General features: G+C 56.4%; 3 protein-coding genes across 14 annotated transcripts in view; 2 read left to right on the top strand and 1 right to left on the bottom strand.

Annotated features, from left to right (window-relative positions):
• The window catches only part of LOC112613925 (coronin-7), a 64617-nt gene extending 60706 nt beyond the window's left edge, over positions 1-3911 (top strand). For 4 of the 7 annotated variants that reach the window (XM_025369812.1, XM_025369813.1, XM_025369817.1 and 1 more), the window contains 3 exons: positions 80-215; positions 1256-1347; positions 3084-3911. In XM_025369812.1, coding sequence (XP_025225597.1) covers positions 80-215; positions 1256-1347; positions 3084-3344 — 489 coding nt within the window. In that variant the 3' untranslated portion in view covers positions 3345-3911. The remainder of the gene's footprint in view (positions 1-79; positions 216-1255; positions 1348-3083) is intronic. The other 3 variants (XM_025369815.1, XM_025369816.1, XM_025369818.1) reach the window with 1 other exon arrangement.
• Positions 3912-7253: 3342 nt separating this feature from the next.
• On the top strand, positions 7254-18674 carry PAM16 (presequence translocase associated motor 16). Of its 5 annotated transcripts, XM_025369844.1 has the most exons (6): positions 13588-13705; positions 15282-15394; positions 15586-15670; positions 17424-17560; positions 17939-18004; positions 18520-18674. In XM_025369844.1, exons 3-6 carry the CDS (start codon positions 15613-15615, stop codon positions 18604-18606), a joined length of 348 nt encoding a protein of 115 aa, XP_025225629.1. In that variant the 5' UTR covers positions 13588-13705; positions 15282-15394; positions 15586-15612; the 3' UTR covers positions 18607-18674. The 5 variants fall into 5 exon arrangements, with proteins under 5 accessions (XP_025225627.1, XP_025225630.1, XP_025225629.1 ...); XM_025369842.1 differs by lacking the exons at positions 13588-13705; positions 15282-15394 and adding an exon at positions 7254-7420; XM_025369845.1 differs by lacking the exons at positions 13588-13705; positions 15282-15394 and adding an exon at positions 7605-7674.
• Positions 18675-19298: 624 nt separating this feature from the next.
• GLIS2 (GLIS family zinc finger 2) lies at positions 19299-43640 on the bottom strand. 2 transcript variants are annotated; one of them, XM_025371476.1, is made up of 8 exons: positions 42945-43640; positions 29614-29673; positions 27078-27315; positions 26005-26177; positions 24251-24427; positions 24035-24168; positions 23833-23951; positions 19299-22172 (listed from the first exon to the last, which is right to left on the bottom strand). In XM_025371476.1, the coding sequence occupies exons 3-8, from the start codon at positions 27247-27249 to the stop codon at positions 21373-21375; spliced, it is 1575 nt and encodes a 524-aa protein (XP_025227261.1). In that variant the 5' UTR covers positions 27250-27315; positions 29614-29673; positions 42945-43640; the 3' UTR covers positions 19299-21372. The 2 variants fall into 2 exon arrangements, with proteins under 2 accessions (XP_025227261.1, XP_025227260.1); XM_025371475.1 differs by lacking the exons at positions 29614-29673; positions 42945-43640 and adding an exon at positions 42136-42185 and having other exon boundaries at positions 19301-22172.
• Between the last annotated feature and the right edge of the window lie 24635 nt (positions 43641-68275).

Consider the following 68275-nt stretch of genomic DNA (forward strand, 5'->3'; position numbering starts at 1 on the left):
CCCTGTCCTTCCCCAACAGATGCTTGTGTGCCCTGGGCCCCGGTCAGTGTCTGAGGACAGCCCGTTTCTCCCTCTGCAGAAAGAGTTCTTCCAGGATGACGTGTTCCCAGACACAGCTGTGAGCTGGGAGCCGGTGCTCAGTGCTGAGGCCTGGCTGCAAGGCGCTAATGGGCAACCCTGGCTTCTCAGCCTGCAGCCTCCTGACATGAGTCCAGGTGCACTGAGGGACTGGGTGTGGGTAGGAAGCAGGATGGGGGTTGGAGAAAGGGATAGAAGGCCCAGGTTGAAGTTCTGTTCCTGTTGGCACGCCAATTCCTCTGGCCCTTGGGAGGGTGGAGTGGCTGTGTCAATCAGTCTCTGAGCCACCCCTGGAGGGCAGGGCCCGTGGTCTGTGTATTCATCACAGGTCCCCACCCCTAACACACACACACACACATGCACACACTCTGGTGTTTAGGGCAGGGCTTATGCACTGAGGCTGCATTGACTGTTAACACCACCTCTTAGATCTGTACCTCTTAGAAATCCTCTTAGAAATCCCCTAGGTAGGCCGGGCGTGGTGGCTCACGCCTGTAATCTCAGTACTTTGGGAGGCCGAGATGGGCGGATCACGAGATCAGGAGATCGAGACCATCCTAGCTACCACGGTGAAACCCCATCTCTATTAAAAAAAAAAAATTAAAAAAAAAAATTAGCGGGGCATGGTGGCGGACACCTGTAGTCCCAGCTACGTGAGAGGCTGAAGCAGGAGAATGGCGTGAACCCGGGAGGCAGAGCTTTCAGTGAGCCGAGATCGCGCCACTGCACTCCAGCAGCCTGGACGACAGAGTGAGACTCCATCTCAAAAAAAAAAAAAAAAAAAAAATCCCCTAGGTCAGCCAGGCACGGTGGCTCACGCCTGTAATCCCAGCACTTTGGGAGGCCGAGGTGAGTGGATCACCTGAGGTCAGGAGTTTGAGACCAGCCTGGCCAACTTGGTGAAACCCCGTCTCTACTAAAAATACAAAATTAGTCAAGCGTGGTGGTGGGCGCCTGTAATCCCAGCTACTCCAGAGGCGGAAGCAGGAGAATCGCTTGAACCCAGAGGAGGCAGAGGTTGCGGTGAGCTGAGATCACACCATCGCACTCCAGCCTGGGCGACAAGAGCAAAACTCCATCTCAAAAAAAAAAAAAAAAGAAAGAAATCCCCTAGGGCTTGGCACCAAAGAGCCCTCACCAAGTCAACTCTCTGATGCCTGTCCTTGCCCTGTCCCAGTGAGCCAAGCCCCCCGAGAGGCCCCTGCTCGTCGGGCCCCATCCTCGGCACAGTACCTGGAAGAGAAGTCAGACCAGCAAAAGAAGGAGGAGGTAGGCATGGGAGAGAGCAGCCGTGCGGAGGTGACAGAGTCCTGGCTGTGCCTGACCGCGGCCCCTTAGTTCTCCATCCCCAACCCAGACTGGGACGGCAGCCACATATCACATCCCCTTCACACCAGAGCCTGGTGGGAGACCTTCTAGAGCCCTGCCACTGACCATGGGGCATGGGAAGTTGGGGAGGGCAGTGGGAGCCTTGCCCTGGCCAGACCAAACCCAACCCAAGCTGGAGGTTCTGGGCCCAAGTGCTTTTGGGACCCTGGAGTACATTTTGAGCGTTTGAGGCCCGTGCAGAGACGGTAGCCCCTGTATCTGGTGCCACGTGCCACAGTCTGTCAGTCTCTGACTCCCCCCATCTCTTCTTTGTGTCTTTTTCAGTAGAAACCCATCGATTTTGTCAGGGCTGTAATTAAAATGGCTCTTTTGAGGCCTGGCACAGTGGTTTACGTCTGTAATCCTAACACTTTGGGAGCCCAAGGCAGGTGGATTGCTTGAGCTCAGGAGTTTGAGACCACCCCTGGGCAACATGGTGAAACCCCATCTGTACTAAAATCCAAAAATTTAGCCAGGCATGGTGGCGGGCGCCTGTGATCTCAGCTACTCGGGAGGCTGAGGCAGGAGAATCACTTGAACCTGGGAGGCGGAGAGTGCAGTGAGCTGAAATCGCACCATTGTACTCCAGCCTGGGTGACAGAGCAAGACTCCATCTCAAAAAATAAATAAAAATAAAAATGAAATGGCTCTTTTGGCCAGTCATGGTGGCTCACACCTGTAATCCCAGCACTTTGGGAGGCCAAAGCAAGAGGATCTAAGCGATGGAGTTTGAGACCCAGCCTGAGACCAGTGAAACCCCATGTCTACAAAAAATTTTTAAAAATTAACCAGGTGTGGCCAGGCTGTAATCCCAGCACTTTGGGAGGCTGAGGCGGGCGGATCACCTGAGGTCAGGAGTTTGACACCAGACTGACCAACATGGTGAAACCCCGTCTCTACTAAAAACACAAAATTAGCCGGGCATGGTGGTGCGTGCCTGTAATCCCAGCTACTCGGGAGGCTAAGGCAGGAGACTCACTTGAACCCAGGAGGCGGAGGTTGTGGTGAGCCAACATTGCGCCATTGCACTCCAGCCTAGGCAACAAGAACGAAACTCTGTCTCAAAAAAAAATACATAAAAATTAACCAGGTATGGTGTTACACACTTGTAGTCCCAGCTACTTGGGAGACTGAGGCAGGAAAATCGGTTGCACCCAGAAAGTCAAGGCTGCAGCGAGCCATGATTACAGCACTGTACTCCAGCCTGGGTGACAGAGCAAGACCTTGTCTCTCAAAAAAAAAAGGCTGGGCACGGTGACTCACGCCTATAATCCCAGCACTTTGGGAGGCTGAGGCGGGCGGATCATGAGGTCAGGAGATCGAGACCATCCTGGCTAACACGGTGAAACCCCATCTCTACTAAAAATACAGAAAATTAGCCAGGCGAGGTGGCGGGCACCTGTAGTCCCAGCTACTCGGGAGGCTGAGGCAGGAGAATGGTGTGAACCCGGGAGGCGGAGCTTACAGTGAGCCGAGATTCAGCCACTGCACTCCGGCCTGTGTGACAGAGCGAGACTCTGTCTGAAAAAAAAAAAAAAAAAAAAAAAGCCCTTTTCATAGCATTGTCAGGGTTGTTCTTGGAGTGGGAGTAGCAAGTCCTATTCCCTTCCCTACCCTTCTGCTGTCCTCTCTCTCAGCTGCTGAATGCCATGGTGGCAAAACTGGGGAACCGGGAAGACCCGCTCCCCCAGGACTCCTTTGAAGGCGTGGACGAGGACGAGTGGGTGAGTGGCGAGTGGCCTCACTTCCCGGCAGGCAGCACAGTCCCTCGCACACGCCACAGTGCATGCCTCCTCCCTTCCCAGGCCCTCCTGACTCCCTCCCACCTCTTGGTGTTTCACCCCAGGACTAGCCTGCGCCCCCGTCACCTCCACCCCACCTACGCTGCCACCTCCTAGTGCACACCTCACAGCTCATCCTCAAGCTGGAAGATACCTCTCTGGCCCCGGCACATGTCACCCCTGCGCTCCTGGCTTCCCTTGGGCACTTCCACAGCCTCTGGGCCTCTGGCAGCTTCCAGGGACTGTTCTCACCTCTGCTGTCTCTGGGGTCAGCTGCTGCTCATCAGCTGCCCACTAGCATGTAGCCAGGGGTGCAGGGTGGCGGGAGGTCAGTAGCATGTCCCCAGGCAGGCCCTGGGCACCCTGTCTCCCCTGGTCTCACTGCTGACCTGGGCTGGTCCCAGCCTGGGTTGGCCTCATCCAGGATCTTTGGTCACCCCACACTGCCCCATCTTGCCTGCTGTCTCAGTTCTGGTCAAGCGCCTTGGGGGCTGGCCCCCCACCAGGCCTTCTGGAGCAGCACCAGTCTCAGGGCCCTGGGACCAGCTGCCCTGCTTCCCAGGTTTGTAGCCAGGAGAAGGGGGGCATCGCAGAGCTGATGGTCCAATAAGGGGGTGTGAGCCCTGCAGGGACTGGCCCGCACCTGCCCTGGATGTTCTCAGCAATTAAACTTTTTTAAGCCGGTCACCTGTTGTGCTGCTGTGGTCTCTGGGCTGGCTGGAAAGGAAAGGGGACAGGAATGTGGGTGGCAGGGATCTGGCCCTGGGCTTCCCTTTATCTCAGCCTCACTCTGGTACCAAGGCCCAATCAGCTGCGCATTGCTGGGAGTCATTCGCTCACCATTCAGGTTCCTGGCAGTGCTCTGGATGGCGGGATGCTGTAAAGGACAGGCGAGATAAGGCCTTGCAAGGAGCTTCAGCCTCTTACAGCCACCTTATGCAGGGGAGCCGGACTGTCTGCACGCGAGCAGATAGAGTGTGAAGACAGCAGTAAAGAAGAGAAACTGGCTGGGCATGGTGGCTCATGCCTATAACACCAGCACTTTGGGAGGCCAAGGTGGAGGGATCATTTGAGGCCAGGAGTTCAAGACCAGCCTGGCCCACATGGTAAAACCCAGTCTCTACTAAAAATACGAAAAGTAGCCAGGCATAGTAAGCACCTGTAATCCCAGCTACTTAGGAAGCTAAAGCAGGAGAATTGCTTGAATCCAGGAGTCAGAGGTTGCAGTGAGTCGAGATCCCGCCATTGCACTCCAGCCTGGGCGACAGAGCAAGACTCAGTCTCAAAAAACAAACAAACAAAAAAACCTGTAGGACAGGAAGCAGCTGGGATGCAGCGAGGCAGGGAATTCAGGGTCCAAGAAGGTGACTTTCAGCTAAGAGCCAAGACCTGAAGGCTGATGAGGAGCCAGCCAGGGAGAGAGCCACTTCCGAGGCGAGGAAGTACAATGTGGGCACAGAGAGAGGAATGTGGAGGGCGGGAGGAAGAGGAAGAAGGGCAGTGGTGCAGAGCAGGGGTCCAGGCGGCCCAACTTCCATCCCACCATTTGCCGAATGCTGTGTGCCAGATGCCCTTCTAGGCACTTGACATCTAAGAGCAGAGGAGAGAGAAAAGTCTTGCCCAACAGGAACTCCCACTCCAGTGGAAGGAAACAGATTCTCAACAATAAACATAAAGGGAGGCCAAGGTGGGAGGATTGCTTGAACCCAGGAGTTTGAGGTCAGACTGGGCAACATAGGGGGACCCTTGTCTCTACAAAGAATACAAATATTAGTCGGGCACAGTGGCTCACACCTGTAATCCCAGCACTTTGGGAGGCCGAGGCGGGCGGATCACGAGGTCAGGAGATCAAGACCATCCTGGCTAAGACGGTGAAACCCCATCTCTACGAAAAATACAAAAAATTAGCTGGACATCGTGGCGGGCACCTGTAGTCCCAGCTACTCAGGAGGCTCAGGCAAGATAATCGCTTGAACCCGGGAGGCATGGTGGCACATGCCTGTGGTCCCAGCTACTCAGCTGAGGTGAGAGTATCACTCAAGGCTGGAAAGTCAAGACTGCAGTGAGCCATGATCATGCTACTGTCCTGCAGCCTGGGCGACAGGGTGAGACTCTGTCTCGAAAAAAAAAAAAAAATTTTTTTTGACTGGGCGTGGTAGCTCACACCTGTAATCCCAGCACTTTGGGAGGCTGAAGTGGGAGAATCACTTGAACCAGGAAGGTGGAGATTGCAGTGAGCCAAGATTGGGCCACTGCACTCCAGCCTGGGTGACAGAAATACTTCGTCTCAAAAAAAAAAAAGCCGGGCGCGGTCGCTCAAGCCTGTAATCCCAGCACTTTGGGAGGCCGAGACGGGCGGATCACGAGGTCAGGAGATCGAGACCATCCTGGCTAACACGGTGAAACCCCGTCTCTACTAAAAAATACAAAAAACTAGCCGGGCGAGGTGGCGGGCGCCTGTAGTCTCAGCTACTCCGGAGGCTGAGGCAGGATAATGGCGTGAACCCAGGAGGCGGAGCTTGCAGTGAGCCGAGATCCGGCCACTGCACTCCAGCCTGGGCGACAGAGCGAGACTCCGTCTCAAAAAAAAAAAAAAAAAAAAAAAAAAGGAAAAATAATTTAAAAATAAAATAAATCGGTTGGGCACAGTGTCACATGCCTATAATCCCAGCGCTTTGGGAGGCTGAGGCGGGTGGATCACTTAAGGCCAGTAGTTCAAAACCAGCCTGGCCAACATGGTGAAACCCTGTCTCTACTAAAAATTCAAAAATTAATGGGGCATGGTGGTGCATGCCTGTAATCCCAGTTACTCAGGAGGCTAGAGCATGAGCATCGCCGGAACCTAGAAGGTGGAGGTTGCAGTGAGGCAGGATTGTGCCACTGCACTCCAGCCTGGGTGACAGGGTGAGACCCTGTATCAAAATAAAAGAAAAATAAATAAATAAATAAATTATGCGGTTTGGTAGAGGGTGATCAGAGTCTTGGGAAAGAAAATAGAGACAAGAAGGGAGGATAAGCCAGTCTCAAAAGGCTGCACATTGTATGATTCAATTTCTTTTTTTTTCTCATTTTTCATTTTTATCTTTTTTTTTTTTTTTTTTTTTTTTTTGAGGCAGGGCCTGACTCTGTTGCCCAGGCTGGAGTGCAGTGGTGTGATCACAGCTCATAGCAGCCTCTACCTCCCGGGCTCAAGAGATCCTCCCACCACTCAGCCTCCCGAGTGGCTGGGGTTACAGGCGCCTGCCACCACACCCGGCAATTTTTGTATTCTTTGTAGAGATGGGGTTTCACCATGTTGCCCAGCCTGGCCTTGAGTTCCTGACCTCAAGCGATCCACGTCGGCCTCCTAAAAGTTTTGAAATTACACCTGGCTTGCATGATTCCATTTCTATGAAGTGTCCAGAACCTGTGAATCCATAGAAAAATGAGTGGTTGACAGGGGCTGGGGGAGGGGGCTGGGGAGTGACCAATGGGTGATGAAAATATTCTGAAACTAATAGTGGTGACAGTGGCACAGCTCTGTGAATAAAAGGCATTGGATTGTGCACTTGAAAATCATGAAATGTATGGATTATATCTCAATAAAGCTGTTACTTTTTTCATTCATGGAGGGCAAGTCACGGCGTTGTAAGGGGTCCTGGTGGGCCTGATTGAGGTGACATTTGAGCAAAGATTTGAAGGAGGGAACCAGCTTCCCAGGCAGTAGGAATGTGGATGAAACCTAGTTTGAAGTTTGCTGTTTTCTAAAGTATTACTGAGAATTTGGCATCCTACTCCATATTATGTTCATTGATTTCATATAATGTTGCATTCCCAAATATTTTGGCAAAATCAAGGGCAGAAATCGCCCAACGTCTGACCGATGTGCTTAGCTGCTTCAGCGCACCGGGGTAGGCACGCGGGCAGTTGAAGCTCCTGGTACCGCCCCTCGCCCTCCCAACGCCCTCCCCCAGTTATCCAAAGCGCAACGCAGGCTCCGCGCTGTGTCAAACCCCGCCTCCGACTCCGCCCCGAGCCTCTACGACACTGCCGGCGCCCGGCCCCGGGACCCAAGGAATGCGCATGCCCAGCGCCGTGTCGCGCACGCGCTCTCTACGGCTTCCCTTGACCTCTGACCCGGCGACCACCCTTGAGCCCCGGCCGCTGGGCCAGGAAGTCGGAGTTGGAGCTCCTGAGGCAGAGCGGCTGACATGGTGAGACCCGAGTCGAGGGCTACTGGGGAGGGGAGGCCGAGTCGGACCGGGGGCCGGGCGGCGAGCTTCGGGCTGGGAGGCGGGAGCCGTGCGCCTCCTGCGTGCCCGGCAGAAAGCATGGTCTGGGGGCGTTGCACCCAGGGGGATCGAGGCCGGCAGCGGCGGCCTCAGGGTCAGGGAAAACGTGGTCGCGCTGTGCCTAGCCCGCGTGTGAGCGAGCAGCCGTGGGCGGCGGTGGAGCGTGGGGCTGGCCGGTGAGCACCTCCCCTGCCCTGGAACCTTACAGCGCTGCAGAGTCGATGTTGCTGCCCTGTTGTTATCCCCAGTGGAAAAATGGCCTTTCCAGGGAAGTGGCAGACCTGGGACTTGAACTAGGCCCCGAGACACCGAGCATGGAGCGTTCGTATGATACCGTTGGCACCTAGAGCCAGTCAGCAGACGTGCGCCACACTGTCAGGTCACCTGGGGAACTTTTAAAAGTGCAGATTTGGCCGGGTGCGGTGGCTCACGGCTGTAATCCCAGCGCACTTGGAGGTTGAAGCGAAGATCACGAGGTCAGAAGATCGAGACCAGCCTGACCCACATGATGAAACGCCGTCTCCACCAAAAAATTAGCCGGGTGGGGTGGTGTGCGCCTGTAGTCCATGCTACCCGGGAGGCTGAGGCAGGATAATCGCTTGAACTCGCGAGACAGGTTGCAATGAGCCGAGATCCGCCATTGCACTCCAGCCTGAGCGACAGGGGAGACTCCGTTTCAAAAGAAAAAAAATTATATATATGTATCATATATACTACATATATTTATATATACTATATATTGTTACATATTTTTATATATGATATATGTATACATACACACATTTTATATATATATATATATATATATATATTAGCCGGGCATGGTGGCGCATGCCTGTAATCCCAGCTGCTTGGGAGGCTCGAGTATCTCTTGAACCTGGGAGGCAGAGGCTGCAGTGAGCCAAGATTGTGCCACTGCACTCCAGCCTGGGCGGCAGAGCAAAACTCTCTCAAAAAGGAAAAAAAAAAGAGGGGAAAAAATAAAAGTTCAGGTTCTTGAGCCCTATCCCTGGAGGTTCTGCATACATAAGTTCCCCAAGTGACTCTGTTGCAGCCACTCCTTTTTTTTTTTTTTTTTGAGACGGAGTCTCGCTCTGTCACCCAGGCTGGAGTGCAGTGGCGCGATCTCTGCTCACTGCAAGCTCTGCTGCCTCCTGGGTTCACGCCATTCTCCTGCCTCAGCCTCCCTAGAAGCTGGGACCACAGGTGCCCGCCACCATGCCCGGCTAATTTTTTTTTGTTTTTGTTTTGTTTTTTTTGAGGTGGAGTCTCGCTCTGTCGCCCAGGCTGGAGTGCAGTGGCCGGATCTCAGCTCACTGCAAGCTCCGCCTCCCGGGTTTACGCCATTCTCCTGCCTCAGCCTCCCGAGTAGCTGGGACTACAGGTGCCCGCCACCTCGCCCGGCTAGTTTTTTGTATTTTTTTAGTAGAGACGGGGTTTCACCGGGTTAGCCAGGACGGTCTCGATCTGCTGACCTCGTGATCCGCCCGTCTCGGCCTCCCAAAGTGCTGGGATTACAGGCTTGAGCCACCGCGCCCGGCCTAATTTTTTTTTTTTTTGTATTTTCAGTAGAGACGGTTTCACCGTGTTCGCCAGGATGGTCTCGATCTCCTGACCTCGTGATCTGCCCGCCTCAGCCTCCCAAAGTGCTAGGATTACAGGTGTGAGCCACCGCACCCGGCCTGCAGCCACTTCTTAACTAACATAGTAATAAGGATAATGTAACAGCTAACAGCTTACAAGTGCCAGCCCCTGAGCTGAGGCTTTATGTAGAGTCTCTCATTTAATGTTTATGAAGTCCTGCTGTCATTGTCCTTATTTTACAGATAAGGAACCTGAGCCCCAGACAGTTTTGACTCCTCCATAGTCATGCATCGCACGGTGTCAGAGACCTCTTTTGAGCCCAACTCTGTCCCAAAACTCATGGGTTTTTTTGTTTGTTTGTTTTTTGAGATAGGATCTCTGTCTGTCGCCCAGGCTAGGATGCAGTGCAACGATCCTAGGTCACTGCAGCCTTGAACTCCTGGGCTCAAGCGATCCTCCTACCTTAAACCCCCAAGTAGCTGGGCCTACAGGTGGGTGCTAGCACACCTGGATAATTTTTATATTTATGTAGTGATGGGGTCTTACTGTGTTGCCCAGAATGGGTCTCCTAGGCTGGAGTACAGTGGTACAGTCACAGCTTAGTGCAGCCTCAACCTCCTGGGGCTCAGGTGATCCTCCCATCTCATCCTCCCGAGTAGTCTCAGCCCCCTGGGTAGTTGGGACAACAGGCATGCTCCACTATGCCCAGCTAATGTTTTATATCTTTTGTAGTTAGGTGTCACCACGTTGCCAGGCTGGTCTCAAACTTCTGGGCCCAAGCAGTCCTCCTGCCTTGGACTCCCAAAGTGCTGGGATTATAGGCCTGAGCCACCGCACCCAGCGTGATAGTATATTAACAAGAAAAGAAAGTACTGGCCGGGCGAGGTGGCTCACATCTGTAATGCCAGCACTTTGGGAGGCCGAGGCGGATGGATCACGAGGTCAGGAGATGGAGACCATCCTGGCTAACACGGTGAAACCCCATCTCCACGAAAAATACAAAAAATTAGCCGGGTGTGGTGGCAGGCGCCTGTAGTCCCAGCTACTCAGGAGGCTGAGGCAGGAGAATGGCTTAACACGGGAGGCAGAGCTTGCAATGAGCTGAAGGTCGGGCCACTGCACTCCAGCCTGGTGACAGAGCAAGACTCTGTCTCAAAAAAAAAAAAAAAAAGTGCTGACTGGGTGCAGTGGCTCACACCTGTAATCCCAGCACTTTAGGAGGCTGAGGTGGGTCGATTGCCCGAGCTCAGGCGTTCGAGACCAGCCTGGGTAACACGGTGAAACCCTGTCTGTACTAAAAATACAAAAAATTGGCCGGGTACAGTGGCTCACACCTGTAATCCTAGCACTTTGGGAGGCTGAGGTGGGTGGGTCACCTGAGGTCGGGAGTTCGAGACCAGCCTCATCAACATGGAGAAACCCCGTCTCTACTAAAAATACAAAATTAGCTGGGCGTGGTGGCGCATGCCTGTAATCTCAGCTGCTGGAGAGGCTGAGGTAGGAGAATTGCTTGAACCCGGGAGGCGGAGGTTGCGGTGAGCCGAAATCATGCCATTGCACTCCAGCCTGGGCAACAAGAGCAAAACTCCATCTCAAAAAAAAAAATTAGCTGGGTGTGGCGGCGGGCGCCTGTAGTCCCAGCCACTCGGGAGGCTGAGGCAGAAGAATTGCTTGAACCTGGGAGGCGGAGGTTGCAGTGAGCCGAGATCGCACCACTGCACTCCAGCCTGGGCCACAGAGCCAGACTCTGTCTCCAAAAAAAAAAGAAAGTGCTGTCGGAAGGTATACATGGGAGAGCCTGGGAAGGATTTCACCTGAGGGATGGGGGGAGGATGTTAAGTCCTGAGGGATGTTGGGTTTTGACAGGATCAGGGTAGAAGGGAGGATGTTCAAGGTGCAGGAACTCAGAACAGCAGAGGCCCTGAGGAGTACAGAAGTATGAGAGCGGCTCTAGGATCAGAGGGTGTGGTTGCAGCGTGGAGAGAGATGAGGGTGAGAAGTTGAGGCCAGACCAGGCGCTGCGAATGCCACGCTGGGGAGTGGACCAAATCTGCAGGCGGCGGTGGAGAATTGTGTGTGTTCTGGGAGATGGCCAGAACCCTCCTGCAGAAGAATTAGGAGGCGCTTGGAAACCCTGCCTGGGGACATGGAGTTCATAAGACATCAGGTTGGGCAAGGCTGCAACAGCCGTATTCATTCAGATGCATCGGGGGCACCTGCTGTGCCCGTCACTGGCCGGGCCCCGATTGTCGTGGCACGTGCTGCAGTTGTGGTCCTGACCTTTCTCCTGTCTAGTTGTGATGCCTGTATCTGTTTCAGGGGCCCTGGGTGACCAGAGTGTCCTTGAGAAGAGAGTGAGTCTCAGGCTGTCTGCTTATCTACCCGGAGCCTGGGGCTTGGCCTCAATGGCGCATTGCATGGGAATCTCAGACACAAGTCAGTGTAAGCCCCATTGCTGAGTGCCTCCCACAGCACTGTCTGTGGTCCCAGCTGCTGGGCTCTGGTCCTGCCTCGGGCCAGGTTGCTGCCCAGCAAGGAGGTGCATGTGCTGCCTCCATGCGTGCCAGGGTTGGATCCTGTGCTTCTAACTGCTGCTGTCTGACAGCCACGTGGCCTGAAGTTGGATGCCAAGTCAGCTGGGTCCTCTCACCTGGGACCCTCAGGCCCAACTGTCAGTCAGTGGACTATGGGATGTTTGGAGCCTCTGGGAGGGGCCTCAGGTAGTGGTTGGTTTGGTCACCCATGGTAGCCACAGCTGGCAGAGATCTGCTCCCTGTGAGTGAGCTCTGAATGCAGCCTGACCCATGGTGGAAGCTCAGGGGACATTGGGGTACTGGATAGGTGGATGAGGGGCGTGGCTGCACCGCCTAGTTCTGGGCCTGCCGCTGTCCGTCCATGTGGTGTTAATGGCATTGCCTCCTGAGAGCCTTTTGTCCTCTTGTGAGGAGGGCATTATTCTCTCCATTTCGCAGTTAAGAAAACTGAGGTAGGCTGGGCCCAGTGGTGCACGCCTGTAATCCCAGCACTTTGGGAAGCTGAGGCAGGCAGATCATGTGAACCTAGGAGTGCAAGACCACACCTGGGCAACATGGTGAAACCCCATCTCTCCAGAAAAGTACAAAAATGTAGCCAAGTGTGGTGGCGTGTGCCCAGCCTCCAGAAGTTACGAAGTTTCCACCTACTTGTGAAATCCTAACCCACCTGTGTTTGTTCATTCCCCTAACGGCCCATATCACATCCCGCCTGTTAAGGAAAGAGCGGGTCCTCGGAGGCTAAGTACAAGTAGCTCCAGCTACTCGGGAGGCTTAAGCAAGAGAATCTCTTGAGGCTGGTAGGCTGAGGCTGCCAGTGAGCCATGACTGCACCACTGCACTCCAGCCTGGACAACAGAGTTAGACTCTGCTTCAAAAAAAAAAAAAAAAAAAAGGCCGGGCGTGGTGTCTCACGCCTGTAATCCCAGCACTTTGGGAGGCCGAGGCGGGTGGATCACCTGAGGTCAGGAGTTTGAGACCAGCCTGACCAACATGGTGAAACCTCATTTCTACTAAAAATACAAAATTAGCTAGGCTTGGTTGTGTTCACCTGTAATCCCAGTTACTTGGGAGGGTGAAGCAGGAGAATCGTTTGAACCTGGGAGGCGGAGGTTGCAAGGAACTGAGATCAAGCCACTGCACTCTAGCCTGAGTGACAGAGCGAGACTCAGTCTCAAAAAAATAAATAACAAAAAACCCAAAACAAACAAACAAAAAAACAGGTTCAGAGAGGTTGAGTAATTTGTCCAGGAGCACACAGCTATTGAGAAACAAAGCTAGGGTTCTGGTCCCAGGTCAACGTGGTTCTCATTCTGCTGCCTTGCTCCTTCCCAGCTCCCTGAGGGAATGTAGTATGGTGTTCTGCAGCCTTCACCCCTGAGGAAGCAAAGGGCCTATATCAAATGAGCTGCTATTTTGAAAGAAGCTTTGTTACTTCATAGTGCCTGGTCATTGACAGAGTTTGTGAAACAGTAAGGAATGAAAACCAATGTTTATTGAGCATCTACTGTACCGTTAGGCTCTGTGCCAGGCACTTGACAGGCATTATCTCATTTAATCCATATGACAGCTTTATTGGTGGCCACATTTTACAGGTAGGCACACTGGGGCTCAAAGAAGTTGAGAACATGTCTGTGGTCGCACAGCTGGGATTTGCACACATGTTATCCCAAAGCCTGCAGGTATAACCACTACACTACACTGCCTCTTCTGGGAGATGCCTCCCACGGGAACCTTGCTGGCCTCAATGGGCCGTCCAGTCTGCTGAAACTTTGCAGTCCAGCCACCCTCTGCCCTGCAGCTCTAGGCAGCTAAAGCCACAGGCCATCACGCCGCTTTATGACCTCCGCTTTTAACGTTCATTATTTTGCAACAGTCATTGGCCTTGGCAGAATAGTAAACAAGTGATTGCAAGGCCGTGCGATAGCAGCAGAGGGACCGAGTTGGTGGGAGGGGTAGTTTGAGACCTGAGCTGTGTTTCAGGCGGAGGGGACCCTCTGCCTTTCACCTCTGTCCTTCAGACAGCACCAGCATCCCATCCCTGAGCCTCCTGTTCCACTAGGGAGGGGCTGTAGGAAGGAGGCGAAGTCACGTGAGATCGCAGGTGTGAGCAGGTGCATTCCTGACCCGCCCTCGCCTGCAGTACAGCCCCAGCCCTGCTCCGTGCCATGATTATAGGAGGGTACAGCTGGCCAGAGCCCTGCCCCTCGCTGTGATCACAGGAGGGTCTCCTCTGGCCTCTGCTTTCTGCTGTGAAATCCAGAAGTTACGAAGTTTCCACCTACTTTTGAAATCTCAACCCACTTGTGTTTGTTCATTCCCGTAATGGCCGGTAATTACATCCCGCCTGTTAAGGAAAGAGCAGGTCCTCGGAGGCTGAAGAAGGCCAGCTCTGAAGTCGAATCCACTGGCATCTGGAGCGAGCCCTTCTAGCCTCTGGGTTGGGTTCTTGATACTTGTTGGCTTGCCCAGGAGCCCTCCCTTCAGACCCCGGGACCCTGTGTAGTGGCTGTGGTGACTGATAGCGCCAGCCTTGGGTTTCCCGTCTGCCTCTGAGGCACCCACTGTGTGTCCTCAGGCCAGTCAGCAACCCCGGCCCCCCCACCCCTGAGTTGTCAGAATTAAAAGGCACAATGAATTGAACGTGTTTGGCTGTTTGGCGCTGTGCCTGGGGTGCGGGCTCAGTTGATACTTGTTGACTGAAGGGAAATCTACAGAAAAGCACTAGGAAGAAAGGGAAAGTCACTTGGCTGTGCCGCATGAGCTTTCAACCTATGCCTAGCCGCCTCCAGCCCGCGCCACGCCCCCGCGTCTACAGCTTTGCAGTCACAAGGTTCTTTGTAAATGCTGTCTATATATAATCTCTTTGTTTCACATAAGATCTGTGCATCTTTCCCTGTCATCTGCCAGATTCCCAGTCTTTCCCAGGCCAGCATAGGCTGTTGGCTGCTTGCAGGAACTCCCTTCTCCCTTCTCTCCTGCCAGTTTTGGCTCAACCCAGTCCCTTTGCCTAGAAAGCCCTAGTATTTCCGTCATGATTCTACCTGCCCTGCAAAGCCCAGCCCAGGAGGAGTCCCCTCCTCTCACAGAACCCCATCTCAGTCTTGAGCTTTTCTTCTCGACTCTGTGCTTCCGGTCGCCTCTTACTGAGTCTTCCCCAGGGCCTCCGTGGGGCATGGGATCACACGTGCAGCCTTCCAGCATGTTCAACCTGCTGTGCGACAGTGGGGTTCCCTGCCGGGCCAGCAGTGTGCTCCAGGGCAGGGACCAGGTTCTGTGTAGCTTTGTGCTCAAGTGCTGAGCAGAGTAGACTCTCAGCAGATGTGTGAACAAATGGGTGAACCACTGGCTGAACAAATGAATGAGCCTGACTCTCCCTCATCATTTGGTCCATAGTGTGTTGAAATACCCTTCTAGTGGGCTTTTAGTTCCTTGAAGATGGAAACAAGTTTGCTTAGTAACTTTGTTTTATTGAATGGAATGGACTTAAACTCATCAGACTTGGGAGAATTAGGACAGATCTGTTTCCCCATTGGTAAAATAAAGGTTGGGCCTGATCTCAGAAACTCAAGAAGAGTGATTGTGGGCCCCAGGGTCGAGAGAGAGATACTGCCAGGTCCAGGACTGTCCCTGTGTTCTGGGTCCCAGACCAGTGTTTCTTCCTGAAGCTAGTGGCTGCAGCCACTTTGCCTTGCTCCTCTCTGCCTTTTCTGAAGGATGATGGGGGGCCAGACTGCCTCTGGGAGCTCCGTCAAGTTCACCCCCCCCAACTGCCTGCCCAGTGAGTAACTAAGGCACCCACCATGGAAGCTTTCATTCAGGGTGCTTTGGAGGGGGTGGCCTGGGGCTGCAGCTCTGTGCTTCATGACCTTGGGTCTCCAGGAGCCTTGCCCCTTGGCAGCCGTTTCCAGGGCCCGTCTCTGTGGGCCCACAGGGAGCAGCCTGCTAAGCGGGTGCCTGATTTACCCACAGGCCAAGTACCTGGCGCAGATCATTGTGATGGGTGTGCAGGTGGTGGGCAGGGCCTTTGCACGGGCCCTGCGGCAGGAGTTTGCAGGTAAGCGTGGGTCTGTCTCCCCTTTGGGCTGGGAGTTCCTCTCCAGGTCAGATTTTCCCCGTAGCCATGGGCACCTCAGACCTGCTGGTTCTGCAGTGTGGGTAGCCTGGGGCACTTCCCATGGTGGGGGATGGTGCCAGACCAGGGCATCCTTCAGTGGGGACCTGGTTATCAACAGCATCCAGGGCAGGAGCTGGCACACTGGCCCATCCGGATACCTGGTTTTGTAAACATAATTTTTTTTTTTTTTTTTTTTTTTTTTTGAGATGGAGTCTCACTCTCACCTAGGCTGGAATGCAGTGGGGCAATCTCGGCTCACTGCAACCTCTGCCTCCTGGTTCAAGTGATTCTCCTGCCTCAGCCTCCTGAGTAGCTGGGATTACAAGCACCCGACACCACACCGGGCTAATTTTTGTATTTTTAGTAGAGACGGGGTTTCACCATGTTGGCCAGGCTGGTCTGGAACGCCTGACCTCAGGTGATGCGCCCTCCTCAAAGTGCTGGGATTACAGGTGTGAGCCACAGCGCCTGGCCCTGGTTTTGTAAATTGATTTGATTGGAACATAGACACACCCACAGGCTGCTTTCTTTTTTCTTTTTTCTTTTTTTCTTTTTTCTTGAGACGGAGTTTTCGCTCTTGTTGCCCAGACTGGAGTGCAATGGCGAGATCTTGGCTCACTGCAACCTCCACCTCCCGGGTTCAAGTGATTCTCCTGCCTCAGCCTCCCGAGTAGCTGGGATTACAGCCACCACGTCCAGCTAATTTTGTATTTTTAGTAGAGATGGGGTTTCTCCATGTTGGTGAAACTGGTCTTGAACTCCCAACCTCAGGTGATCCACCCAACTCGGCCTCCCAAAGTGCTGGCATTACAGGTGTGAGCCATCGCACGCAGCCCTTTTTTTTTCTTTTGAGACAGTCTCACTCTGTTGCCCAGGCTGGAGTGCAGTGGGTGTGATCTCAGTTCACTGCGACCTCTGCCTCCTGGGTTCAAGCAATGCTCCTGCTTCAGCCTCCCAAGTAGCTGAGACTACAGGCATGTGCCACCACACCCAGCTAATTTTTGTACTTTTAGTAGAGACAGGGTTTCACCATGTTGGCCAGGATGGTCTCGATCTCTTGACCTCGTGATCTGCCCGCCTCGGCCTCCCAAAGTGCTGGGATTGCAGGAGTGAGCCACTGTGCCCGGCTGACAGGCTGCTCTCAAGGCAGAGTTGAATGGTTCCAGTGCAGGCTCATTAGCCTGCAAAGCCTAAAATAGCTACTCTCTGAGCCTTTAGGAAAAGTTTAGCAGCTCCTGATTCTAGTTTCTGGGGTCACTGAAAGGGAAGAGGTCACCCAACGCAGTGGCTTTGGTGGTCTAGGTGACAGGTGGGCAGCTGGGCTGCTGCAGAGCCCTCTCTTGCCCGCAGCCCCACTGTACAGTCCCCATCATAGCCTAAAGCTCCCCAGTTTGCTGTGCCCCTGGGATATGGGGGTTGGGGGACAGGGTCATCTCATGGTCTAGGTTGGGGACCAGGAACCAGTTTTAGTGGTCAGACCCTGCCCTTATCCTCCAGTGAGGCACGTCTGTCCTCACTTTCCCAGCCTCTACCCCCTAAAAAAGAAACCACTCCAGGAGAAGAGGCAGCTCCTAGCCACCTGTCCCTGTGTCTCTCATCCTGTGCCGGTGGCAGGGGTGAGCCACCAACTTGGAAGGCCCAGGGTGAAGTCTGGGCTGCTGAGGACTGAGCGATCACCCACATGTCCACACAGCCAGCCGGGCCGCAGCTGATGCCCGAGGACGCGCTGGACACCGGTCTGCAGCCGCTTCCAACCTCTCCGGCCTCAGCCTCCAGGAGGCACAGCAGATTCTCAACGTGTCCAAGCTGAGCCCCGAGGAGGTCCAGAAGGTGAGGCCACTGGGCCGCCCGAAGTTTGAAGGGGAGAGGCTGCCAGGGCGGGAAGAGTGAAGGGAGGCCTGGTCAAGGAGGTCCGATGCGGAGGCTGCAGTCATACCCAGCTCGGACTCCAACTTGCGGGAGTCACTGTTGCTGGTGAAGTTCTAGGCCTGAGGCAGGACAGTTGTAGAGACAGTGCTTGCCGGTAGCAGCCGAGTCGCCCTCCAGGGTATCCATCCTCATCTCTGCCTCTTAGTGGCCACAACAGCTGCATGTGGCACACAGGGTGGAGAGGAGCCCTGTTGCCTCTCTGATGTGGCCCCACATAGCCTGCCCGGCGTCTCTCACCTGCAGTCTGCAGCCCTCTCACCCGTCCCCTCTCCTCTGCAGAACTATGAACACTTATTTAAGGTGAATGACAAATCCGTGGGTGGCTCTTTCTACCTGCAGTCAAAGGTGAGTGGTCTTTGATTCTGGGAGGAAGTAAGTCATGGGACCCCCTCTCCTCACCTGGTGCTCGATTCCCAGTCGGGGGAGCTGGCCAGCTAAGGGCTTGGCACAGAAAACTGCCGGGCCTTCCCATGGTGCCCCAGCCTCAGGGAGTCCCCCTGAACTGCCACCCCTCTGACTGCTTTAGCTCTGCGGGGTCCAGCCACTCAGGCTGTGTCAGCCCAGACAACGGCCCTCCCTCCCCGCAGCTGGGACTTGGAAGGAGCAGGAGCCCCAGCCGGTGGGGTGCTAGAAACAGCTTTCAGCTCACAGAGGTTACAGCATGCGCTGGGCCCCTGCAGCTCAGCTCTGTCTCCCCAGACCACCCCCTGACCCTGGGGCGCCGCTGAAGGAAGCATTAGTATCCACCCACTGCCCTCCAAAAAAACGGACCTGGGCTGACGGGAAGAGGCTGTCCCATGTGGGCAAGGGGTATGGGGCAGAGGCTTGGCCTCCTGGCCTGATTATCTGTGACCCACTAGGTGGTCCGCGCAAAGGAGCGCCTGGACGAGGAACTCAAAATCCAGGCCCAGGAGGACAGAGAAAAAGGGCAGAAGCCCCACACGTGACTTCTTGGCTCCCCGCACCCACCCCGCCACCTTTAATTTATAGCTTGGTAATAAATGTCTTTTCTGCATTTCTCGTGTGCATGTGTCCGGATTCCAGAAGGCAGGTTGCTCCTCCTGCCACTTGCAGGGCTGTGGGTGCTGGGGACGGGGAGGCAGCAGCCTTTAACAGCCCAGAAGGGCCGGGCTGGGTGAGGTTGGCGGGCAGCCAGCCAGTGGGTCCCAGCTGAGTCCTGTCATGTACAGGATGCAGCCGCTCCTGCTTCCACAGCACCCGAGCCAGCGTTAGGCTCCCTCTCATGGCGTCCCTGCCCCCAGAGCTCTGTCGGCAGCCACCGTGTCTCTGGAGCAGGTTTGAACCTAGCACCTCAGTAATCTGGGCACGATACCCCAGAATGCGGCTGGGCGAAGAGGGGCCTTTGCCCGCCACTCACCAAAGCCACAGCGGGCAGTAGTGGGCTGACAACCTGAACCCTGGGATGCTCTGCCTGGAATCTTCCCTCTCAGCTCCTGTCACCTGTGCGCCCTCAGCACCTACCTCCTTCCCAGGCTTCCAGTTCCTGCTCTCAGCGGCAGACTGAGAAGGAGGGGAACCTGCAGGGTCGGGGAGAAAGCCCTGTCAGGCCTGCAGGGGCTCAGGGCAGTGGTGGCCGCGTGTCAGGGCCGGGTTCCTGGCACATCCACGACACACAAGCCATCTTTGCAACTCACTTTTATTGTTTCTTTATAAACCTCCTCTCCCATGGAGGAATATATTGTTATAGTCATTAGCTTATCTCTTTTTTTAAAACTCTATGCTAACAGCAATGGAGCCAAGAGGAGGAAAAACATAAGCTACAATAGAAAGGCACTTAGAACCTGTTAAAATACTGACATCCTGGAATGTGCAACAACAAACCAATGACAACCACAAAAAGTACACCAGCCCTGCCGAGCCTGGTCCGTCACGGAGTCGCATGCTGAGCTCGTCAGCCTTCCAGTGCCCTGTTCCTCCGCTCTGCTCAAGTCGAAAACCCATGACCCCGCCAGGGACTTAAGGCCTGGGGCCCTCACAGGGGTGGGGGGTGCTCAGGGCCTGAGTGGGGCCTGAAGAAAGGAGACCAGCTCCCTCCTACCTTGCTCATAGCCCCTTCGAGGGGCAGAGCCAGTGTGGCTGGGCCCTGTCAGGGCTGGAGTCCGAAGCCCAGAGGCAAGGTGGGCCGGGTCAGGGTGACCCCTCTGGGACAGAAGGGCAGTCTGGGAGAGGGTAGGGTCAGCAGAGCTGCCAGAGGAACTGCAGGGTCACTAAGGACCCCAAGGCTGTCCAGGCAGTTGCCTCGTTCTACAGATGGGGAGGTGGAAGGGCCTGGCCACTCCGAGGCCTGGTGATAGGGCAGGCCTAGAAACCAGAACTCCCAGCTGCCAGGTAGGAGAGGGAGCAGGGAAAGGCCCCGGATGGGGGAGCCCATGGCTGCGTCCATCTCCCAGGGCATCCTGGGATGGGACTGGGGTACAAGGCCCTCCAGCACCCTTAAGTGGTTCTGGCCCCTGTCAGGGTCCCTCTGAGTGGCACAGAACCGGAGGGGGGGGCCCCGCTGGGTGTTAGGGGTGGGGAAGTGCCTCTGAGAAAGCAGCCCAACAGGGAAAAGCCAGGGGAAGGAATGTGTCACGGGTCCGGCGCGCCCTCCTCCAGACACTGCTTCCCTCAGGCCTTCAGTCCACAGCCTCCAGAAAGCTCCCGACACAGTGCTGACTGGGAGCCCCCTCCCCTGCATGCTGTCACTTGGAGTCCCCAGACCAGGAGCTGTGTCCCAGCCTGTGGTCAGTCGTCCCCAGCTAGCCTCCCCTTCCTGGTACAGAACCAAGGACCCAAAGGCCTCTGCAGGGGGTGCTGCCCAGGCCAGGCCCAGCGGGGGTGGAAGGAGGAAGACAGGGCGCTGGGCCTGGCCCCACATGCTCCCAGAGCCAGGGCCCAGGCCATTCAGTGTCCTGGCACCACAGCTAGCCTGGCACCTCCCCTTGCCAGCTCAGGGGCCCTCAGACCTGCTTCCCACGCTCCCAGGGTGCCCCAAAAGGTAAAGGAAGGAGGCCCCGGGGTGCAGAGGTGGAGTGACCAGCTATCCCGTCTGGTGCTGTCGGCCTGGCCTAGGGTGAGGAGGGCAGCTGCGGAGCGGGTCTCCCTTCTAACTAGCGGGAGGCGCCTTGTCCTGGGGGGCGCGCTTCTGCCTGGGGCTTTGCAGGGGCCTGCGTCTGTCTTGCTTTCCCTCTGGAAGCAGGGTCAGAGGGAAAGGGGTCTAAGGAGCCCCCAAGGCAGGGGCTGGGTGAGCCTAGGAGGGAAGGGCAGGCCTCCCTGGGGGCTCCCCTCAGGAAGGGGGAGCCTGGTGCCAGCAGGGAGGGCAGATACCACCTCACCCGCCCCCTTTGCTGGGAGAGGGCGACTTGCCCTGGGTGGTTACTAGGTGAGGGAGGTGCCAGGGTGGGAGAGGGAAAGAGGAGGAGGTCGGGCAGGGGAAAGCCCTGCAGAAGCTGAGGGCCGGGTGATGGGGGACAGAGAGGAGCGAGGCTTCAGCACCCAGGAGCACAGCTCTCCCTGCATGACAGGCCAGGTCCCCACCTGGGGGCTGGGAGGCCAGCCATAAATGACCTAGCACCATCCTTGCTCCCCGGTGGGCTGGGCTGGGGCTGCCCGGGCAGTAAGACATTATTGCTATTTCACAGAAGAGTTTCCGTTCGTCGGGGGCAGTGCGCGGAGCTGCCGGCGGGGCCACCACAGCTGTCTGCAGGGTGGGCTCAGTTCACCACAGCCGGTTTGAGCAGCACCGAGCCCGGCGGGATGACCACCCAGCCAGGGGCCAGCGCCTCTGGGCTGCTGGCGGCCGAGTTGACGCCCGTGGACAGGTCCAGCACGGTGCCTGGCAGCAGGGGGAGTCCATCGGGGCTTGGCCGGGAGCAGCTGCTCTCCGTCCTTTCGAGGGGCGTCTTGCGGCCCTCCATGCCCAGGGCCCTGGTGGGCACCGACCCACGCCCCTTCTCCCCCTCGGCCTTGCCACCAGCGGCGCCAGCGAGGAGGGAGACCACAGGCAAGCCCAGTCCGCCAGCCCCAAAGGGCGAGGGCAGCAGCGGGTTCTTGGCCAGATTGAGAGGCAGGACGGGGCCTGGCAGCCCAGGGCCCATGCCCCCCCCACCCCCACTGCCCCCACCATTGCCACAGGCCAGGGCACTGAGGTCGAGGGGGCCGGGGGCCAGGGGTAGGGGCAGGCCGGGAAGACCAGGGCCTCCAAAGAGGGCAGCTGGGTTGGGGATGATGATCTGGGCCCCACTGACATAGGGGCCGCCGTCGGGGGCGGGCAGTGGCGGCTTGGGGGGTGGGCGCAGCTGCAGGAGCTCTTGCTGCTCGTGGGACACGAAGTGGCCGTGGGCCTTGATGTGCTTGCGCAGTGAGCTGGGGTCCGTGTAGCGCTTGTGGCAGCCAGGCATCTTGCAGTAGTAGGGCTTGTCCACGTAGTGGGTGCGCGTGTGCTTAAAGCGGTCACTGGAGTTGGAATAGCGCTTGTTGCAGCCCTCATAGGGGCAGACGTAGGGCTTCTCACCTGCAGGGTGGTGCAGTGCAGTGCTGCTGTGAGGGGTCTCTCCCCTTTCTGGGTCTCACCCCATGTACTCAACATACCCCAGGCCAAGCACTCCCTGGGAGCACGGACGCCCCAATTCTGGGGGCAGGGGGCATCCCCGGCACGTGGCATGAGATCTGGCCCCAGGTAGGGCACAGAGGCTTTCTGAAAAGCCAGGCTGGTTGACTCCAGCTCTGACTGGCCTCGCCCTGCACCCTCTGCTACAGAGGGTGTGCCTTTCAGCAGCAGAACATGGCCTTGGGGGCCAGGCCCGGGGGTTCATGCCTGTAATTTCAGCACTTTGGGAAGCCAAGGCAGGTAGATCACTTGAGGCCAGGAGTTCCAGACCAGCCGGGCCAACATGGTGAAACCCCATCTCTACTAAAAATACGAAAACTAGCTGGGTGTGGTGGCGGATGCCTGTAATCCCAGCTACCTGGGAAGCTGAGGCAGGAGAATCACTTGAACTCGGGAGGTGCAGGTTGCAGTGAGCCGAGATCATGCCACTGCACTCCAGCCTGGGTGACAGAGTGAGTCTGTCTTAAGAAAAAAAAAGAAACCATGGCCTTGGAGATCATATCCTGGCTTAAGGCACCCAGCGTGTGCCTGGCCACAGGGAATGCTGCCTGGGTACCACTGCCCTCACTCAACAAATGGCTCAAGGTTCACCAGGCATTTTCTGGCCCTGGCCAGAGCAGGGGACCACATGCAGCAACTGACCTCCTGATACATGGCTCTCCACCTGGAGATGTGCTGCCAGGGTGAAATAAACACCAGGAAAAAAGATACACATCAGCTCCTTGAGGCTTTGTCATGAAATGAAGAACTTCAATATCTCACCGATTTGTGTTTAATACTGAATTGATAACACGTTGGATGTATGGGATCATATTACATTTAATTAATTACATTTAATACATATTACAATTAATTTCACCCATTTCTTTTTGCGTTTGTTTTGTTTTTGTTTTTTTGAGACGGAGTCTCGCTCTGTTGCCCAGGCTGGAGTGCAGTGGTTTGATCTCGGCTCACAGCAAGCTCCACCTCCCAGGTTCACACCATTCTCCTGCCTCAGCCTCCCGAGTAGCTGGGACCACAGGCGCCCGCCACCACACCCGGCTAATTTTTTGTATTTTTAGTAGAGACGGGGTTTCACCGTGTTAGCCAGGATGGTCTCGATCTCCTGACCTCATGTTCTGCCTGCCTCAGCCTCCCAAAGTGCTGGGATTACAGGCGTGAACCACCGCGCGTGGCCTTGCTGTTTTTTATGCAGCGATTAGGAAATGTAAAATTACATCTGTGGCTACGACAGCCAGAGCTGTCCTGCTGTGGGCCTGGGCTGTAGTGAGGAGTGAAGCCGACCTGGCCTCTGTGATCACACAGGTGGCATTAGTCAGATGATACCCACGGGATCCAGGAAATGGCATTGGTGCTCCAAGAGCAGGTGCTGGGTGGGGGTCAGACCCTCAGGGGACGCTTCCCCCAGCAAACTGCATTGGAAAAGGGACCCCTGGGTGATGACATCAACCCTCATCTCTGAGGTCTGGGAACGACTTACAGTCCCCTCCCCCGGGGACCTGTCCAGCCAGTCTCAGCTGAGCACCCTCTTCATGGGCCGAGCTGCCCGGCCCCGGCCTCTTACCTGTGTGCGACCGGTTGTGGATCTTCAGGTTCTCCAGGCGGGAGAAGCTCTTGCTACAGGTCGGGCAGCGGTGCGGTTTCTCATTGGTGTGTGTGCGGATGTGGATGAGCATCTTGTACCTGCTCCAGGGAGGGCAGGGGGTGTGGCTCAGCTCACTGGAGACCCCAGTCCTCCCTCTACCCCTCTCTCTACCCCACCTCACCTAGCGTTGAAGCCTCGGCCATGGCGGGCACAGCCCTCCCAGTGGCAGCAGTACCCCGCGTCCTTCTCGGGCTTGACATGGTAGTCGTTGACGTGGTCCACCAGGTCTTGCAGGAGCTCAAAGAGCTGGTTACACTGTGGGGGCCGGGAAGGGTTCTGAGCCCATGCGGGGTGACCTGCCCCGGACTCCACACCACTCTTCCTGGCCCCCACTCACCTTGGCCCAGCGACACACCAGCTGCTTGGGCAGGGGCAGGTCTGGCGAGAGGCACTTGTCCTTGGGAGGGGTAAGGAAGGAGGAGGCAGGCAGGTGCAGGGCCCCCCCAGAGCCCAGGGGCAGGAAGAACTGGAAGGAGCTGGGGACACCATCCAAATAGCGCAGTGGCTGGAAGTCCTGGGGTGCGAGGGGAGAGCTAGTCAGGGTCCTGCTGGCCCGGAGCCCCCCGTCCCATCTAAAGTGCATTGAATGGCGTCCCCAAACAGAGACATTCAGGTCCTCTTCTCCCCAGCCCCTACCTGTGCATGTGGCCTTATTTGGAACTAGTGTCTTTGCAGATGTGATCAAGTTAAGATGAAGTCACACTAGATTAGGGTGGGCCCTACATCCAGTGACTGGTGTCTTTTTTAAATTTTTATTTTCTTAATTTAAAAAAAAATATAGCCAGGTGCAGTGGCTCACACCTGTAATCCCAGCACTTTGGGAGGCCGAGGTGGGCGGATTACTTGAGGTCAGGAGTTCAAGACCAGCTTGGCCAACATGGTGAAACCCCCTTTCTGCTAAAAATACAAAAATTAGCCAGGTGTGGTGGCATACGCCTGTAATCTCAGCTATTTGGGAGGCTGAGGCAGGATAATTGCATGAACCTGGGAGGCGGAGGCTGCAGTGAGCCAAGATTGTGCCACTGCACTCCAGCCTGGGTGACGGAGTGAGACTCTGTTTAAAAAAAAAAAAAGGCCGGGCGCGGTGGCTCACACCTGTAATCTCAGCACTTTGGGAGGCCGAGATGGGTGGATCACTTGAGGTCAGGAGTTCAAGACCAGCCTGGCCAACATGGTAAAACCCGTCTGTACTAAAAATACAAAATTAGGCCAGGCGTAATGGGTGGATCAGGAGGTCAGGAGATTGAGACCATCCTGGCTAACACAGTGAAACCCCGTCTCTACTAAAAATACAAAAAAAAAAAAATTAGCCAGGCATGGTGGCGGGCGCCTGTAGTCCCAGCTACTAGGGAGGCTGAGGCAGGAGAATGGCATGAGCCCTGGAGGTGGAGCTTGCAGTGAGCCAAGATCGCACCACTGCACTCCAGCCTGGGCAACAGAGCAAGACTCCGTCTCAAAAAAACAACAACAAAAAACAAAATTAGCCAGGTGTGCTGGTGTATACCTGTAGTCCCAGCTTGGGAGGCTGAGGCAGGAGAATCGCTTGAACCTGGGAGACAGAGGTTGCAGTGAGCTGAGATCCGGGCCACTGCACTCCAGCCTGGGCAACGGAGCAAGACTCTGTCTCAAAAAAAAAAATAAAAATAAAATAAAATAATAAATAGAGATGGGGTCTTGCTATGTTGCCCAGGCTAGTTTTGAACTCCTGGGCTCAAGCGATCTTCCCACCTTGGCCTCTTAAAGTGCTGGGGTTACAGGTGTCAGCCACCATGCCCGGCCATGACTAGCATCTTTATAAGAGAAAGCAGAGAGAGGTGTGGACACAGAGGGATAAAGGCCATGTGAAAACAGGGCACAGCCTGGCGTGAAGCAGCTACCAGGCTAGAGTGCCAGGCATTGCCAGAAGCCACCAGAAGGCAGGAGAGAGGCAGGGAAGGTTCTCCCCTAGAGCCTTCCAGGTAGACTCCAGCCTCCAGAACTATGAGGGGTAACATGTCTGCTGTTTTAAACCACTCAGTGTTGGGGTACTTTGTCATGGCAACCCCAGGAAACCAGTCCACCCCTCTCTCTGGAACTCTCACCCCTCCTTACCGAGGCACTGGGCACTGGAGGCAGGTCCCCGTTGCCCTGACGCTCAGGGGACAGCGAGCTGCTGCCATTGGGGGAGTCCAGCCCAGATGGTGGTGACAAGCTGAGGTCCACGAGAGGGGCTGCTGAAAAGCGTCCCTCCACCTTCTCAGGGAACTTGGAGTTCAGCAGGAAGCCTAAGGGAGAGGCACAATTCAGGGAATGCTGGAGCACAGAGTCCTGGTGGGCCAGGTCCTCCCGCCTTGAACCCCCACTGTGACCTTGGGAGCAGACACCAGCCACGCCCCCAGACCACACTGGGAGCCCTGGAATCTGAGGAACAGCCTATGGAGCTGACAGGTGTGTGACACTGCCCACCACCTCTGACCTTTACCAGCCACCAGAGCTTGGCCCCCGTGAGCCGGGAGGGGGAAGTGCCCGCTTTACAGACAGGAATGGTCTGGCTCGCAGGGTTAGTAACAGAACAGGACTCGAACCCAGGGCCCCTGGGTCCCTGTCAGACGGGCAGGTAGGAATCTTTCTAGCTTTTCCCAGGCCCCTTCCTGCCTCAGTGCTCCCTTCTGTAAAGTGGCAGGTTTGGACTGGGCTGCTCCCATAGCCTTCACGTTCGGACAAGTGGTGAATCTGGTTTTCGGGTGAATCTGCTCTTGGAGGCAGGGCAGAAGTGGTGCACGCCACCCTGGGCCCGAGCACTGGGCATCCCTGAGAGACACCTGCTGGGCTCAGACCCAGACTCTACCGCCTGGGTTGGCCAGCTGCACCACCCCACAGCCCAGGGTGCAGCTCCTGGGACCTCTGCCACACCTTCTGAATGCCGGGTTGCCCAACCAACTCCTCCAGATCTGTCCAGAGGCCTCAGTTTGCATCATGTGCCAGCCACGTGAAGTGGGCATCGCAGCTCCCACCTCCCTCCAGACATACACTTCTGGGCGGATGGAAGGACAAGCCTGTGGGCTTCCCGTGAGCTGGAAGCCAAGAGGGGCTGCAGCTACATGCTGGTGGACACATTTGGCCATTCTCCCTATCACCATGGCTGGATCAGGGCTGAGTCCCCCTGCCCTGCCCAGGGCCAGTACCTGAGGGCGGGGACCCCGGAGAGCCAGGCGTGGGGCTGTCGTCCACCAGGCCCAGCTCCCTGTGCAGAGCACGGGGCCGGACCACACCCAGAGTCCTCTCCCGCTTCTCTCTCGCCGCCCGGAGCTTGGTGATACTCAGCTTCAGGTCGAGCGGCTCGTCCAGGGAGTGCATGGTGAGGGGGCTGGAGTTGGAGGTGGCAGCAGGCAATGGGCTCCCAGCTGGTCTTCACGCAGGAACCTGGGGAAGGACAGGAGCTCTGCTGTGGCCCTGGGACCCCAGGCTTCTCCTCGGGCTACACTCACGACAGTCTGACAGGAGCAGGAGCAGGAGCAGGGGGCAGGGTGAGGTTGTCTCCTGGGTAGGGAGACCCTCCGAGGGACCTGGCCGGCAGCTATCATGGGAGGAGAGCCAACGGCCTCCTCAGAGATTCAACATCCGCTGCCCACAAGTCTCTTGGGGAAGACAAAGCTCGTGTTCTCCATTTTGCCATGAAACTGAATTTTATTCATTTGCTGACAGGGTCTCGCTCTGTCACTCAGGCTGGAGTGCAAGTGGCATGATCATAGCTCACTGCAGCCTCGACCTCCTAGGCCCAAGCGATCCTCCCACCTCAGCCTCCCTGGTAGCTGGGACTACAGGCATGCAACACTCCTGGCTAATTAAAAAAAAAAAAATTATTTTTTTGTAGAAATGGGGTCTCACCATGTTGCCCAAACTGATCTCGAACTCCTGGCCTCAAGCAATCCTCCTGCCTTGGCCTCCCAAAATGCTGGGAGTACATGCCTGAGCCACCGCACTTGGTGAAATTGAGTCTTTTAGAGGCATCGCCTCAGATTGCTAGCACTCAGAAGTGGCAGAACTATCAGATTCAAGGCCTCAAGCTAGATCTCCCAGGAACCGGCTAGCCGAGTCCCAACAGCCATTTCTGACAGAGCAGGAGCCATGCTCCGGACGCCCGCCCTGTTTGACCCCAAAGATCTAGAACCAGGTCAGGGGGCAAGGAGCATTCTCCGAGGTGGCCAGCAGGCAGCCACGCTCACCTCCAGGGAGCATGTACCAGGCAAACCGAGGAAGTGGGCACAGCCAGCAGAGGCCTGGAGGAGAGGCATCGCAAGCCAGGGAGCCCCAGGGCGCTGGGCCACCACCAGGGGGCAGCTGGGGATTGCGGCCTGGCCTGGCCAGGCCAGGCCAGCTGGGGCAGGGTTGGCACAGTGGACCAGCTCTACCTGAGAGTTAACCTATAAATAAGTAAAAGTTATTTTTTACTGGAGATGATATTCCTTTAGTATAACTTCCCATGCTGTAATTTTCATCATTTTTGTTAGAATTTCTCACTGGTATAATTTTTGTTTTCTTTTTGGAAATGGAGTCTCTCAGTCACCCAGGCTGGAGTGCAGTGGCGTGACCTCGGCTCACTGCAACCTCTGCCTCCCGGGTTCAAGTGATTCTCCTGCCTCAGCCTCCTGAGTAGCTAGGATTACAAGCGTACACCACCACACCCAGCTCATTTTTCTATTTTTAGTAGCGACAGGGTTTCACCATGTTCACCAGGCTGGTCTCAAACTCCTGACATCGGGTGATCTGCCCACCTTGGCCTCCCAAAGTGCTGGAATTACAGGTGTGAGACACCTTGCCCCACCTGGTATAATTTTTCTCACATGCAAATGATCTAACAGTATCCACCGACCCGAGAACAAGGTCAACGCTTCATTCTAAACCCAAACTTCACATTCAGAGCAGCAATCTTTTCCCACGCGGTTAAACACGACATTTCCTTGCATTCATTCATTGGGATTATTACAATTTGAAAATCTAACCGCCGCATAATCACACTGTGAGATCCCATCTTTCACGGTATCGGGGTCTTTACTCAATACCAAAGGGCGGCCATGGTGGACATAACTACTACATGGTGAAATACTTTGGATATGCCCCCGTGTTTCCCTGGGGACTAGCATGGCCTGTGAATGGGCAGAGCTGCCCAGATGCTTTCCACAGGGCAGGACAGGAAGGCAGCCCTCACATCCCCACTCGGAGCCTCAATCCAGCCTTTCCTTGGTTCTGACCCCCACTCATTCATTTGCCCCAGCAAGCTCCCCTTCTGCCCTGACTCTCAAAGCAATGAGGGCATAAAATGGTCCCCTTCACTGGAGATCCTCTGCTTCTAGGGAACCACCCCAAGGCCCCACCCCAACACGGCTGACACGGGGGTCTCAGCAAAGGGAGGCTGCCCACCTCTCCCAGGGTGTGTCATCAGAGACAGGGCAGCTGCCCTAGGCCGTGGGACCTAGGTCTGCGACCTGCCCCTGTTGGAACTGTCAGATGGTTTGAATTTGCCTCCCAGGCCACCCATGGGCCAGGGGCTCCCAGAGATGTGGCGGGGTAGGGACCACACCCCTGCCAGCAGGTGGGTGGGTGACAGTAATGGATGGACCCGGATCCCCTCCACCGTTTCTCTGGCTGGAGAGGGAGTTGCCCTCTGCCTGAACCCCTGCCAGTTCCATCTGTCTATCTGTGTGTCTATCGTCCTGCTACCTGTTTATTTTTAGACACAGGCGCAGTCCAGCCTCCCCGAAGCTCCTCTGTGCTGGGAGCCTGGACGGGGAGGAAGGAAGTAAATATTTATGCTGATGAAGAATTCAGGAGCCAGGAAGGGCTGGTGGCCTGGTCCCTTGGCTGGCCCGGGGCCACAGGCCTCCCCACAGCCTCTGTCCTCACTCCCACCCCCACCCTTCCGGAGAAGGGGACCACAAGGGCAGGATGGTTTGGAAACTGGGAATTCCAGCTGATGGGGACACTCACTGGCAGTGCTACCCAAGCAGCATCCTTTGGCACCTGCCCCACTGCCTTCCCAGGACAGATGGGAACTCAGGGGAGCCAGGGGCCCTGAATCACCTTGTTCTTAGGGCCTGCAGGGGACACTTCCCGCGGAGGAGCCTGTCTCCCCAGGTGGGACCAGCCACACAGCCCAAAGCCAGAGGGAGGACTCCAATACCCCCCCTTCATCAGCAGGCCCAGTCTCCAGGGGCACCCCCACACACTTCCTGCCACTGGGTCCTGCCAGGGAGGCAGGGGTTCATTCCAATGCACGCCAGAGCCCAGCCCAGGGCCGGCCTCCCTGCCCCCCGGGAAAGGAAGGAGCTGCCCCCGGCCCTACACCTCCCAGTATCTCCGTTCCAGGCCCTCCCCACCCAGAGTTTTTCCTCCTATGGAGGCCCCACCCCAGAGGGGAGACGGTCTGTGACCCTGCTTCAGTTCTGACCTTGGCCAGCCTTAAAGCCTCCCCTTCCACCCCCGCCGCGACCGGCAGCAGCCAGTTCTGGGCTCTGCTCTGCGCTTTGTTCCCGGCTGGGTGAAGGCGGCAGGCGAGAGCCAGGTTCCTGCTCTCCTGAAAGCCTCGGAGGCCCAGAGCGGGGAGCAACGGGCTGCAGGAACCCTGAGTGAATGCCCATGAGCGGGTGGCCGTGGCCCTCCCCAGCGGTGAGGCCGACAGCCTGGCTATGGACAAGCTCAGCCGGAGGCCCGGGCGCTAATTATTGTGGGGTCCCCAGGGCAGGAGCAGGCTGTCGGTTAGGTGGGAGCACCCCGTGGACGCTCCCCGGGCCCAGCGCAAGGCCCGCTGGCCCCACGCCCCTCTGCACCTCCCGGTAGAGCCTTCCGTGCCTCAGTTTCCCCCCTGGTGGGACGGCGCACCGTGGAAGGTGCACAGAGCCCAGGGCCGCGTCTCTCGAGCGCCTAGCCCGAGATGCGCCCTGTGCGGCGCCCCCACACTCAAGGGCCCGGGGATTGGGGTGAGGGGTGGGGGCCGCCGCGGTGGTAGCGGACCTGGCGCTGCGCGGCTCCTCCAGCTCCAAAAGGAACTAATTAGAGCGGGGCGAGCGGGAGGAAGCGGCTGCGGCCAGGGAGGAAGCGCGCGGGGGCGGCCGCGGGGACCACCGGGGCGGCGGGGGTTTCGGGGGACCGCGCCCGGCCCTCCCCACCCCCCCAGGGCGGGGGTCACCCGGAGGGTGGGCTGGGCGGGCCCCCCGCCGCCCCGGCCCGAGACAATGGCTGCTATTGTGTGCCCGCCGACAGCCCGAGCAGACAGCCCCCAGCTGCAGCGCTGGCGAGCCACCCGGCCCCCAAGCCGTCCCAGCCAGGCCAGGTAGCCAAGGATCCCGCCCCGGCAGGCGGGGCCTGCTGCTGTCCCCACCCTCCCTACTGGGAAGCACGGGGCGGCCCAGCGCACTAAGGGAAACTAAGGCCCGGAAAAGACAGCCTCTTCCAGGGCCCCTTGGCCTGGGGTGGGTCATACACCAGAGACGGGGGTAAAGGACCATTAGATACTGACCACGTGTCAGGCCCATCTGTCTATGGATTCACTGAGCCCTCTACAACCCTGCCTGGAAGGAGCTGCTGTCATTTTACCGGTCTCATAGATGGGGAAACTGAGGCTTGAGATCACCAGGCTAATAGGGAGCTGGCTGGGGTCCTGCTCTGAATAAAGCTCCTTCTAGGCCAGGTGCCCCGGCTCACGCCTGTAAGCCCAGCCCACTGGGAGGCCAAGGCAGGAGAATCCCTTGAGCACAGGAGTTCCACACCAGCCTGGGCAACATGGAAAAATGCCCTTTCTACAAGAAATACAAAAATTAGCTGGGTGACCCTGCACGGTGGCTCATGCCTATAATCCCAGCACTTTGGGAGGCCCAGGGTGGATCACCTGAGGTCAGGAGTTCCAGACCAGCCTGGCCAACACGGTGAAAACCCGTCTCTACTAAAAATACAAAAATTAGCCGGGCATGGTGGCAGGTGCCTGTAATTCTTTTTTTTTTTTTTTTTTTGAGACAGAGTCTCCCTCTGTCACAAGCTGGAGTGCAGAGGCACGATCTTGGCTCACTGCAAGCTCCGCCTCCCGGGTTCACGCCATTCTCCTGCCTCAGCCTCCCGAGTAGCTGGGACTACAGGTGCCCACCACCACACCTGGCTAATTTTTTATATTTTTAGTAGAGACGGAGTTTCACCGTGTTAGCCAGGGTGGTCTCGATCTCCTGACCTCATGATCCACCCGTCTCGGCCTCCGAGCTGCTGGGATTACAGGCTTGAGCCACCCGGCCCGGCCGGGCTTTTTTTTTTTTTTTTTTTGAGACGGAGTCTGGCTCTGTCGCCCAGGCTGTAGTGCAGTGGCCGGATCTCAGCTCACTGCAAGCTCCGCCTCCTGGCTTCACGCCATTCTCCTGCCTCAGCCTCCCGAGTAGCTGGGACTACAGGCGCCCGCCACCTCGCCCCGCTGGTTTTTTGTATTTTTTTTAGTAGAGACGGGGTTTCACCGTGTTAGCCAGGATGGTCTCGATCTCCTGACCTCGTGATCCGCCCATCTCGGCCTCCCAAAGTGCTGGGATTACAGGCTTGAGCCACCGCGCCCGGTTTTGTTTTGTTTTGTTTTGTTTTTTAAAGAGACAGAGTCTTGCTCTGTCTCCCAGGCTGGAGTGCAGTGGTGTGATCATAGCTAACTGCAGTCTAGGCTCAAGAGATCGTCCTGCCTTAGCCTCCAGAGTAGCTGGGACCACAGGTGCACCACCACCACACCCAGCTAATTTTTAATTTTTTTATTTTGCAGAGATGGGGTCTCATTGTGTCATCCAGGCTGGTCTCAAGTCATTCTCCTGTCTCTGCCTCCCAAAGTACTAGGATTACAGGCAGGAGCCACCATGCCCAGCCCATGGTCTTCTAATTGAACAGAAAGAGGACGCGAGTCCCTGGCCACTCCCGTACCAGTCAGCGAAGTCCTGGTCTGTGGGTGTCCCTGAGTCTCTTACTGGAACCATCACTTCAGCAATCTGGTCTTATAGATGGGGAAACTGAGGGCTGAAGGGGCAGGCATCCAGCCCAGGCTGTATAAGTAGGTGGCAAACCTACAACCGGAAGCCATGGGCGAACAGCATGAGGACAGTACCCACAGCTACCTGCGGGCAGGCATGCCTCTCCTATGAAGGCAGGTGCTGTTTCATCCCCATTTTACAGATGCAAAAACTGAGGCTCAGGGGAGTGAAGTGACCCGTCCAATGTCACACAGCTTGTCGGTGGCAGAGCTGGGTTTCAACCCCAGCTGAGTCCAGAAGCCATGTTCACCACTGGGCCTTCCTATGCCAGGGGCTCAGGTTTGGTACCCCCTCCCGGCCCAGGGATTTGTGGGGCTAGAAGGGACAGCAGAGCAGGCAGTGGGTGGGCGCTGGAGTGGCTGGCTGGGGTGGGGGAGCCCACCAGGAGGCCTGGAGAGCCGAGGGCAGATCTGCTGCCAAAGCAAACGGCCCCACAGCCCCGAATTCCTGGGAACCAGCTGCGGCTCCCTGCTCTGGCCAAGAGCTCCACCCTCCTTGGCCGCCCAGCAGCAGGGGCTGGAGGGCAGAGGCAGGGCCTGCTGGGGGCCCCAAGCAGGAGGCCTTGTCCTCTCAGGACTCCCGTTCCTGACCAGGCAGCAGAACCAGCCTCTAAATCTGGGGCTCCAGCCAGCTCTGCTGCTCCCTCTGCGTGTGTCTCTTCGGTCTGAGCCTCGTTCCCCTCATCCCAAATGGGATTATATAGGACCCCCACGCTGGGTTTCAGGGAGAAACCAATGCAGTGCTGCATATCCAATCATTATTGAGTGCTTCTCATTCGTCTGCAACGTTTAGCACGGAGAACAGTGTCTGGCACATAGTAGGTGCTTAAAACGTGCTGAATGAATCGTCGCCAGTGTGCATGAGTCCGCAGTCTTTGGCCTGTCTATTGCTGTGAGGGCAGCTGAGTGGGGACTGGCCATACCTTCTATGCCCACAGACACTGCAGTCTCACCCTGAACCAGGAGAACCTGGGATCTGTCGCCTGCCAGCCAGTGTGCACCCTAAACAAGCCTGTGCCCCTCAAAGAACCTCAGGCCTCTTCGATCCTGGGGAGTGACCACAGCTGCCCTAACCACCTTGCAGAGCCCAACTGCATCAAAGAAAGAGCAGTAGAAGGCCCCGGGGAGGCCTGATCAACCCTGGAAGGAGCTGGCCACAAAGAGGCCTCCGCCCAGGACTAGGGAGGGAGGAGCTTATCTTGAGGCCTGGCCCAGCACATCCCAGGAGAGGGGCCAGGGCAGGCGGCACTTCCGGGAGGAGTGGGGGGTTCACCGTCCCTGGGAACCTTTGGTTCAGTAGGCAGCCCCTCCCCTCCCAAGACGGGGCACTCAGCCAACACCCCCAGACCTTTTAGGAGGGCAGACCCCCCGAAGTGGGAACACAAGCGGCCCCAGGTGACCCAGCCAGGCTGACCTCTGCTCTCTGCCATGGGGTCCTTGGGAAAGCACCTGAAGATGGGATGTGCCAGGGATCCCATTTCTGCGTGCTCACAGAGTGTGCCCCAGGGCCAGGCTGCCTGGTTACAGCCCCCTGTGCCACCCCTGGCTGTGGGAACTCAGAAGGGCCCTGTTGTCTCTGAGCCTTGGTTTCGTTGTAGGTAACACAGGAACCACGGCAATGGTCCCTGGGACTCAGGGCATCCTGCAAGGGAGGGCCTTGTTCCCATGCCTGCCACAAAGAAGGTGCCAGCTACTGGTAACCCTGAGGATTATTGTTTCTGGCCCCAGGCCGGGGGTGCCCTGAACAGCAACTTGGGCCTGCCAAGGTCACCCAGATAATTGAGGCAGAGCTGAAGCTGGAAGACGCGCCGGGGGCTTCCCTGCCCCACACCAGCCCAGGCTTCCTAGGAGATGCCCCACCAGATGCATTTCCTTCTCCAATGCCAGCAGGGAGGGCGACACCGGGCTCTGGGAGCCCCAGCACACACACGCACACTCACACAGATGGCCATGGCAGTCCAGCTGCAGGGCCGGCCTGGCACAAAGGCCTCCCCATCCTGGTGGCTCCGGGCCCCCGCTGCAGCGGCCTCCACCCCCCGCTGCCTGCCCGCTGCTGCACCTTTGTACAACTATGTCTGGTATTTTCCTGTCTGCCCAGCTTTGTGGGGGTGCTTGGAGCTATGAGCACCGCCTGCACCTGGGCCCCAGTCAGAGGAAAGCCTGCTCCACAGCCCCCATACCTGCCCACCCACCCAGACTGGGAGGGAGGGGACCAGAGTACTGGGCCCTGCCACCCAAATCCCTGGGAGGGGCTGGCACCAGGGAGCGAGACAGGGATGCACGCCCAGCCAGGCTGGGGCACGGGCAGCCCAGGCCTTGCCAGGCAGCACTGCCGTTCTCGGCGGACCCAGCCAGAGCTATCTGGGGCCAGCAAAGGGATGGACCAGTGTCACACAGGACGTGAATAGGCCCCCACAGCACCCCCGGATGTACAGACACCTGTGCACAAATGCAGCACACATAGGAAATGACAGTAACCCCTGGCCCCACCGTTGGGGCCAGGACTCAGGAGCCTTGGCTTATAGGGGAGAGCAGGGATGAGGCCCGGTCCCCAGAGGGAGGGAAACACCGTGCCTCCCAAGCCACGCCTGGCTGCAGGCAGATCCCGTGAGGAGCTCCTAAGTCCTGGGGGGGAGGGGACATGCCCATGGCCCACGCCTCCCCTGCCCGGGTCCAGGCACCAGGTCCACTGGGAATGGCACCCGCCAACTCTGAGAGCAGCAGTGGGTAAGGCAGGCGGTGGACCTTGGCCTGCCCTCCTGCCTCGGTTCTCCAACCCACGCATTCATGCATTCCAACGCCAGGCCCTGCTAGATCGAACTGGACCTTGAGGGTGTCCCGACCAGGGTGGGGTGGGAGGAACAGTGTTGGGGCGGCTGCTCCTGCAGGGGGTCGGGCACAGATCTGAGTCAGCTTCATGGACATGGGGTGAAGAGCCTTGGGGTAGCAGAAGCCCTGCAGGCCGGCGCCCAGTTAGCAAGCCTGCTGCACACCGTCCATCACCGTGACGACCCCGTGAATGGATGCCATTTTCCCCATTTTCCATGTGGGGAAACCTGCCACCATCACAGAGCCGGCAAGGAGCACAGCTAGGTTTGCCTTCAGACCCCAAAGCCCAGTGCCACAGAGGCCCAGAGGCATGGCCCGGCTGACCTGCAGTGACCCTGCCAGTCATGGAGTAGAAGAGGAGGCAGGAAAGAAAGAGGCACCTCAGAGAGGCTGGGACAGAACCAAGAGGGCACTGGGGAGCCACAGAATGCTCTACATAGAAGAGTGCCACCTGCCCTCTCAGTCCAGAGCCTCCTGCCCCAGGCCCTCTCCTTTGGCACCCCCCTTCCTCAGGATCCCCTGCCTCCTGGGAACCTGATGCTCCCAGGTGCCAGCTCCTCCCTCACCACCATCCACACCCCCTGTTCTCCTCCAGCCACCATCCCCTTCTGCCCCCTCCTCCACCAAGTGCTCCGTGGTTCACCCTCCCCAACCTCGGTCTCTGGAGCTGCACATGGGCTCTGAGTCCAGGTACCCAAGGGCCTGCTGGGCAAAGACTTGTCTCTGTCCACCCCAGCTGGAGGCAGGCCGTCCCGGGGCCAAGACCTTGCCAATGCATCACTGAAGCCACAATGTCACCTGTTCACAGTGTCGTGTACACACAGCCCTGACTTTCAGCCCCAGACCTCCCCCTGGCCCTGGCATCCAGAGCCTCCTTCCAAGAAGGGAGTCTGGGAGTGGGCCGGGATACGTCTGGGACGCCGGGCACATCCAAACCCGCTGTGGCTACTGAAGAGAAGGCCTCACCAGCAGACCCCTGCCCCGGTTCCCATGGCCCCTGGCACAGAGCCCACCCCTTCCACCAGAGTGAATTGGGCAGTGGGGCAGGGAACCCAGAATGAGAAAACTAGGCCTGGGTTTCCCCATCCATAGGAGGGGGCCTGCCGAGAGGACAACCAAAGCTGCCACACCCTAACCACTCACCTTACGTGGCACAGTGGCACCTGCCCTTCACATATCCCAATACCTGGCACTCTGCGAATGAGTCCACCTCATTCATGTATTCACTCACTCGACAGACATTCCCACCCTTAGCCCCAGGTGAGGAGGGGAGGGGTAGGTATGGGGGGGTTTGCGCCTAAAGAGGAATGTGACTTGCCCAAGGTCAAGGCTAGAAGCAGGGGCTGGTCTCCTGACACAGACTTCCTCCCTGTCCCCGGCAAGGGACCCAGGAACAGAACTGGACAAGGGTGGGGTGGCCCCTGGGAACCGCCCTGACCAGCGGATGGTGGGAAGGGCCCAGTTCCCCCCCAGCTCCATCTCCTGCCGCGCCCGCCCAGCCATGGTCCCCAGCTCCAGAACAGCTGGGCAAGAACAGGCCCAGCAGGGCACCGCACACACCAGACTCCAGCCCATGCCCTCCTCCCCAGCCACCCACCCCTCTCTGCTCGCCCACTCTGCAAGAAAGCAAGTGCAGAAGCCAGGGACAGCCTCCAAAGCCATCGAGGTCCTTTTCCTTCCAAAGGGGCATACCCACTGGCAGGATCTGCCAGGCCTGGTGGCTCCAGTGTCCCTAGAACCAAGCAGGGTGATCACCAGGTGTCCTGGGGGGTGCTGGGGGAGGGCGCGGCTGGCAAGGAGATGAGCACCAGCACAGGGTTGGAGGGACTTCAGAATAGGGAGGACAATGGAGGCCCCTACAGCCTTGTGGGGAGGGGACATCCCAGCTCAGAGTCAGTCTGCCTGGAAGTTGGGGTGGGGAATGGGGGCTCTGGATGAAGGTGGGAGTGGCCCAGAGGAGAACTGGCCCAGGCAGGCCGGGACTTGCTAGACAGCCCCAGGCAGACGTTGCGGGGAAGGGGAGAGGTTTCTTCCAGACACATCGGCCCCCATCATGCCCTTGCAGTGGACGTGAGGGCAGGAGAGGAGCTGGGGGAATTCCCAGGCTGAACCGACATTTCAGGGGTCAGGGTCAGACTGCCCTAGACTCCAGTTCCCCTCTGTCCTTCCCTGATCGAGAGTAACCTTGGACTAAACCCTCAAATGTCTCAGAGCCTCAGTTTCCCCCTACCACCCTCCGACCTCTTGACTCCCAGGGTCCCGGCGAGGCTGCCCTGGGTGCGTGCTGCGCCAACGCTGGGGACCCTCTATGTGATGGGCAGGACTGTTTTCTGGAGGCGCACGGCCGAGGGTTGACTCAGTCCACTCAGCGGTCTCCTGGGGCCTCTGCCGGCTTCCCACCCGCCCTTGGCCATGACTGGAGGAAGGGGCCAGGGCTGGGTCTGCGTCCCCTCCCCCGGCAGCCATCTGCCAAGGCTGGAGTCCGTGTGCACGCACATGTGACACTCACAGGCCGGCCCCTCCCCATGGTGGGCACTACCTGGCCTCTCCGGCACCGAAGACAAAGGGCACAAGGAGCCCAAGTCACCCGCCCCCCAGCCACTGAACTGGAAGAGTGTCAGCCCCAGCCCATCCCCCACCAGGGGCCACTGGAGCAGATGGGAAGCCCCCACCTCTCAGCTGGAATCACTTCCCATCTCTGTGCCCCCCAGGCCCACTCAGCCTGGCCCCCCGCTAACCAGAACCCTCTAGCCCATCTAGGGGAGTCGGGGAGTGGAAGTCGAGTACGAGGCCTCTGTGTCTGCCCAGCCTCACCCAGGGCTAAGCCAGAGCCAAGAGAGAAATGTGGGTCTCCTCCAGGCTGTGCCCTGCAGACCCCACCACCATCATCACCATGATCCCTCTCCAGTTCCTGGGATCAAAGCAGTGCCCCCCACCCTGGCCCCCCAGCAGAGTACTAGAGGTGCTTGTTGGAAGCTCGAAGTCCCCGCCCCCAGCCACGCCTGACTTCGAATTCACCAGGGTGGGGCAGAGGCGGCCACCTCAGAAACCACGGAGAGGCAGATGTGTCCCGGGAGACTCGCTAGGGCTGTGGTCCCCACACCCACGGATGGCAACAGGCTGGGGCAGGGCACGTGTTCCCAGGGACGTGAACCCCCAGACACACACCCACATCAGGGCCTCAACCCATCTTTGTGGACCCTTTCACAGCCCCTGGGAAAGGAGGCAACTTAGGCAGAGGGTGGAGAGCATCTTTCTGGCTAGTCCCAGAGATGCCCTAGCCAGTGGGGAGAGGGTCTCTTACTGCTCAATACACAAACCCGCCAAGCCCAGGATGCCCCCGACCCCTGGGAAGAGCATTAATCTGGGTGAGGGGAAGACCACCCAGGATCTTCTGGGGTTCCCCTCTGGCCTGTCACCTGCTGTGAAATAAAGTAACAATTATAGCCTTGAAGAGAGGAAAGGATTCAGGGAATACTTTTCTCTGCAGCCGCCCCCACCCCAATTCCACCCAGCACAGGGCCTCTCCCATGGAATCAATTTCCTCCTTGGGTGCCGGAGCCTCCTGGACCTCCCCGCTGAGAGGCAGCCTCTGGGGCTGGAGGGCAGGCCAGGCGACCCCCAGCACTGCCTCCCCGGGAGCCCCACCCCAGATGCCCCCCGAAGAGCTCCACATCTGGGCCCCCAGTCACAGCTGTCGCCACCCTCCCTCACCCAGAGATTGCCCCAAACCCCGGCCGGCACTGGCCCTCACCCCCTGGTCCAGGTGGGGAATTCAGATTCCAGGCAAGCGGAGCGGGTGGCTAGAAATACACATGGGAAATTGTGGCCGGGAAAACACATTCTTCCTCCTATCCGGCTGCCCAGACCCTGAGAGGATTAGGTGGTGAGGAGACACTCCCACCGCCCAGGGCCAAGGCCAGGCCGGGAAGGAGGGTGGAGGGGAGAGTGGGGGCCTTGGAAATGGGGTCCAGGCCTCCCTCCAGGCCCCGAGAAGGGGCCCTGGGAGACCTTTGTCTTCCCTGCCTGGCCTGTTCACTCTCAGCCCTCTACTTGTCCCCCCTGTGAGTGGAGCCCAGGCGGGGGAAGAAATCGCTGTGGCTACCCAGTCGCAGCTGGGTTTCTCAGAAACAAAAGCTTTGGGGGGACGCGGTTCACACGATTGTTTGCAATGAGGTTTTGGGATGTCTGTGGCATCCAGTTATTCATCGGGGCTCCACCCTCGGATAATTGAGAGTTGGCTTTTGTTGGACTTACACCCTCTCCCTCCCCCTGACCCCCCTCCACCCAGGCTTCCCATGGACTCCGGGAGCTCACCTGGTCTGACCCCTTGGTTTCACAGACGAGGCCGGGAGAGGGGAAGAGCCTGACCCAAGGCCCACTGGAAGTTGGTGGTCGAGCCAAGACTGTTGAACCCAGGGCAGGAGACTCCCAGGCCAGGGGCTTTCCCCGGTCACCCTCCAGGCTGTGACCGGGCTCCAGCCAAGCTCCAGAAGCCACTGACCCCAAAAGCAGCGGTGCCTGGAAGTGGGGTGACTCACTGTCTGGCTTCCCAGGGCACCCCCTCCCCATTGGTGAGGGAGGGACTGGCAGGTGTCCCTGTGTAGAGAGCCAGGAGCAAGGAGAGAACTCCCCAGGGGGCCTGGGCCAGGGTCACTCAGGGGCCGAAGAGCCCCAGCTGGAGGGATTTAACACCAAAGGTCAAAGGTCACAGACAGGGAAGGGCGGGCAGGCACAGGGGGTCAGGGGGTCAGCGCTAATGGCAGCTCCGGAAAGGAGGGGGAGGAGAAAAGGTTAAGAAAAACAGGGTTCCTTCTGAGGGGTCCGCACAACCCGCAAAACACCGTCCCAAGTCCCTGGCACTGTCTCCTGCTTGGCTGGCTGCAGACAGGGCCAAGCTGAGTTGGAGGTGGGTGGTAAAATGGGCCAGGCTGGAGCTTGGCAAGGGGCATCCCGGTAGGGGCCTCCCAGGTGCAGCCCTCCCCCTGTGCAGGCCAGGCCAGCTAGGAGGCCCAGCCTGGGCTCTGGGGAGAAGGAGAAGCAGAGGGGGAGGTCCGAGGTCACCCGGGAGGGGTGTGTGGGCTGGGTCTGGACAGCTGTGGCCCTGTGGCACCAGAAAGGGGCTTGGGGAGGGGTGACCCAAGGGGCCAGTTTCCCCTCCCCTGAGCCTGGGGGCTGGAAGGCCCTCCCAAGCACAGTGTCTCTGGGCTTCCTCCCCAGCCACAGGCTGGCCCCACCTTCCCTCCAGGATGCCAGGACACGCAGGATGGCGGCCTACTACCCAGGGTGCCAGCCTCCGAGAACCATGGCCCAGACCAAGCCCAGGCCTTGGCCAGGTCCCCAGCCGGCCTGGCTGCCCCTTCAGTGTCAAGCGTTCCCTCCAGAGCCAAGATCCTGGGCTGTGATGGCTGGGGGCCCAGGGCCCCTCCCAGCATCCCTTCCAGCTTCCCAGGCCCCAGGGCAGGGCTGGGCAACTCCTTGAAACCATTGCTTCCCGGCCACCCTCTGGCCAGGCTGGGCGGGCCCTCCTGGACAGGCAGACAGGCTGCACGCTGCCCTGCTGTGGCCCGAGTACCCTGCTGGGCAGGGCAGCATGCCAAGGCCTCCAGGTGCCAGCCTGGATTCCAGCCCCATCCCAGGGGGCCAGCGGGGAAGCCTTGCGTGCTTCTCCTCCCTCGGGATGCACCTGCCTCACCCCCTCCTCCACCCGCTCCAGACCCGCCCGCCGGCGAGTGTGGACCCCCTGCCATCTCCTCCCTGCCAGGCCCCTTGCCTGCGTCCACCCTGACGGCAGGGGAGAAACAAGTGCCGGACTTGTCCCCAACCCCCAGTCCTGACCCCCAGGGACGCCCCTTCCGGAGGTCCAAGGAAGGACCCGGGCTTGCGAGGGGCAGCAGGAGGGAGACTTTCCTGGCCAAGGGAAGAGGCAGCTTCCAAAGCCCTTCCTAGAAGCAGCCCTGGCGCGGCCGAGAGGAGGGGCGGCTGCCCCGGACAACTTCATGCCCAGGCTCCGGGTGCCCCCCTCTCACCTCGCCGCACGCCCACCACCGCGACCGCCCAACTTCCCAGCTGAAGTTTGCGCCCGCCCCGGGCCCGGCCGCTGCTCAGCCCGGCCTCCAGACGGAGGGAGGGAAGGAGGGAGAAGAAAGACCGAGAGCTCGAGGGACCCGGCCGGGGAGCCGGCGAGGGAGGGAGCGCGCGAGCCAGCGAGCGAGCGAACGCGGGGGCCTCGGCGAGGGCTCACAATGGCCCGGGGCGCGGACGCGAGCGGGGGAGGCGACCCTCGAGCCCCGCAGCCCCGGCGCGACAGGCGCGCCCTCACCCCCACCCCGGCCCGGTCCCCACGGCGCGACGCCCAGGGGGCTTCCTACCTCGGCGGCGGGGGCGGTCGGGCTCCGGGCTGCGGGCTCCGGCGGTCGAGGGGCGCGGGGAGCCGAGCAGGGGAGGGGCCGGGGCGGGCGGGGGCCGGGGCGCGAGGCTCACGGGGCGCGGGCTCCCCTGGCACGGCCGCCCGGCGCCCGGCCGCTCCGCCACATCTGCAGCTCGGGCAGGGAAGGTGGCCGCGGCGGCCCGGCCGTGCGGGGATGTCTTAGAGGGAGGGCGGGCGGGCGGGCGGAGGGAGGAGGGAGGCGGCGGGAGGAGGGCCCGGCGGCCGCGGAGGAGGGCGAGGAGGAGGGGCGCGGGGGGCGGCCTCCACCCCTCCCCTCGCTCGCTCGCTCGCTCCCGCCCTCCCAGCAAAACCCCTCTCACCGCTGCGGCCCCAGGCCCGGGGCGCCAGCTGCCAGGCGGGGCGTGCGCGTCGGGGGAGGGGGCGGCGGGAGCCGGCGCTGGGCCGAGGGAGGGGGAAGGGAGGGCGGCGCGGCCGAGGGGAGCGGGCACCGGGAGGGAGGGGCGAGGGAGGGAAGGGGGGCGCCGAGCCGCCGCCGAGCCGCGCGCGTCCTCCTCGGCCGCATCCTCACGCACCCCCCCCGCGGCCCCGCCCCCGGCCCGAGGGCAGCGCTAGGACACGGCCGGGAGCTGGCCTGGGGGGCGGGGGAGCCTAAGATGTCCCGCCCTCGGGGAAACCCGGGGAGGGGGCCAGGCGCGCGGGCCCAGAGGAAAAGCCCCGAAGACCGGGAAGATGGAGGAGGTCGCGGCGGCGGAGCAGGCGGGGACCCCTCGCCTCCTCCTGCGGGGTCACCTTGGCCAGGCCCCCCTGCGGCCCTGGGCGGCGGAGAAGGCGGCAGGAATGCCTCTCTGCGGGCCCTGATTTCTCCGCCCAGCCCAGTTCCAGGAACGCGCAGGCAGCGCCCGGCGGGCAGAGGCCCCGGATCCCGATGCCGTGCGGCGCAAACCAGGGTTCGGGGCCCGGCGCAGCCCCTCACTCTGGTCAGACGGCGGGCGACTCCCTGCCTTGCCCTCGGTCTCAGTTTCCCTCACGGTAGAATAAGGACGAGGCCCGATGCCGAGCAATCCGGACTTCCGCTTGGTTCCTAGCTTCGTCCCAACATTTGGGACCACCTGCGTCCCCAGCCCGAGCGCCGCGGGAGGTCTAGATCCCTCCTGGACATCAGCACCCTGCGTGGCGCCCGCGGCCAGGGCAGCGAGTGCAGTGAGCGGATACACGCGAGGGAGAAGCCCCGAACCCGGCCCAGCTGTTTTCTGCCTCTTGTTTAACCACAGACTCGCGTTCTCGAGTATGTTTTATTTGGGCTAATCCTGTGCCCCCCGCCCTGTTATCTTCTTGCTGCTCTGGCTGTATGCTGGCAAATCGTAGTTCAAAAAAACAGCCCTCCTGCTGTTGGACACCCCCTCTCCCCAGCGGAGTTGGCCTTGAGGAGTCTAGAAGACGGAAAAAGGCACCTCAGAATCAGCATCCCCTAGAGGTGAGGCATCTGACGCCGGTTTTAATTCCGTCTTCATTGGTGCATTTGATGGCGCGGTCCCCGCCAGAGCCCGAAGCACGTGGCTCTTGATCACAAGGCATCGTGGCAGGCACAAGGCTTGGCACATAGTAGGCGCTCATGGCCTGGTGCCCAGATGGACACATAGTAGGTGCTCATAGGTTATGTGGACACACAATCGATTCTCATTGTATTTTAAGAGAATGCACACATAGTAGGTGCTCAGGACGTTGTGAGTGAATGCACACATAGTAGGTGTGGATTCATAATGGATGCTCATGTTTTGGTCTAATGGACACATATTAGGGCTCATGACCTATTGTGGGAATAGGTGCTCAGGAGCTGTAGGTTGAAACCTGGAAGGGATGTGGGAAGGCCGTTTTCCTGGAGCAAAGGCTCGGAAGTTGGCGATTTGGAGGTGGCTTCCTCCAGCCCCCACCCTCACCCCACCCCGGTCTCCTGAGTGTGGATATTGTGGAGTGTGGCCGGGTTAAACATTAGCCGGGAGATGGGCCCCGGGGGAAGGCCAGCTTCGGGACCTAGCGCTTCCAGGAGGGGGCTATTAAGGGCCGACTCTCTGGGTCCGGCGACCTGCGCGGGTGTCCGGAAGGGCCGAGGCCGAGGCCCGCAGAGCGCCCTCTCCCGGCGGCGGGAATCGCTGCGCTTCAGCCCGGAGCGCTGCCCTGCAGCTGACCGCATCCGAACTCAGGCAGGCAGAGTTGCAGCCCGGTGGGGCGGGGGGAGGGGGTTCGAGGCGTGGAGAAAAAAGGTACAGGAGACGCTACTTTAAATCTGTTAGCAAAAATGTTTATCGGCCAGGCGCGGTGGCTCATACCAGTAAGCCCAGCACTTTGGGAGGCCGAAGTGGGAGGATCCCTGGAGGCCAGGAGTTGGAGACCAGCCTGGGCAACATAGTGAGACCCCCCACCTCCCGCCTCATCTCTATTATATTTTTTAAAATTGGCTGGGTGTCGTGGCTCACGCCTGTAATCCCAACATTTTGGGAGACTGAGGCGGGAGGATCACTTTAGGTCAGGAGTTTGAGACCAGTCTGGCCAACATGGTGAAACCCCATCCCTACTAAAAATACAAAAATTAGCCGGGCATGGTGGCGAGTGCTTGTAATCCCAGCTACTCAGGAGGCTGAGGCAGGAGAATTGCTTGAACTCAGGAGGCAGAGGTTGCAGTGAGCCGAGATAGCGTCACTGCACTCCAGCATGGGGGACCGAGCAAAAATAATAATAATAATATTTTTAAAATGTTTATTGAGGATAGGTGTGGTGGCTCATGCCTGTAATCCCAGCACTTTGGGAGGCTGAGGCCGGTGGATCACCTGGGGTCAGGAGTTCAAGACCAGCCCAGCCAACATGGTGAAACCCTGTCTCTACTAAAAATAAAAAAATATATATTAGCCGGGTGTGGTGGTGTGCACCTATAGTCCCAACTTCTCCAGAGGCTGACGCAGGAGAATCGCTTGAACCCGGGAGGCAGAGGTTGCAGTGAGCTGAGATCGTGCCACTGCACTCCAGCCTGGGCAACAGAGTGAGACTCTGTCTCAAAAAAATATATATATATATTTATTGAGTGCTTGCAGGATGCCAAGCCCTGTGCCACAGTGTGGATAAATGGAGAACAGCCCCAGCAGGGGAGACAGACCTGAACCAAATGACCAGAGAAATCAGACGACTCTGTGCCATGAGGGAGACTTGACCAGAAGCAACTTCACTCTTGAGGGTCTTTTTAAGAGATGTATTTATTTATTTATTTATGAGACAGAGTCTCGTTCTGTTGCCCAGGCTAGAAGGCAGTGGTGCAATATCGGCTCACTGCAACTTCCGCCTCCCGGGTTCAAGCTATTCTCCTGCCTAAGCCTCCTGAGTAGCTGGGACTACAGGTGCCCACCATCATCCTTGGCTAATGTTTTTTGTATTTTTTTTTTTGAGACGGAGTCTCGCTCTGTCGCCCGGGCTGGAGTGCAGTGGCCGGATCTCAGCTCACTGCAAGCTCCGCCTCCCGGGTTTACACCATTCTCCTGCCTCAGCCTCCCAAGTAACTGGGACTACAGGCGCCCGCCATCTCGCCCGGCTAGTTTTTTGTATTTTTTTTAGTAGAGACGGGGTTTCACCGTGTTCGCCAGGATGGTCTCGATCTTCTGACCTCGTGATCCACCCGTCTCGGCCTCCCAAAGTGCTGGGATTACAGGCTTGAGCCACCGCGCCCGGCCTGTTTTTTGTATTTTTAATAGAGACAGGGTTTCACCATGTTGGCCAGGCTGGTCTTGAACTCCTGACCTTGGGATCTGCACGCCTTAGTCTCCTGAAGTGCTGGGATTACAGGCATGAGCCACCGTGCCCGGCGTTTTTGAGAGATTTCTGCATGTTGCTCCCACGAAGAACTCTGATGTGGGCTCCCCAATCCCCTCTGGGTTCTTAATCTGAATGGTGAAGAAGAACATCTCTTTTCTGAGGCTGCTGTGATGAGTAGATGCAGTATGCTCCCAATACATGTTAGCAATCTCTGGGAGATGTCAGGCCCAGCACAGGGCTTGTCAATTCCAGGAACTAGCTGCTGTCTGCTTAGTCTCCAGGAAACCCCTTAAATTTGGCTGGTTCGCTCCTGCAAAACCAGTAAGTGTGAAGAAAGAACTCCGTGGTCTTGGTGGGGTGATTTAACCAGAAATCTCCAGTTCCCGGCCGGGTGTGGTGGCTCACACTTATAATCCCAGCACTTTGGGAGGCTGAGGCAGGCAGATCACCTGAGCTCAGAAGTTCGAGACCAGCCTGGCCAACATGGTGAAACCCTGCCTCTACTAAAAATACAAAAATTAGCCAAGCATGGTAGCATGAGCCTGTAATCCCAGCTATTCGGGAGGCTGAGTCAGGAGAATCACTTAAACCTGGGAGGCAGAGGTTACAGTAAGCTGAGATCATGCCATTGCACTCCAGCCTGGGTGACAGAGCAGGACTCCATCTTAAACAAAAAGAAAGAAAGAGAGAAAGAAAGAAAGAGAGAGAGAGAGAGAGAGAAGGAGGAGGAGGAGGAGGAGGAGGAGGAGAAGAAGAAGAAGAGGAAGGAAGGAAGGAAGGAAGGAAGGAAGGAAGGAAGGAAGGAAGGANGAGGAAGGAAGGAAGGAAGGAAGGAAGGAAGGAAGGAAGGAAGGAAGGAAGGAAGGAAGGAAGGAAAGAAGGAAGGAAGGAAGGAAGGAACCTCTCCAGTTCTCGGCCAGACCAGTCTTTTTTTATTTATTTTTCTTTAAATTTTTTTAGAGACAGGGTCTCCCTCTCTTGCCCCGGTTGGACTGCAATGGCTCTATCCTAGCTCACTGTAGCATCCCTCCAACTTCAGGGCTCAAGCAAGCTTCCCAACTCAGCCTCCCAAAGTGCTGGGATTACAGGCGTGAGCCACCTCCAGACCAGTTCTTTCTCTCTACCAGACATTTTATTTTTTAACTTTTATTTTTATTTGTGTAAATAGAGACAGGGCTGGGCACAGTGGCTCATGCCTGTAATCCCAGCACTCTATAAGGCCAAGGCAGGAGGATCAAGAGTTTGAGACCAGCCTGGGCAATAAAATGAGACCCCATCCCTTTTTTTTTTTTTAGACAGAGTTTTGCTCTTGTCTCCCAGTCTGGAGTCTGATGGCGCGATCTCGGCTCACTGCAACTTCTGTCTCCTGGGTTCAAGTGATTTCTCCTGCCTAAGCCTCCCGAGTAGCTGGGATTGCAGGCGCTCGCCACTATGCCTGGCTAATTTTTTGTATTATTAGTAGAGACGAGATTTCGCCATGTTGCTCAAGCTGGTCCTTAACTCCTGACCTCAGGTGATCCACTTGCCCCAGCCTCCCAAGAGACCACATCTCTTTACAAAAAATAAAAAGTTAGCTGGGCCTGGTGGCACACATCTATAATCCCAACTACTTGGGAGGCTGAGGTGGAAGGATCACTGGAGCCCAGGAGATCGAGGCTGCAGTGAGCTGTGATCATGCCACTGCACTCTACCCTGAGTGACAGAGCAAGACCCTGTCTAAAAATAATAATAATAGCGTGGCCGGGCGCAGTGGCTCATGCCTGTAATTCCAGCGCTTTGAGAGGCCGAGGCGGGCGGATCATGAGGTCAGGAGATCGAGACCATCCTGGCTAACACAGTGAAACCCTGTTTCTACTAAAAATAGAAAAAAATTAGCCGGGCGTGGTGACGGGTTCCTGTAGTCCCAGCTACTTTTGGGAAGCTGAGGCAGGAGAATGGCGTGAACCCAGGAGGCAGAGTTTGCAGTGAGCCAAGATTGCGCCACTGCACTCCAGCCCGGGCGACAGAGCGAGACTGTCTCAAAAAATAAATAAATAAAATAATAATAATAATAATAATAATAATAATAGCTGGACGCGGTGGCTCACACCTGTAATCACAGCAATTTGGGAGACTGAGGCGGGCAGATGACCTGAGGTCAGGGTTTGAGATCAGCCTGGCTAACATGGTAAAACCCCGTCTCTACTAAAAATATAAAAAGGAGCTGGGAGTGGTGGTGTGCACCTGTAATCCCAGCTACTCAAGAGGCTGAGACAGGAGAATTGCTTGGACCCAGGAGGCGGAGGTTGCAGTGAGCCAAGATAGCGCCACTCCACTCCAGCCTAGGCAACAGAGCAAGACTCTGTCTCAGAAATAATAATAATAACAATAATAATAATAATAATTAGACAGGTGTGTTGACCTGTAGTCCCAGCTACTTGGGAGGTTGAGGCAGAAGGATCACTTCAACCCGGGAGGTGGAGGCTGCAGTGAGCTGAGATTGTGCCACTGTACTCCAGCCTGGATGACAAAGTGAGAATATGTCTCAAAATAATAATAATATTTAGAGACAGATCTCGCCATCTTGCCCAGACTGGTCTTGAACTCCTGGGCTCAAGTGATCCTCCTGCCTCAGCCTCCCAAAGTGCTGGGATTCCAGATGGAGCCATCCCCAGCTCTTTCTCTCTACTGGACATTTTCATCATATTCACGACAACCACACAGAGAAGTTCACTAACTTGCCCAAGGTTGTATAAGCTAGTAGGAGGCATAGTCCGGATTGCGTTCTCCGTGTGTCTGCAGTCTGAATCCAAAGCTTGTGCTCTTCAACCCACTACTTCCCTGGGGCGTCAGGTAGCTGGCAAGATGGGGGACAGGCAGTGGAGACAACCAACAAGGCCAGGCTCTGAGCTGTTTTCTCTAGGTTCTGCTTTTCCAGGAGGCAGCAGCTGCCACTGCAGGAGAGCCAGGCCCCATTTCTCCTTCTAAGTGAACAACAGGCACAGAGGCATGTCCTCCCTCCCTGCCATTGTGCTGGGCGTCCTCCTCTCAGAGTAGGGCCTTTTGGAGGGAGGAGACTCTCAGAGTCTCCCCATTAGATGGTAGGATCCCCAAGGAGAGAGACACTGTCTGCTTTGTCTCTCCCCCTGCAAGGTCCTGCCCAGGGCCTGGCATGTTGTAATGCTTCCTGAGTATTGCTGATAGATACACTTTGGGGGCTGAACTTCGTCCCCTAATCCTTAACAATAAATATTTATTGAACATCACCTAGGTTCCCATTCATTTTTTTTTTTCGAGACAGAGTCTCGCTCTGTCGACCAGGCTGGAGTGCATTGGCATGATCTCGTCTCACTGCAATCTCCACCTCCCAGGTTTAAGCAATTTTCCTGCCTCAGCCTCCGGAGTAGCTGGGATTACAGACATACGCCACCACACCCGGCAAATTTTCATATTTTTAGTAGAAACGGGGTTTCACCATGTTGGCCAGGCTGGTCTCGAACTGCTGACCTCATGATCCGCCCACCTGGGCTTCCCAAAGTGCTGGGATTACAGGCGTGAGTCACTGCGCCTGGCTGGTTCCCATTCATTCTTATCCAACAGATTATTAAGCTCTCCTTTTTTTGAGATAGGGTCTCACTCTATTGCCCAGGCTGGAGTGCAGTGGTGCGATCACGGCTCACTGCAGCCTCAACATCCCAGGCTCAGGTGATCCTGCCACCGCCACCTCCCAAGGAGCTGGGACTACAGGCGTGTGCCACCACACTCACCTGATTTTCGTATTTTCTGTAGAGACAGGGGTCTCACTGTGTTACCCAGGCTAGTTTTGAACTTCTGGGCTCAAGCAATCCTCCTGTCTTAGCCTCATAACAGGTGTGAGCCACCATACGCAGCTGAGACCCTATCTCTTTCTTTTTTGAGACGGAGTCTTGCTCTGTCACCCAGGCTGGAGTGCAGTGGTATGATCTCGGCTCACTGCAACCTCTGTCTCCCGGGTTGAAGGGATTCTCCTCCCTCAGCCTCCTCAGTAGCTGGGATTACAGGCTTGTGCCACCACATCTGCCTAATTTTTGTATTTTTCGTAGAGATGGGGTTTTGCCATGTTGGCCAGGCTGGTCTCTAACTCCTCACCTCAGGTGATCCACCCACCTCAGCCTCCCAAAGTGCTAGGATTACAGGCGTGAGGCACCATGCCTGGCCCTGAGAACCTATCTCTTAAAAAAAAAAAAAAAGAAGAAGAAGTAACCCTTGAGACCTACATTGTAGATGTAGCAGAGATGATAGGAACCAGGATGGATAAATGGTGGCAGATCCAGAACTCTGGCCCTTGACCTTGGCCAAGCCCTCTAACCTCTCTGAGCCTCAGTTTCCCCATCTATGAAATGGCAGTCCTCGGGGTACCTGTCACCACTGGCCTCTGTGAGGCTCAGTGGGAAGTGCACAGAAAGGGCTTCCAGCAGCACGTGGCTGGGAGACAGAGCCCCGGAAATGGTAGCTATTATGAATGAAGCAGTCCACAGCGAGCAGGGCCCAGGCACAAGGCGTGAGTGATGGAGGGAGTGAGATCAGGATGACTTATCAACCCTGAGCCTGTGGCCTGGCGAGCGTGTCTCTCCATGGGCGCTGGCTGGCTGAGCCTACAGAGCTGGGGCTGTCTGTGGGTGGGGTGTTTATTCTGGGAAGTGGCCCTGGCTGCTCTTCATTCCCTGCCCCAGGGAGAAAGGAGGGGTTCAAGTCAGAACCAAAGCCATGCTGGGCCTGGCATGTACAACACAGCGCCACCTGCCCGCAGGGCCCAGAGCTGAAAATGCCCAGGAGGTGCAGCCCCAGGGGCCCGACTGGGTCTTGCAGATGTGAGACACTCCCAGGGTGACCCACCTGACTCTCCAAGAACCTGTCCTGCAAAACCTGAAATGCTCAGCTTTTGGAAGTCTAGAGACTGGGTCCTGCATCCCAGGGCAGGGACAGGATGGGACGCCTGGGCTGGGGGGAGAGTTATATCAGAGGTGGGGATGTCCCTGGTGGTAGCGCTGTCACCCTTGGGCTCCTTCATCAGAGGCTTGCTTCATGGAGCCATGTGAGCTATGCAGTTGCACAGGGCTGGCCCTTAGAAGGGCCTGACTGTGGTTGAATGTTCTGCTGTCACCATCTTGAAATTCTTAATCATTTTAGAACATGGCCCACAAATTTTCATTTTAAATTACGTAGCCTGTCCTGCCTTCGTGGTTTCGTTTCTCCTAGCACGTAGCTTCTCCCTCCTATCAGGGCCCGCAGACCCAACCCTCAGCCACATCCAGCAAGACAGGAGAGCCTTAGGTAAGCCTCATTTCCTGAAAGGTGGTGGGAGACATGCACCTGCCCCCCACAAACCCAGCAGGACCAACCTTTCTGGAAAACCCGAAACCTGCTGTGTGATGTGGGTGAGTCACTCAACAGCTCTGAGCTTCTTGGTATCATAATATTGCACAGATCCTTGGGAAGTTTAAAAGAGGTAGTTTTGGGCCGGGCCCTGTGGCTCATCCCTGTAATCACAGCACTTTGGGAGGCCAAGGCAGGTGGATCCCTTGGGGTCAGGAGTTCGAGACCAGCCTGGCCAACATCGTGAGACCCGGTCTCTACTAAAAATACAAAAATTAGCTGGGCATGGTGGCAAGTGCCTGTAATCCCAGCTATTCAGGAGGCTGAGGCACGAGAATCACTTGAAACCAGGAGGCAGAGGTTGCAGTGAGCTGAACTGTACCACTGAACTCCAGCCTGGGTGACAGAGTGAGACTCCATCGCAAAATAAATCAATAAAAAGTAAAAGAGGTAGTTTTGGTTGGGCACAGTAGCTCATGCCTATAGTTCCAGCACTTTGGAAGGCCAAGGGAGGAGGACTGCTTGAACCCAGGAGTTCGAGACCAGCCTGGGCAACACACTGAGGCCTTGTTCTCTATCTCTACAAGAAATTAAAAAATTAGCTGGTCGTGGTGGTGCATGCCTGTAGTCACAGCTACTTGGACAGCTGAGGCGGGAGGATTGCTTGAACCCAGGAGATGGAGGCTGCAGTGAGCCGAGATTGTGCCACTGAACTCCAGCCTGGGGGACGGAGTGAGACCCAGTCTCAAAAAAAAAGGCTGGTCACGGTGGCTCACGCCTGTAATCCCAGCATTTTGGGAGGCTGAGGCAGGCAGATCACCTGAGATCAGGAGTTGGAGACCAGCCTAACCAAAATGGAAAAACCCCCTCTCTACTAAAAATACAAAATTAGCTGGGCGTGGTGGCGCATGCCTGTAATCCCAGGTACTTGTTTTTTGTTTTTTGTTTTTTTTTTTGAGACGGAGTCTCGCTCTGTCGCCCAGGCTGGAGTGCTGTGGCGGGATCTCAGCTCACTGCAAGCTCCACCTCCCGGGTTTACGCCATTCTCCTGCCTCAGCCTCCCGAGTAGCTGGGACTACAGACGCCCGCCACCTTGTCCCGCTAGTTTTTTGTATTTTTTAGTAGAGACGGGGTTTCACCGTGTTAGCCAGGATGGTCTCAATCTCCTGACCTCGTGATCTGCCCGTCCCGGCCTCCCAAAGTGCTGGGATTACAGGCTTGAGCCACCGCGCCCGGCAATCCCAGGTACTTGTAATCCCAAGGACAATCGCTTGAACCTGGGAGGCAGAGGTTGCGATGGGCCAAGATCGCGACATTGCACTCCAGCCTGAGCAACAAGACTGAAACTCCATCTCAAATAAATAAATAAATAAATAATATAAAAATAAAAGAGGTAGTTTTATATGAAGGGCACAGTTCCTGACGCAGAATAAACGTTCAGGAAGTTAGAGCTATTATTATGTTTAAAAGATGAGGATTATTGGCCAGGAGCAGTGGCTCACGCCTGTAAATCCCAGCACTTTGGGAGGCCGAGGCGGGCAGATCACGAGGTCAGGAGTTCGAGACCAGCCTTGCCAACATAGTGAAATCCCGTCTCTACTAAAAATACAAAAATTAGCTGGGCATGGTGGTACGCGCCTGTAGTCCCAGCTACTCTGGAGGCTGAGGCAGGAGAATTGCTTGAACCCAGAGGCGGAGGTCGTGGTGGGCTGAGATGGAGCCACTGTACTCCAGCCTGGGCAACAGAGCGAAACTCCAACTCAAAAAAAAAAAAAAAATTAAGATTATTGCAGGACTGGGCGCGGTGTCTGACGCCTGTAATCCCAGCACTTTGGGAGGCCGAGGCGGGCGGATCACGAAGTCAGGAGTTCAAAACCAGCCTGACCAACATGGTGACACCCATCTCTACTAAAAATACAAAAATTAGCCGGGCGTGTTGGCGCGGGCCTGTGATCCCTGCTACTCGGGAGGCTGAGGGAGGAGAATCGCTTGAACCCCAGAGGCGGAGGTTGCAGTGAACCAAGATCGCGCCGTTGCACTCAGGCTCTGGGCGACAGAGGAAGACTCTGTCTCGGGGGAAAGAAAAAGATTATTGCAGGCGCTAACTTGGAGGGAAAGGGGTCCGCCCGGGATCCCTGAGGACCTGCCCGGAGGTGGGGAGGAGCCGTCCTTCCCCTGGCCCCGCCCCTCCTGCCCTCCTGCCTTCCTAAGGAGGAGACCCCCCCAGGGCAGGGACAAGGGGGCGGAGAAGCGGGAGCGACACATTTTTGAGTCGTGACCAAGTGGAAACTCCCTCCCCGAGGCGGAAGCCGGGGGCGCCCCACTGGGGCCCAAGCCTCCGCCGGGGCGGGATTCCAGGCAGGGGGCTGGGGGCCGCCGGTGACCCGGGCCCCGCCTCCCGCCCCCCTCATGAATATGAATAAGCCGGCTAGGGAGCGGAAGTGCGAGGCGGCCCCAGCCGGGCTGGCTCCGCCACTGACTGCGGGGGCTCGAGGCCGGGGGGCGTGGTCTGGCCCGGACGCCCCGCCCCTACACCCACGCGGGGCCTCCTTCCGGCCGGCGCGCCCCGGACGTGACCTCGAGGGCGCGCGCTGGGAGCCGTCCGACGGGGCGCAGACAGCACTCTCCTGGCGTCGGCGCCCGCAGTCATTCTTTCCAACGCTGGGGACACGGGAGTCAGAAATGAAACAGCCCTGTCCTCGTGGGGCTTACGTTCAGGCGCAAGGGCCACCAGTCGAATTGGGAAACCGCCTCGGATGTCACATGAGCGCCCAGGGAAGACAGGGCAGGGCCTCGCTGGGGAGGTGACTTGAGTCAAGACTCAAAGGAAGGAAGCGAGGGAGCAAGACATGCGAAGAACTAACGAAGGAACATTCCAGAAAGATTTCACATCGCAGGCCTAAGGTCCAGGGGTAGCAGGCATTGAGGCTGATGTGGCTGGATTGGAGAGAAAGAGGAATTAAAAGGATGGAATAATGACAATAATGGCTCATATTTTTTAGCAAGAGGTGGGTTCACTACCTGTCTATCATTATCTGGGGGAAAATTAGGCTCAGGGAGGTAAAATAATTTGCCCAAGGTCACACAGCTTGGAAATGGCCAGACCAGCATTGGAACCCAAGGGGACGGATGTCTGAAACACACCCAGGAGTCCCCAGGTGGGATGACCTTGACCAAGACAGGCCCTTTATCCCGTCCCTCAGTTTCATCCCAAATAGCTGCCTGAAGGCAGCCTAAAACCAGGGCACAGAGCAAGGGTGTAGCTGAGTCTTCGTGACATCTGTTCTCCTGGGAGATGCTTTTGTTGTCTGGGAAGCACTTGTCACCTCTCCAGGCTCTGGAGCAGGTACAAGTGGCTTCGGGGAGGAAGGGCGGGAGCCGGGAAGAGGCTGCTTCTGGTAGCTTGGAGAGAGAGGGAGTGGGTGGGGTGCCCGGGCTGGCTGAGTGCTTTGGAGCATAACAAAGGCAGTGTCAGCCAGGCAGCTATGTCCGCTGCTAGCAACCGTGCAGGCAGCATCCCCCGCCGTCCCTCTGAGCCTGGAGAGATTGAAACACACACAGCCAGCGCACCTGCTGCCCAGGTGAGGTGCAGAAGGCCTGGGGGTTGCCAGTCTGGGCTCTGCCGCGAGAAAGTGACTTTTCTGCAGTGGGAAGCGGGGAGGAAGTGCTTACACCCTCCTGCAAAGCTGTCTCTGCCTCTGGATCCACGGTGCTGAGGCCTGAGGGCTCTCATGGGTATGGGCCTGGTGAGTCATCTAGAATTTGCCCCTTCCCCAGCCTGGTGCAGCCTCTAGTCTCCGCCTTTAGGCTCTGATGTAAACTGAGACTGGGTCAGGAGTGGGACCCATCCTCTGTGTTTGAGGAGCTGGGCTATTACATGAGCCCCTACCTCAGGTTGCTAGTGAGTCAGAGGTCCTGGTGGGACCAGACCAAAATGGAACCTACTATCGGGCCCCTTTTGAGAGGGGGGACACAGGTTAAAAGTACATGCACACACAGCTCTAAAGTAGCAGAGATGGCATTCAAGTCCAAAGCCTTTGACTCCAGGACGGGCACAGTGGCTCACACCTGTAATTTCAGCAGTTTGGGAGGCCGAGGTGGAAGGATCTCCTAAACCCAGGAGTTCAAGACCAGCATGGGCAACATAGTAAGACCTTATCTCTGTTAACTGGGCGTGATGGCACACAGCTGTGGTCCCAGCTACTCTGGAGGCTGAAGCAACAGAATTGCTTGAACCTGGGAGGCAAATGTTGCAGTGAGCGGACAGAGCAAGATTCCATCTCAAAACCATTAAAAACACTAGTCTTGCCCAGTGAGGTGGCTCACGCCTGTAATCCCAGCACTTTAGGAGGCCGCGGCGGGCGGACCACCTGAGGTCAGGAGTTCCAGACCAGCCTGGCCAACATGGTGAAACCCCTTCTCTACTGAAAATACAAAAATTTGCTGGGCATGATGGCAGATGCCTGTAATTCCAGCTACTTGGGAGGCTGAGGCAGGAGAATCCCTTGAACCTGGGAGGTAGAAGTTGCAGTAAGCCGAGACCGTGCTATTGCACTCCAGCCTGGGAAACAAGAGTGGAACTCGGTCCCCAAAAGCAAAAAAAACACTAGTCTCAAGCCACAACCATGTCTCCAGCCTTCCCAGCCAGGTTTCTCAAAACAGCGGGCTACCTGAGGTCACCTACACCTGACAAACTCCAGGCGCTTCCTCATCCCTTGCTCTATCCTAAACCATTCCTTAAGTGACACTTCACTTCCTGTCGTCCTCCAAGCTGAGACCCCACCAGCGGCTGACTTTTCCTTTGTGGTTCCACCCACCTCCTAAATCCCTGTAGGGGCCGGGCGCGGTGGCTCACTCCTGTAATCCCAGCACTTTGGGAGGCCAAGGCAGGTGGATCACGAGGTCAGGAAATCGAGACCATGGTGAAACCCAGTGTCTACTAAAAATAAAAAAAAAATTAGCCGGGCGTGGTGGTGGGCGCCTGTAGTCCCAGCTACTGGGGAGGCTGAGGCAGGAGAATGGCGTGAACCCGGGAGGCGGAGCTTGCAGTCAGCTGAGATCCAGCCGCTGCACTCCAGCCTGAGCGACAGAGCGAGACTCCGTCTCAAAAAAAAAAAAAAAGAAATCCCTCTAGGGTCCTGCCTCTCTGCCTGTAACCCCTAAAACCGAATACTCCTGAAAGTTTTGTGCTGGGAACCCCTTTCCTTGACACTTTAACTCAGTGGAAGAGGCAAAACTGAGGGGAACCCCGATCTCTGAGTTCCCCACATATTTTTTATTATTATTATTATTTTTGAGATGGAATTTTGCTGTTTTTGCCCAATCTGGAATGCAATGGCGTGATCTCAGCTCACTGCAACCTCCACCTCCCGGGTTCAAGTGATTCTCCCACCCTAGCCTCCCGAGTAGCTGGGATCACAGGCACCCACCACCATACCAAACTAATTTTGTATTTTTAGTTGAGACGGGATTTCACCGTGTCGCCCAGGCTGGTCTCGAACTCCTCAGGTGATCCGCCCTTGGCTTCCCAAAGTACTGGGATTGCAGGTGTGAGCCACTGTGCCCGGCTCAGAGTTCCCCATATTTATACTTGCCCTCCAGGGCACACTGGCCTCCATTTTTAGGGACTTACTTGGTATCTGCCCTTGGGTAACCCACTGGAGCTTTCCAAATGGACTCTTTGATTGGAGGGGAATCTGGTTACACCTGTCACCCTAGGATGGACCAGCAGGGCCCGTCTTGAGGCTGCACTGGAGGATAGAAGAAAAAGGGGCATCTTTAAGAGTCCCACTGAGTAGCCAGGTTTCCCTGTCGGAAATTCCTGCCTTGTTTTCCTTTCCCCAGTAAAACTAGGAGAGCTGCCTCATTTTCCTGAACCCTGAGCCCTTAGCCCCCGCCCCCACCCCTGTTGGTTCTAGCACCCAGGCTTTCGGCCTCGGGGTTTCGTTGCACCATCCCCTTCCCCCAACCCAGGCAAGTTAGCTTCTGCTTCTATCCATCTCCCTTGCCCAGCCCTCGTTAGCAGGCTCTGACACTTCTCAGCATCTTGTGCACTTTGCAGAGAACTGACATGTGAGCTTTGCCCAGGGACATCTGCTGAATGGGCGGGTCCCCTGCCAGACCAGCCCATCTGTCCCTCACTCAGTGTTCCTTCTGAGCTGAAGCTGCCCAGCATCCCCCATCTGTGTGAGTGTTCACCCTGTCGAGAATCACGTGATTCAGATCCTGGTTTTGCCCCTGTCAGCTTTAGGACAAGACAGATTTCTTTTTCTTTTTATCTCCTGAGATAGGCCTCACTCTGTCGCCCAGGCTGGAGTGCAGTGCTGCGATCTCGGCTCCCTGCAGCCTCAGCCTTCGGGGCTCTAGCAATCCTCCCACCTCAGCCTCCCAAGTAGCTAGGATTATAGGTGCACACCACCATGCTCAGCTATTTTTTCACTTTTATATTTAGTAAAGACAGGGTCTCACTGTGTTTCCCAGGCTGGTCTCAAATTCCTGGCCCCAAGTGATCCTCCCACCTTGACCTCCCAAAGTGCTGGGATTACAGGCATGAGCCACCACGCCTAGCTATCCAACAGATTTCTTTCTTTTTTTTTTTTGAGACAGAGTCTCGCTCTGTCACCCAGGCTGGAGTGCAGTGGCGCCATCTCCGCTCACTGCAAGCTCCGCCGCCTCCCGGGTTAACGCCATTCTCCTGCCTCAGCCTCCCTAGAAGCTGGGACTACAGGCGCCCGCCACCATGCCCGGCTAATTTTTTTTTTTTTTTTTTTTGCATTTTCAGTAGGGACGGGGTTTCACCGTGTTCGCCAGGATGGTCTCGATCTCCTGACCTCGTGATCCGCCCGCCTCGGCCTCCCAAAGTTCTGGGATTACAGGCGTGAGCCACCGCGCCCGGCCCCCAACAGATTTCTTGAGGTGAGTTTTGGTTTCCTGGCATGGTATTGGCTACGCAACTTCATCTGTAATGTCCTTGGCAAACCGTATAACTTGTTTTGTATTACTGTGTTTAATCCTCAAAATCACCCTACCAAGTAGATTGTCACAATCAGGCCTGTTTTGTGGATGATGAGAGGCAGGCTTGGAGAAGTCACGTGGTTCATGCAAGAATGCAAAGCTGCCAAGTAGTGGAAGTGGGGTTCAAGTCCTGTCGGTTTCACCACTGAGCGCCTGGCCATTCCCTGCCATCCTCTCTTGATTGTGATACTTCTTTTTTTTTTTTTTTTTTGAGATGGAGTCTCACTCTGTCTCCCAGGCTGGAGTGCAATGGTGCGATCGCGGTTCACTGCAACCTCCACCTCCCAGGTTCAAGCGATTCTCCTGCCTCAGCCTCTGGAGTAGCTGGGACTACAGGTGCCCGCCACCACACCCGGCTACTATTTTTGTATTTTTTTAGTAGAGACAGGGTTTCACCATGTTAGCCAGGATGGTCTCGATCTCCTGACCTCGTGATCTGCCCACCTCGGCCTCCCAAAGTCCTGGGATTAGTCGTGAGCCATCGCACCTGACTTTTAGGCCAGCTAGTTTTAAGGTGCTCCTCTGAGTAGGGAGAACTGGGGGTCATGCAGGGGGGTGCCTCAGTGAATCTGGACAGAGTGTGGTGCTGTTGGGAGCCTGCAGCCCCTTTCAAACAGTCTGGTTCCTTGAAAGGTTAAATGTGGAGGTCGGCCACGGTGGCTCAGGCTTGTAATCCCAGCCGAGGCAGGCGGATCACTTGAGGTCAGGAGTTGGAGACCAGCCTGAACAACAGGGCGAAACCCTGCCTCGATGAAAAAAAAAAAAAAGAGGCTGGGCGCGGTGGCTCAAGCCTGTAATCCCAGCACTTCGGGAGGCCGAGACGGGCAGATCCCGAGATCAGGAGATTGAGATCATCCTGGCTAACATGGTGAAACCCCGTCTCTACTAAAAAACACAAAAAACTAGCCAGACACGGTGAAACCCCGTCTCTACTAAAAAATACAAAAAACTAGCCGGGCAAGGTGGCGGCGCCTATAGTCCACCTACTCAGGAGGCTGAGGCAGGAGAATGGCATAAACCCGGGAGGCGGAGCTTGTAGTGAGCTGAGATCCGGCCACTGCACTCCAGCCTGGGCGACAGAGTGAGACTCCGTCTCAAAAAAAAAAAAAGAAAACTAGCCGAGCGCAGTGGCAGGCGCCTGTAGTCCCAGCTACTCGGGAGGCTGAGGCAGGAGAATGGCGTAAACCCGGGAGGTAGAGCTTGCAGTGAACTGAGATCCGGCCACTGCACTCCAGCCTGGGTGACAGAGCGAGACTCCACCTCAAAAAAAAAAAAAAAAACAGGCCGGGCGCGGTGGCTCAAGCCTGTAATCCCAGCACTTTGGGAGGCCGAGACGGGCGGATCACGAGGTCAGGAGATCGAGACCATCCTGGCTAACACGGTGAAACCCCGTCTCTACTAAAATACAAAAAAAAAAAATTAGCCGGGCGAGGTGGCGGGCGCCTGTAGTCCCAGCTACTTGGGAGGCTGAGGCAGGAGAATGGCGTGAACCTGGGAGACGGGGCTTGCAGTGAGCTGAGATCCGGCCACTGCACTCCAGCCCGGGCAACAGAGCCAGACTCCGTCTAAAAAAAACAAAAACAAAACAAAAACAAAAACAAAAAAACAATTAGCTGGGTGTGGTAGTGGGCGCCTGTAGTCCCAGCTACTCAGGAGGCTGAGGCAGGAGGATCCTTTGAATCTGGGAAGCGGAGGTTGCAGTGAGCTGAAATCAGGCCACTGCACTCCAGCCAGGGCGACAGAGTGAGACTGCATCTCAAAAACAACAAAAAAGTTAAACATGGGGTGACCATATGACGCAGCAGTGCCCCTCCTAGGTATATACCGTGTATATCCAAGAGGAATAGAAACATATCTGCACAAAAATTTGCATGGGAATGTTCAGAGCAGCATTATTCGTAAGAGCCAAAAAGTGGAAACAACTCATGTATCCGTCACCTGATGAACGGATAAATCAACCGTGATGTCTCCAAACAGCAGATTATGATTCAGCCATAAAAAGGAATGAAGCGGCCGGGCGTGGTGGCTCACGCCTGTAATCCCAGCACTTTGGGAGGCCAGGCCAGCAGATCACGAGGTCAGAAGATTGAGACCATCCTGGCCAATAAGAACGGTGAAACCTTGTCTCTAAAAAAATTAGCCAGGCATGATGGCACATGCCTCTAGACCCAGCTACTTGGGAGGCTGAGGCAGGAGAATTGCTTGAACCCGGGAGGCGGAGGCCACGGCACTCCAACCTGGGTGACAGAGCGAGACTCCATCTCAAAAAAAAAAATGGGAACGAAGCACCAATACACACTACAACATGGATGACCCTTGAAAGCATTATGCCCAGTGACAAACCAGACACACAGGACTGCATATTGTGTTTCTGTTCATATGAAATTTCCAGAATAAGCAAATCCATAGAGACAGGAAGTAGATTAAGGGCTGGAGGCAGTGGCTCATAGCTACAGGCATGAGCAGTTTGGAAAGCTAGGGCAGGAGGATCACTTGAGACCAGGAGTTCAAGACCAGCCTGAGCAACAGAGTGAGACCCCCCTATCTAAAAATAAAATAAAATTAGCTGAGTGTGGTGGCGCCCACCTGTAGTCCCAGCTCCTCTGGAGACTGAGAGGGGAGGATAGCTTGACCCTAAGAGGTAGAGGCTACAGTGAGCAATGATCAAACCACTGAACTCCAGCCTGGGCAACACAGTGAGACCCTGTCTCTAAAAATAAATAAATTAAAAAGATAAAAGAGAGTAGCTTAGGGGTTGCCTGGGGTTGGGAGTGGTGACCCAGCATTGGGGAATGACGCTAAATGGAGTTTCTTTTTGGGGTAATGAAAATATTCCAAAATTGGTCAGGCGCAGTGGCTCTTGCCTGTAATCCAAGCACTTTTGGGAGGCCAAGGCAGGTGGATCACTTGCTGTCAGGGGTTTGAGACCAGCCTGGCTAACACGGTGAAACCCCGTCTCTACTAAAAGTACAAAAAATTAGCCGGGCGTGGTGGTGCTCACCTATAGTCCCAGCTACTTGGGAGGCTGAGGCGGGAGAATCGCTTGAATCCAGGAGACAGAGCTTGCAGTGAGCTGAGATCGTGCCACTGCACTCCAGCCTGGGTGACAGAGTGAGACTCCGTCTCAAAAAAAAAAACAAAAAGAAAGTATTCCAAAATTGTGGTTATGGATGCACAAATCTGTAAATATTTAAAAACAACTGAATCATCTACTGTGGGGTAATTGTAAAGTGGTGTAAAGGGGTGAATTATATGGATTATATCTCACTAAAGGTCTTTTTTTTCTTTTGAGATGGAGTCTCGCTCTGTCATCCAGGCTGGAGTGCAGTGGCTCGATCTTGGCTCACTGCAAGCTCCACCTCCGGGTTCATGCCATTCTCCTGCCTCAGCCTCCCAAGTCGCTGGGACTACAGGCGCCCGCCACCACGCCTGGCTAATTTTTTGTATTTTTAATAGAGATGGGGTTTCACCGTGTTAGCCAGTATGGTCTCGATCTCCTGACCTCGTGATCCGCCCGCCTCGGCCTCCCAAAGTGTTGGGATTACAGGCATGAGCCACCACGCCCAGCCTCACTAAAGGTCTTATAAAAAAAAATTAGCCAGATTCCCGGCTTCAGTGACAAAAGAAGGCAGGAGAAGAGGACCCAAGAACTTTCTGACTGGGGAAAATATTTTTGGGTTATATTTCTGTAATTCTGGTGAAACGATTACAGATGTGATGGGATAGAGGAGATTTCTTTAAAAATGTATTTTTTTAATTTAGTAGAGATGGGAATCTTGCTATATTGCCCAGGCTGGTCTTGAACTCCCAGACTCAAGCAGTCCTCCTGCCTGGGCCTCCCAGAGCTCGGGGATTACAGGTGTGCACACCCACGACCACCCGATAGAGGAGGTTTCTATTCATCCTTCAGGTCTCAGGTTATAAGTTACCCCAAGAGAAGCCTCCCCCACCCCATAACTCTCCCTCTGTCACTTTGTCACATATCTGAGCCCTTGTTTCTTCCTTTTTTTGAAACGAAGTCTTGTTCCGTTGCCAGGCTGGAGTGCAGTGGCGTGATCTCGACTCACTACAATCGCCGCCTCTTGGGTTCAAGCGATTCTCCTGCCTCAGCCTCCAGAGTAGCTGGGATTACAGGCGCACACCACCACACCCAGCTAATTTTTGGATTTTAGTAGAGATGGGGTTTCACCATGTTGGCCAGGGTGGTCTCCATCTTCTGACCTCGTGATCTGCCAGCCTCAGCCTCCCAAAATGCTGGGATTACAGGCATGAGCCACTGCGCCGGGCCTGTTTCTTCCTTTTATAGCCCTTCCCACACTTGGAATTCTTTTCTGCCTCTGGACCTGATTTTGTTTGGCTCTTGCCCAGCTGAGTTCCATGAGGTTAGGGGCTTGTGTGTATCTTGTCTGCCACATAATAGGTGCTCAGTGCACACCTGTTGAATGGATGGACCATAGATATATTGATAACAGCTGTGAGCGGTTGGGAGCGAGTGAGCAGAGCAGGGCTGCTCAGGGTGTCTCCAGCCCCAGTGGCTTTCTCTCTCTCTGTTCCAGTTCCAGGAGAAAGTCTCTGGAAAGGAAGCCCGAAGTCGGGTCTGGCTGGGAAGAGGTGGGGGCTGGGGCGGGTGCGGGTGCTGGGGCCGGGAGGAAGTCTGCAGCCAGGCTGCTGAGGGTGTGGCGTCTGTGTGTGCACCTTTGGAATGTGGCTGATTCACTCTGAGGGGAGCCATATGCTGCCGCCACCGCCTCAGATCTGACATCTGGAGGCTGAATTCCAGGAGGAGAGAGACAGATTCCTGCAAGCAGATGCCAACTTTGAAGGTCAAAGGGAGCAATGGAACTGCTTTAGGAGGGGGTGAGAGGGTCCAACACTCCATCCCGGGGCTGGGAGGGAGGTGAGGCCCCCTCCCCAGACTTGCCCTAGCCCCTGATCTACCAGAGCCTCTATGGGGACAGCTGGTGGGGCCAGGCAGAGAGCATGAGCTCAGCCTTCAGACCTGGATTCAAAGACCAGTTCCTGGGCCAGGCACAGTGGCCCATGCCTGTAATCCCAGCACTTTTGGAAGCTGAGGTGGGAGGATCACTTCAACCTAGAAGTTTGAGACCAGTCTAGGCAACCTAGTGAGACCCCATCTCTACAAAGAAATAGAAAAATTAGCCAGGTGTGGTGGTGGGGGCCTGTAGTCCCAGCTACTCCTGAGGCAGGAGGATTGCTTGAGCCCAGGAGGTAGAGGCTGCAGTGAGCCAAGATTGCACCACTGCACTCCAGCCTGGGTGACAGAGCGAGACCCCATCTCAAAAATAAATAAATAAATAAATAAATAAATAAATAAATAAATAAATAAATAACAGACAGACCAGTTCCTTGACAGCTCGTGTAACTGCAGAGGCCGAGGGTCTAGCTGGGTCCAGTGCTCACAGGAACACTGGCTTGCATCTCCTGGCCAAGTTTCCTCCATGTTTGCCTCCTGAGAGGCCCTGTCACAGGCCCATGAACCTCTAGCTTGTGTCCCCCACGGATTCCGCAGAATCCTACGCTTGCCTCTCTTTGGCCGGAGCTGGGTCCCAGCCTAGCCCTGTAGCGATCACCGTACTCCTGATGGGACAGGCCTGGGTTAGGAGCCTGCCCAGCACAGGGCTGATACCCCTGTAGCCCCATGGAGCAAATGGAAATGAGGGGCGCTGTCCCTTAAAAGAACCACACCGGCCAGGCGTGGTGGCTCATGCTTGGAATCCCAGCACTTTGGGAGGCCGAGGTGGGAGGATTGATTGATCCCAGGAGTTGGAGACCAGCCTGGGAAACAGAGCAAGACTCCATCTCAAAAAAATTTTTGTGTGTGTGTGTAGACGGGGTCTCACTGTGTTGCCCAGGCTGGAGCACAGTGGCATCATCTTGGCTCACTGCAAGCTCCACCTCCTGGGTTCATGCCATTCTCCTGCCTCAGCCTCCTGAGTAGCTGGGACTACAGGCGCCTGCCACCACGCCCAGCTAATTTTTTTGTATTTTCAAAAATTTTTTTTTTTTTTTTTTTTTTTTTTTTTTTGTGAGACGGAGTCTCGCTCTGTCGCCCAGGCTGGAGTGCAGTGGCCGGATCTCAGCTCACTGCAAGCTCCGCCTCCTGGGTTTACGCCATTCTCCTGCCTCAGCCTCCCGAGTAGCTGGGACTACAGGCGCCCGCCACCTCGCCCGGCTAGTTTTTTGTATTTTTAGTAGAGATGGGGTTTCACCGTGTTAGCCAGGATGGTCTCGATCTCCTGACCTCGTGATCCGCCCGTCTCGGCCTCCCAAAGTGCTGGGATTACAGGCTTGAGCCACCGCGCCCGGCCCAAAAATTTTTTAAAAATTAGATGAGCATAGTGGTGTGCACCTGTAGTCCCAGCTACTTGGGAAACTGAGGCAGGAAGATGGCTTTAACCCAGGAGGTTAAGGCTTCAGTGAGGCTTGATCGCACCACTGCATTCCAGCCTGGTCGACAGAGCAAGACCCTATCTCAAAAACAAAACAAAAAAACATAAATACAAGAGTGACCCCCCAGCTCTGCTAAGCTGCCTCCACCGTGCTGGCTCCAGGCCCTGTGCTCAGCTTCACGGGCTTTGATGTCGCCAGGTGTCCCTTTGGTTGAGTCTCTCCCTTAAGCTCTCAAAAGCTCATTTTCTTCATCTCTGAAATCTCCAAGCTTCTTTTCAGGATTGGATGAGACAATCCTGGCAAATCCCTTGGCACAGGCCTGGCCCCGAGGAGGCAGATGATAGCTCACGTCTAGTTCCTTTCTCATCTTGACATCTAGGTTCTCTGTGATCTGCCTGTGAGCTCGAAGGATGGTGTGCGTGTGTGTGTGCATGTGTGTGCGTGGGTGTGCATATGTGTGCATGTGTGTGCGTGGGTGTGCATGTGTGTGCGTGGGTGTGCATGTGTGTGCGTGGGTGTGCATGAGTGTGTCTGCACGCAGCAGCAGCCTGCTTTCTGTTCTCCGAGGAGTTTTGTATTTGATTTGTCCAGAGGCTTGGGGGCTCCACGGGAGAGATGGTGGAGACAGGAGGAGCAGGAAGGGGGTGAGGGGAGAAGCCTGGTCCCAGCTGGGGCTGCCGCTGGGGGCCCGCAGGCTCTGGCCTGCCCTGGGAGGCCCTCCCTGGACCTGCAGCTGCATCTGGGGCTGGAGGAGGGGCCAGGTGTCCTCCCGCTCCAGGAGCTGCTGCCTGTGCCCCTCCCGTGACTCATGAGGACTGTGTCTGGTTGATTCACACTGGAGGGTCCCTGAATGAGCTCTGTCCATTAGAGGACCTGTATTCTTGTTCCTGGACCTGGGAGTGGGTTAGAAGGGGAAGGGTCCTGGCCAGGCATGGTGACTCACCCCTGTAATCCCAGCACTTTGGGAAGCTGAGGCAGGCAGATCACCTGAGGTCAGAAGTTCGAGATCAACCTGGCCAACATGGTGAAACCCCGTCTCTACTAAAAGTACAAAAATTAGCTGGGCGTGGTGGTGGCACATGCCTGTAGTCCTAGATACTTGGGAGGCTGAGGCAGGAGAGTCGCTTGAACCCAGGAGGCAGAAGTTGCAGTGCGCTGAGATCACGCCATTGCACTCCAGCTCCAGTCTGGGTGACAGAGCGAGATAGAAAGAGAGAGAGAGAGAGAGAGAGAGAAAAGAAGAAGAAGAGGAGGAGGAGGAGGTAAAAGAAAGAAGGGAGGGGAGAAGAGGGGAGGGGAGGGAGGGAAGGGTAGGGTAGGGTCCTGCCAGGTCTGGGCTTCTTAGGAGACCAAGTTCCCAGAGCCAGAGCCTCCAGGACACCTCCAGAGAATCTTGGAACCTCTGGGAGAACAGAGAGAGGCCAGCAATGGGATTTTTGCTGCTGTCTGTGAACCAGCAAAGTAAAGCAGCTCCTGGAATTAGCTCGGGGTAGAGGGAACATTAGAACCTATGTACCACCCCCTGCACTCCATGACCTCCACTCCTGTGCCCAGTGTCACTCCTGCCTGCCCATCCCCTTCACACCACTGAGTCCTCCCAATCTCTGCTCAAACCCTACCTCCTTGGAGAAGTCCTTCTAGACCGGCCACTAGAGGCCTTGGTTGTTGGCATCTTGACAGCAGTGGGTTCAGAGCCTGTTTGGAGCTTCATGGGGACACTGCCTCTGTCGACACGGTGGTTGGTGATTCCTCTTTGCATACACCTGCCTGGTCCCTCACCCATGTCCTGTGTGCACCGAGAACTCCCTGAGTCAGTGCTTTAGGCTCTGCCAAGGCCACACTCTGCCTGTTCATCGAAACACTTTCATTTTACAGCAGACTCCCTGAAGATGGACACAGTCCTGAGAGCTGCATTTTCTGAGCTTTTACTAAGTGCTTTTTAAACAATTGAGCTATAGGACCAGGCATGGTGCCTCACGCCTGTCATCCCAGCATTTTAGGGGGCGAGGTGCGAGGATGGCTTGAGTCCAGGAGTTGGAGACCAGTCTGGGCAACATAGTGAGACCCTGTCTCAAAAAATAAAATAAAATCGGCTGGACATGGTGGCTCACGCCTGTAATCCCAGCACCTTGGGAGGCTGAGGTGGGTGGACCACGAGGTCAGGAGATCGAGACCATCCTGGCTAACATGGTAACCTGTCTCTACTAAAAAAGTTAGCCGGGCGTGATGGCATGCGCATGTAGTTCTAGCTACTTGGGAGGCTGAGGCAGGAGAATCGCTTGATCCCGGGAGGCAGAGGTTGCAGTGAGCTGAGATTGCGCCACTGCACTCCAGCCTGGGCGACTGAGTGAGACTCCATCTCAAAAAAAGATTAAAAAATAAAATCAAGATATAATTCACATGCTATAAAATTCACCTCTTTAAAGTGTACAATCAGTGGTTTTTAGTGTATTCAGAGTCGTGCAACCATCACCAACATCTAATTCTAGAACATTTTCACCATCCCAAAAAGAAACCCTATACTCAAGAAGCAGCCACTCCCCATTCCTCCTTCCTCCCAGGTCCTGGCAACGCACCAGCCTACTTTCTGCCTCTATGGATTTCCCTATTGTGGGCATTTCAAATAAAGTTGTGGTCTCTTGTGATTGGCTTTTCACTTAATGTTTCAAGGTTTGTCCATATTGTAGCATAGATCAGCACCCTGGTCCTTTTTTTGAGACAGAGTCTCGCTCTGTCGCTCAGGCTGGAGTGCAATGGTGAAATATCTGCTCACTGCAACCTCTGCCTCCCGAATTCAAGCGATACTTGTGCCTCAGCCTCTGGAGGAGCTGGGATTACAGGCGTGGACCACCACGCCCAGCTAATTTTTGTATTTTTAGTAGAGATGGGGTTTCGTCATGTTGGCCAGGCTGGTCTTAAACTCCTGGCCTCAAGTGATCTGCCTGCCTCAGTCTCCCAAAGTGCTGGGATTACAGGGCGGCATGAGCCACCACACCCGGCATCTATCTATCTATCTATTTATCTATCTATCTATCTATTATCTATCTATCTATCTATCTATCTATCTATCTATCTATCTATCTATCTATTTTTGAGACAGAGTCTCGCTCTGTCCCCCAGGCTGAAGTGCAGTGGTACAATCTCGTCTCACTGCAACCTCCATCTCCTGGGTTCAAGTGATTCTCCTGCCTCAGTCTCCCGAGTAGCTGGGATTACAGGCACCCGCCACCACCCCCGGCTCATTTTTGTATTTTGAGTAGAGATGGGGTTTCACCATGTTGCCCAGGCTGCTCTCCAACTCCTGGCCTCAAGCAATCCTGCCTCGGCTTCCCAAAGTGCTGTGATTACAGGCGTGAGTCACCGTGCCCCGTTTTTTTTGTTTTTGTTTTTGTTTTTTTGAGACAGAGTCTTGCTCTGTCACCCAGGTTGGAGTGCGGTGGAGTGATCTCGGCTCACTGCAACCTCTGCCTCCCGGGTTCAAGCGATTCTCCTGCCTCAGCCTCCCAAGTAGCTGGGACTACAGGCATGCATCACCACGCCCAGCTAATTTTTGTATTTTTAGT

This window comes from Theropithecus gelada, chromosome 20 (assembly GCF_003255815.1).
Source record: "Theropithecus gelada isolate Dixy chromosome 20, Tgel_1.0, whole genome shotgun sequence".
Classification (NCBI taxonomy): domain Eukaryota; kingdom Metazoa; phylum Chordata; class Mammalia; order Primates; family Cercopithecidae; genus Theropithecus; species Theropithecus gelada.

Excerpts from the sequence above, each read along its gene's own strand:
- GLIS2 (XM_025371476.1), bottom strand. The coding sequence starts at position 27,249 with ATGCACTCCCTGGACGAGCCGCTCGACCTGAAGCTGAGTATCACCAAG. Across the intron at positions 24,428-26,004 it reads CTCCAGTGCCCAGTGCCTCG|GACTTCCAGCCACTGCGCTA; the intron begins GTAAGGAGGGGT and ends CTCGCACCCCAG. Across the intron at positions 23,952-24,034 it reads GGCCGAGGCTTCAACGCTAG|GTACAAGATGCTCATCCACA; the intron begins GTGAGGTGGGGT and ends TCCCTGGAGCAG.
- PAM16 (XM_025369840.1), top strand. The coding sequence starts at position 15,478 with ATGACCTTGGGTCTCCAGGAGCCTTGCCCCTTGGCAGCCGTTTCCAGG. Across the intron at positions 15,671-17,423 it reads CCTGCGGCAGGAGTTTGCAG|CCAGCCGGGCCGCAGCTGAT; the intron begins GTAAGCGTGGGT and ends ATGTCCACACAG. Across the intron at positions 18,005-18,519 it reads CTTTCTACCTGCAGTCAAAG|GTGGTCCGCGCAAAGGAGCG; the intron begins GTGAGTGGTCTT and ends GTGACCCACTAG.